This window comes from Cryptomeria japonica, chromosome 10 (genome assembly GCF_030272615.1).
Source record: "Cryptomeria japonica chromosome 10, Sugi_1.0, whole genome shotgun sequence".
NCBI lineage: Eukaryota > Viridiplantae > Streptophyta > Pinopsida > Cupressales > Cupressaceae > Cryptomeria > Cryptomeria japonica.
In genome coordinates, this window is record NC_081414.1 from 544,593,120 (window position 1) to 544,665,208 (window position 72,089).

Below are 72,089 nucleotides of genomic sequence, written 5' to 3' on the forward strand. Positions count from 1 at the left end.
TGAATTCTTCCATCATCTATTGCTTTATTTCCTCTTCTACCATGGCTGGATCTTTATTGGGTTGCTCAGCATTTCTTGTTTCACATCTTGCATTATATTTATCTATGTGTTGTTTCCATATAAATTGCATAAATGCTTCTGATGTGACAAAATTGTTATCAGCTAGAAAGGCACTACTTGCCTGCTTTATCTCAGGATCCCACTCCTGGCCTTTAAGTTCAATGGAGGTGATATCCATTTCAGTAGCAATGGGTTCTTCTGGCATCCCTTCCTCCACTTCATCATAAGTGTATGCAATTTCCCCTAGACTACCCTATTGTAGGAGTTGCTCAGCTACTGCTTGCTCATTCCCTATATGGATAGGGGATTGGGATGGGGAATACAAAGGTGTATCTGATTGTACTTATTTCCCCACCCTTTTCTTCTTTGGGCTCTCTTGGATGTCAATGACATCTTGTATCTTCCTCTTTCCTTTGGAGGTAGAGGGCTCCCTTGTTGTAGGCACCAGCACACTATAACCTGATTTCTTATGCAGTGTGTAATCACCAGGAGGAATTGCTTTGCTGGAAGTTGACCTGCTTGATCATTCTAGCTTTCTCAGGGTTGCCCTTGATTACAACTTCCCTCTTCTCCTTCAATGTCTACATGACATCTTCAAAGCAAACAATCAAAAACTTTATTTTCTCTTCCAGTGGGAAAAAGCTAGACAATGGGTCATAGCTAGCATCAAACTGATGCACAAAATCCAAGGCTTTCTTATAAGCCACCCACTTCTCTTTCCTTAGCTCCTGCTCATCTAGATCAAACTCATTTCTGATGAGGTCTTCAAGAAACTGGAATTTATGAGGCCTACCTCTGCATGCTACCTTCTTCCTAAACATACTGTTGAAGAAGTCTTCTGGATCAGCACACCTAGACACTGCAGTGGACAAATGATAAGGTTTGAGGAAATCCTCAAAGCAATTCCAGCCTCCCTTTGTTATTACAAATTGGTAGGCTATGGTAGCTGCAGGGAAAATAGTCCCTTTACCCCTGCCTGTCAACTCTGCCTCTTGCAAGCCACCAATTTCTCTAAGGATCTTTGTGATTCCTACTTTGAGAGGGACCTGGTAAGGTAACAAAAATGGGGTGCCTCTGAAACCAAAAACTCTAAAAACTGTGGAGACTGGATATAAATAAATGTCACCCCAGTTATGAACAATTTTTATATTCTCTGCGAATTCTTTTGGTCTTATGAATTCCAGAAGAACCTTGGGGATTCTTGGGTTCTCAGAGCAGAGGAGAGTCCTTATTTTAGATGCAAAATATTTATCAAACTTCAAAAAACTGGCATCCTCTCTATCCCATGACAACACAATACTCCATAATTGTACTGGCATTTTTTCTCCTTCCTTCTCCTTAACCAGGTCTAGTGCACTGGCAAAATAATCACCACCTTTGAAGAGAAAAAGATGCATTAGGAGTGAGTACCATCCGAAAGGCCTATCCACCTTTCCATTCTTGATTCCTATCAACCCTCCATGGATAGCATCAGCAATAAAAGAGGCATAATCAAATGTGATTGCAAGAGAAGGATTCAAAATATGGGCAATCATTAGCAGGTAATGATTCAGCATATTTGCTTTAGCATCTTCTCCCAAAACTTGACAAAGTGCCCAATACATTCCTTTAGCCCTTAGGGTGAACATACTTAATGAAAAGGGCTCTTGTGTGTTAGGTCCTACAACTGTTAACCCTCCTATTTTCACAAAAAATTCCTTGAGAGGCCCATTCCTGAGATGACTCCTCTGTGCACTGTAAATTTGGGCTAATGATGTGAAATTTATAGGTTCTAAAAAGTTTGTGAACTCATTAAGCCCAAATGTTGTCCTAAACTCTTCAGCATTAATTTCAACAAGGGTTTTCTCATTTACATCCCGAATGCTTCTTGTGACTAGATCATAGTTTAACACCATTTGGGTCAGCAAATCTGTGTCCATGAATACCCCTGGGACTACTAATTTCCCAACATCTAGTTCCCAGATACTGTTTTGCGGGGCAGGAGAATTTCTCATTCCGAATCTAACTTTAAACAACCCCAACCCAGACAGTCCAACTTGTGGGTCTCTCAACCAATTACCCTTGTCATATAATCCTTCTCCTATCTTTAGACGGGGAGCCTTGGGCACTAACTCTTTTGCCTTTGATGCCTGATTAGTTGACAACATCAACTGTTCTAAAAAATCATCACACACACTCCTTTCTAAATAGTTAACTTTGCCAGAAAATTCTCTTTTAGGAGCCATTTTGAAAATCCAAAAAATGAATGCCACTCTTAAACAATTCTGCGATGAATCAATTATCTTTTGTAGAACACTACACAAGAATGCTACACAAAAATATGAGAGAACCTGTTCTTTGCTTGAAGGAATTTACTCTGCAACTGAACCGACTTGCTCTGTATCTGAGGAAAATAACTTTGCGTCTGCTCTTCTGCAAAATCCTTTAAAAGATATCTTCACCCGGTTGATAGGAAATCAAATATTTGTACTCAGGGCCTTAACTATAACATTGATTCCGCATGCTTCGACCGTCCCTTCAAAATTGAATTCATACGAGAATTTGTATTTTTCGCTCCAACGGGTCACAACATTCCTACAAGTGTTTCATTTTTCTCTTTCGCAACTTCGCGAAGCATAATTATCAGGCAGCTTAGTCCTTCGAAATAACGCCAATCGTTCGATCAAAAGAAACTTGATCGAGCATTAGATTAACTGACGACTTTGGCTTTGCTCTGGGTCCCACTTTTTTATTGGCTACATGATACCACGTGGCGTCCAACCATTGGCCTTAAAATTCCCTTTGCATTCCACTTAATACTGGCTGTGTGTCTTTCTTTCATACCACCGATTCCACCTTGGCGGGCCCACACTTTCTTCTTAGACCACATGTCATCATGACACGTGGACGGCTCTTGTTCACTCTCGCTATTTCGCGGGGTATAAAGAACGAGCACCTTACCCTTGCAAAATAGCGCGGGTCGTTGGATCATCTCTTAAGTTGATCAGCTTTTAATCCTCTGAAAAGGCTCTCAGGAGGGGTGGGCCCGTTGACTCATTGTGAACACCTGTCGCCCAGTCACTTTCGAAGCTGACTTGTCACTCTGTTATATGCCAAAAGGAAACCATGGGGCCCCACTTTCTTCTTAACAGCTATACCCGCCAGGTCATCTCCACCTGCGACCTGACTCACCTCTGGGGCCTGCCTTTTAGCCTTTAATCCTGACCCGTTGACTATTGTGACTTGTGGCACGTACCACCATTTTACTCGCTGTCAACAACCAGCTGGACCGTCTATGTGGCATGCCATGTGGTTTTCACAACTTCTCTGGTTTTAAACTACGCGCAACTTCGCCTAGCAAAATAACGCGAGCCATGGATCCATCCACAAGATGCGCACTAGTTACTGGGCCCGACAACTTTAGAAGAAAAACATACAAGGCATAAATTTTTCAATTAATTAACATAATTGCCTAGGCAAACAACAAGGGGGGACACTTCCTACGACCCCATGACCCATTACTTAAGTGAATAAAGTAACGAAAGATTAGAAACCAGAGGGTTTAAAATGAACACAAGAGGATCTAAAATCAAAAACCCTTAAACCCATGAGGTCTAGAACAAAGCTGAAGCATTTGGAACTACACCCTATTCAAAAATTCAACAAACCATAGCCAATCATGGGAAAAGAAAAGCCCAATTTAAATCAATGATAACACTCCCCCTTTGACAACAATTCCAAAGTCGGGGTAAATAATAATAAATAAATAAATCAATCAAAATTTGTGTTTATCGAATCTAGATGTACTTGAATATAAAAGGGTAAGCACATTTCAAAAATCCCAAGTGTCCCACTCAGTAGGTTTTGCTTCTGCAAAATTTAGCAATGTGTCCTACTTTATTGCATGCATAACAAGTGACATTGTTCTTTTGAATTTCCTTGTTATAACCTTGATCATTTCTTGACCTACTTTGATTAGCCATATGTCCAAACATTCCACATGCATGAAATTTTACATTCATTCTACAATCTGTTGTCCTATGACCATAATTTTTGCAATTGAAACACTGATCGATAAATGAACTATTGTTCTGATTGACTCTATTTCTGCATTGACTTTCCATATGATCAAACTTATTGCAAACAAAGAATCTACCATTAAATTTATGTGCATTGGGTTGTATTACCGGTGACCTCTGATTCCAGTTGATGGATGGATTCTCCTGATTTTTCTTCTAACTAGATGCATCATCCTGATTTGCAGTACCAGAGCTTTCTCCATGCTCAAATCTAAAACCTCTAGTGTCTCGATTGTCTATTTGATTCTTCAATAACTCATCAAGCTTTCTAGAACTGACCTTGAACTTGTCTTTGTACTCATTTGTAGTATCCAGATAATTTCTTAGGAATGTCATCAGTCTTTCCAACTCTTGCTCATTTTTCTGAGATTGTACTAATTCAGTTCTCAACATATCATTTTCATATGCCAACCTAATGCATTCTTAGAATCTCTCTTTCAGAGATTTGGCAAGATTTTCTTCATTCTTCTTCTGGTCTTTGATTTCCTTGGACATCGTCATGGTTAGGGCTTTCATTTCATTCTTCATGACACCATTTTATTGACTCAACTTATGGCATAGTTCCATAAGAGCATTCTTTTCTTCATCATTCTGATTTTGTAATTAATCACATAGTTCTTTCCTTTTGGCTTGAGTAGATGACAACTTCTCTTGAAGAGTAAGGATGAATTCCTTTGCATATATCAACTCATATTTTGTAGAATTCAACTCATCATCAAAGTCTTCAAGTGCTACTTCAACTTCTTTGCTCAAGCTCATCTCCATGGTTTCCAGATTCAGGATCTTCCTCAAGCTATTAGACTTATTCTGAGGAACCTGGCTCTGATACCAATTGTTGGAATCCAATAACACTAAGAGTGGGGGGTGAATTAGTGTTCCGAGGGTATGATTAATTTTAACCTTATTAGCACAACAACCTAGTAACTGATATGCATACAAGCAAATAACAAGTAATAATAATGCAACCACAAAGTTCAACACCATAACACATAGATTTATACATGGAAAACCTTAAAGAGGAAAAACCACAGTGAGATTTGTCACCCAAAATATCTATCCACTGGCTAGATGAATAAATATTAAATAAAATGGGCCTACACATGCATAAAGGCACATTGACTAGACTGCACTGCTCATCACAAAGGAGCCTCATTGACTATAGGTAAAATCCTGAATTACAGTAAAAAATTGAACTCTGAATGTGCATCTGATATGCTGGATGAGTTCTGGTTTAAGCACAGACTATACCGGTTACTACTGTCACCTTCCTTTACCCGTATCAATTTGCTTCCCAATCCATTTTACCCTAGATCTTGCATTCACTTTACATTTGCATAATCCATTTTCAACTCAATCAAAAGGGAGCATAACTCACTCTGCATTCATCCATATTCCTAATATAATCGAGGTTATATCTATTGAGTTTATTCTCTTTTTTATGTAATGTTTCTGAGATAGGTCTAGTTCCTAGTTTGCATGCATAAGCTAGTGAACCCTATTTTCCTCCATTAAATTTTGGTGAACCCAACATGTCTTACACTTTCATTTTCTCTTATTTTCATTTTCAAATTTGGGTTATATACATTTAATGGATTTGTATTTGCAAAAATATCACATATGCACTTAAACCATGCCTCAAAAATGTTTCAGGCATTTTTGTCTTTCCTATAATTCACATTCACTTTCTTGAGAATTTTGAAAGATGTCTTATGTTTTACTTTTTCTTTCTTAAAAGTTTTGATAGATGATCTATATTTCATATTCACTTTCTTAAAATCTTTGAAGGCCTTATGTTTTAGATTTACTATCTTGAGAGCCTTAATACATATCTTGGGTTTTACTTTTATGTTCTTAAAAGTTTTGGTAAATATTTTGAAGTTGGTAACATATGGTCTACAAAGTGCTTTGCAATTTATGACATGTTCTTTGGTAGATGTTTCATATTAGACTTTTGATAGTCCCTCTCCCCAAGATATTCTCCCCAATGAAAATATTTTGGTGCAAGAAGAGATTATTAGTACTTCTATCAATAATCTCCCTCTTAAGGAGGAATGTTTGAATGAAGATGTTTATCCTTCTCCTATAAGTACTTCCCTCATAAAGATAACTTGGTGGAAGAGGATGATATAATACCTATTTATCCTTGTGATGCATCACCCTCTATGCATTTCAATGACCTCCCTTCTAAAGATGAAGCATTGCTGAATCCTTCTTCTCCCAAAAGTTGTCCTACTCTTGAGGATAGTTTTGTGCAAAAGGTTGATGTCACTAGTAATGATTCTAATGCTCTCACTCCTAAAGATTAACCTTTAGTGAACAAAGAGCCTAATTCACTTCATGTAAATACAATCCATGTTACCAATCACACATATAAACATGAAAAGCCTAAGTGAAAGAGACCTCCTAGATATTTCTTAAGAGTTGAAAAATACATATGTGAAATAAGTGATATGGAAAGGCAACTCACACAAAAATATTGTCTCAAAGTGCCTCACATATATAACACTCAAATCAACAAAAAATATTCCAATGTCCTTCTCGCTTCCCTTCCTTTCCCCCCTCATCCTAAGCAACATGACGGTAGGGAACCCAATCTTGTTGAGCAACTTCATATGACCTCAGCTAAGACATCTCTTTGGGGCTTGATTCTAACTTCACCATAATACCAAGTGTTGTTCCAAGAAGCCTCACAAAAGGTAGTTTTCCCTCCTTGTGCTAGACCAAATGATATAACATTCTCTCAAGATGAGTTGCCTTCTTTAGAGGTTGAAAATAGAAATGATCCCCTTATGATCACACCTTACATTTATGAACATAAAATAAGAGGTACCTAAATTGATAATGGGCCAACCCTTAACATTTGCAGTTCTGACTTATTAGATAAGATAAATTGGGATTATTATTTGTTGGTGTAATTATTTATTCATCTTGGATATAATTACACTTAGTTAAGTTTACTTAGGTAAATGCACAACATTATAGTTTGCATATGAGACACTTAGGGAGATGTGGTTCATCGGGAGTGTGTATGTAGGAGAATTTCCACCTTTTATGGTGTGATCTTGTTATTACTTTATCATATCCACTTATTGTGGAGTGATAATTCCACCTTCGGTGGGTGATCCAACTCATGCAGAATATTTTTCTTTTTCTCCTACCTACCCCTACCTACCCTTGCATCTCATTGAGCCACATGTAATCATTGTGTGCTCTCTTGTCTCTTAGCCTTGTCTTTATAAACAGGTTTATCCTACATTGTATGTAACAACAAATTCTAATGATCCAGTTGATCATATTTTGCATCATTGATAGGAATATAGTTTATTCTTATCACATTTTGTTCTCTCTTATTTGTACTTTCCATTGCCTCTAGATCTTAGAAAAATCTCACATGATATCAGAGCTATTGGAGTGCCTTTGGTTTACCAATTGAGAGAAATTTGGGGTTTTGCATATTGGAGCTTTCTATTGAAGGTTACTATTGGAGCTTGTTGGGTCAAATCTGAGGTCACCATTGGATTGAGGAGGTTCAAGAAAGTCAGAATTGCCTTTTGTTTTGTCCAAATCCGACATCTGAGGCCAAATCTAGAGTCGTTTGAAGGTGGAGGGTGGTGACTTGTCCCGATAGCGATCTGCAATTTTGGAGCTTTTTTGGCCAAATCCGTCATTGCCATTGCGCTTAGAAGGTTCAAAAACCCCAAGATTGTCTGTCCATTCGCCAAAATCCAAGTAGTTTACCCAGAGTTAAAAAAAATTCCCCCTCTCAGGCTTGTCGTACGAACTTGCAAGTACAGATCTGAATTTAAAACAAAAAAAAAATTGTTTTATTAATTTTTTCGGAATTTTTTTTCATAATTAAAATTCATTTTAGGGTGGCGGATTTTAATTTATTTTTTTTAAATTAATTTTTTTTTTTTGTGGCGGAGTGGGGGTGGTGGGGGGGCTTTTATTACAGGGCCCACAGACCCTACGGGTACAACAAGGTACACCTGCAAACACCCGTAGGCCCTGCTACACAGGGTACCTGCGAACACCCGTAGGCCACCTGTGGGTGACGCAGGATGCCCTGTGGACCCCACAGGGGCATTTTTAAATTTTTTTAAATTATTTTTTTAAAGTTTTTTTTAATTAGAAACTAGAGAATGTTTTTAAATAAATTTTTAATATGTTTTGTTTTTTAAAAAAATAAAAAAAATCCTAAAAAATTGATTTTTCTTTATTAATTTTTTAATAAAGTTTTTTAATAATAAAAAATAAACTTTTTTTTCTTTAATAATTTTTTATTAAAGTTTTTTTTAAAAGTTCAAAAATAAAAAAAAAATCATGTTTGTGTTTTTTCTTTATTGGTTTTTAATAAAGTTTTTTTTTGCATGGTTTTTAATGGGATTGTACACATTTGTGCATGGCTCCCATGAGACTTTGATTGTACCATTATTTCTGCTATATATGAGTATCTAGTTAATGCTCAAAGTAGGTTGTCTCCATGCCCGATCTTTATCATGTTGCAGCAAGTGATTCATCGTCATCGACATGGTACTTGGTTTTGTCACACTTTGACATTATTGGTGTAGCATCGGCTCTTTTTCTTCCTAATGGGAAGGTATTTTGGTCAACATCATTGGACCATCTTTGCAGGAGATTTCACATTGACGGGGCCTTCATGGTCTCTTCTTCTTTCTCATTCATCATTGAGAGCATTGAGATCTTTCATCATCTCTCTTTTGGGGGGGATTTTTTTCCCAAGTGGTTTTTCTCTCTTTCTCTATTTGTGAGAGATTGCATTGGTTTGTGTGTATTTCCATTTGTACATGGGTACCTAACATGGCCATGTAGTCGAGACCCATTTTGCATTGCTTAATTGCATTGTAGACTTAAGTGCATTTCCCTAAGTTGCACTTAAGGGGGGATGTTGGTGTAATTATTTATTCATCTTGGATATAATTACACTTTACTTAAGTTTACTTAGATACATGCACAACATTGTAGTTTGCATATGAGACACTTAGGGAGATGTGCTACATTGGGAATGTGTATGTAGGAGAATTTCCATCTTTTATGGTGTGATCTTGTTATTACTTTATCAAATCCGCTTATTGTGGTGTGATAATTCTACCTTGGGTGGGTGGTCCACCTCATGTGGAATATTTTGCTATTTCTCCTACCTACCCCTACCTACCCTTGCATCTCATTGAGCCACATGCCATCATTGTGTTCTCTCTTGTCTCTTAGCCTTGTCTTTATAAGAAGGTTTATCCTACATTGTATGTAACAACAAATTATGATGATCCAGTTGATCATATTTTGCATCATTGATAGGAATACAGTTTAATCTTGTCACATTTTGTTATCTCTTATTTGTGCTTTCCATTGCCTCTAGATCTTGGCAAATTCTCACATTCTTTTATTCAACCTTATTCTATCTATGTTTGTGGATTTGATAATGTTGCTAGAGAGTCACTTGGTATATTCATATTGTCATGCCCAAACTTTTGGGCAAAAACACAACAACAATTTTTTTTAAAACAACACAAAAATACTAGATGTTCTTCGATGAAAGATGTGATAAATAAGTTTGTCTAAAAAGAATGGGTTCCTAAAGTTAATTTTTAATTAACTCAACAAATATAGCATTTACATTTTTAACACTGAAATAATTCTACCCCAAGCAGTCATCACAACTTTATTTACTAATTAATTAATTTACCTCAAATAATTCCTCAATTTTTTTTAATCAAGAGATAATAATCACCCCTAATAGTATTTAATCACTTTTGATACTAAATAAAATAATGTTAACACATAATCCATTGCATTAAAAAATAATGAAATGAGAAATAGGAAATATTGTTTTAAAATTCGCCTATTAAAGTTAACTAATTCAAATATAATAATCTCCTAGCCAATAACTTCACATTAATGTCGAAATAAATCTCCCTTAAATATTAAATATTAAATATTAAATCTTTGATAATAAATTACCCCTTTAATCTAAAATTAATCATTTTACTTTATAAAATATCCATGAATAAATTCTTTAAGGAAATTACCCATACATGTATATATAATTTCCTATAAATATATAAACATTTCCAACTAAATCCCTAATACCTATAATAAAAAGATTTACTATCTTAAAACAAATATCTTAAGCTAAATGGGGTTTTCCATTTCAAAATTTAAAAGAACTCACCCCCCTTTATTATTTTATTACACTTCACTTCCTTTAATATTAATCCCTAACTAGGGTTTATCTTATTTTATATCCTTATGACTCTCTTTTTTTTTTTCTTTTATGTTTTTATTTACCCTAACCCGAAATTGGGTTAGAGTTTTATTTTTACTAACCCTTTTTTTGTGTGTGTGTGCATGTGTGTTTGCAGTGAGGAAGGGATGGCAGAGATCATGGCATGGCAGAGGAAGGCACAAGGGAGCTCGCGAAGATCATGGCATGGCAGTGTGTGTGTGTGTGTGTGTGTGTGTGTGTATATATATATATATATATATATATATATATATATATATATATATATATATATATATATATATATGTATGTATATGTATGTATATATGTATGTATACACACACACAAATATATATATATATATATATATATATATATATATATATATATATTCTAATTTAAATAATATTATCTTTTTGAACCAGAATATTAAATAAAAGAATTTTCTTCTACAGGTTTATAGTATGTATTTTTTTATTTTATTTTTAAATCTAACAACATATCTATTTAATTTTCCTAAAAACAACAGCTAGTTATAAGTAGTACAATAGATAATAGATATATATATATATATATATATATATATATATATATATATATATATATATATATATATATATATATATATATATATATATATATATATATATATATATATCTGCATTTTATTTTTTTTAATTTTTTTTCATTAACTTAGAGCAGGTATATTTTAACAAACATAATGGATTCTTTTCTTTCTATATCATGAAGTCTTTTTTTTTTTTTTTGAAATCAGAGTGCATAGATTTAATGTTTCCTCTAAAATGTGTATTTCCGGATTTACTAAATGTAGAGTTTTATAGAAATGCACTGTTGAACTTTCATTTCCAGAATTATAAATTTAACAGAAATGCTTTATTCTACAATTGCAACTAAATCTTTCAAATTTCTCATTTCTAAATTTAAACAGCAAGGTGCCTATATTGGAAAGGATTAAAACCAACTCTTACGAAGTATACATGTATTTTTTTTTGTTTAAACGATAGACAGAAAATACCATTTCTTTTCTATTAACAACTGCACATCTAACATTCATTTTGTAGAAAAGATAAGATTACATGAACGAAAATAATTTAAATATTTATCTTTTTCCATTTCAACATGCATTTCTTTCAATAGCTACTAAAACGAAAAACAGATTTAATTCCTACTTTATTTCAAGCAATAAATAAATATAAAGGAATAACTCAAATTCTTTTCTTTTTCTTTTTCTTTTTCTTTTTTCTTGCAATGAAAATACTCAAGTAATTATACATTTCTTTTTTGTTTCCTTTACACAATATTAAGAAGGTTACAAACTCAAGCCTCTTCATTTCTTAAAAATGAGGGCTTGTCAAAAATATGTTTTTCTTTACTTTGAATCTCGATACATTAAATGGGAACTTCCAAGTAGATTTTACTCCATCCATTATTCCCAAGCAAGCCTACAATAAAATTTGTAGGTTGTGACCATGGAGGCTCACCTCCCAACCTAGGCTTACATGAAGCCACCCCCGAGCTAGGAGAACTAAGGTTAAACGGGATACAAATATTTCAAACACAAAACAAGAAGAGACTCACAACACTTGAACTCCCAACCCAAGGATAAACAAAGTCACCAAGTGACTATTTCTTTTGTGGGGTGAAGGTGGACCAATTACCTAGAGGAGATCTGCAATAAGGAGAACACAATGTCGTTACAAGGCTACCAAAGTAGAACCATCACAAGTCACATACTTGTCCCAAAATAACCTTATGTCCCCCATGGAACACAATCTCATATCTCTCCTTATGACCCCCTTTGCATAGACATAAAAAGATAATGTAGCAAGGGTCCCATAACCCTTGTGTATCTCTCTCTTCGAAGAAGAGAGTCTCTACACTCTTAGGTTTTCAAGCAGCCCTTCACCCACAAGGCTACTCTACTCACCCAAGGGTGAGTATGGCCTTAAAACACCAAAAGACATAAATCATTTAACATATAAGAAAAACACAAGGAAGGACTCAAGATGAACTTCACAAATCTACCAAGAAAAACAACAAGCAAAAGCACATACAAACTTTCTTCACATTGAAAACAAAAGCAATTGTGAGAATGAATTTCTACCAACCTTAAACCTGCAAATGAAAATGAGGAGAGGTTGAAGAAGAGCTTCCCAATCCACTATTCTTTTTCCTTCTCCAAACTTAGAAAATGCAACTCCAAAAAAAACCAAAAACTTCAACAAGAATTCTCAGTCTCCAAAAATGGAGAGTTGGTGATCAAAATCCTAAATCTCAAACCCTTCCCTAAGTAGACTCTTCTCACTCTTTCCAACCTCTTGGAAAGGGTGAGAGATTTCATAGGTTCATCTTCCCAACCTATTACAGGCTCTCTAAAAAAAGAAACCCAAAAAGGTAAAAGAAAAATGGGGAATAGAAACTATCACTCAATTGAAAGGTTGTCTAACCTAGGAGAAATCCTCAAAAGTTGAATTTCAGCCATCTTGGAAAACTCAACTTTTTTGGTGACTTGACAGTCACATGTGAGTGGAAACATGGTTAAAATTGACCTTTACCCATAGGTATAACATATGTACCTTTAAAAATACCCCTAACCTAACCTTAGGAGTTAGTTTGACCCTCTAGAAACTCACCCAAAGTTTACCTACGGGTCAACCTTGAGTTGACCTTTCTAATTGCTCTCTATCCAAGACTCTCTTGGGACCATACTAAGATATTTTGAAAAATGCATTGGTTATATAAATTCCCTCCAAGTTACATGTCACTGCCAACTCATTTCATAGTACAAGTGTCAAGTGACACCATACAAATACACAATACTTAAATACACATGGCAATGTCCCTTTTTGGAATTAACAAATTTAACAAATTCAATTTAAACACAGAAGCATAAACATTTACAAATAAAACACATTACACATGAGGTGTTGTCTCTCCAAATAGACAACCCTTGGCTTCACAAACGCACATAGGTTTAGCTTGATTCTTTGAATAGTTTCCATGGTCACATGGATTAGTTTTCCTGCACATCTCAATTTGCACATTATTAATCCCAAATAATCACATATAATATTAATATATGAAAAGAATACCATTCAGACACTTTGCATATAATTTCAATTATAATAATCAAATTACCATTTATCCAATAAAATCCACATAAAATAATTTACTAATTTCCATCATCATAATCATCATGAAATTCAATCATTCATAAGGCATGCATCCATAATTTCTAACATCATAAATAAAGTACTACAAATCAAAGATAAATGACATACATCATATCAATGTTATCCAATCACTGGATCATATAGAATCTATATCCATAATGCATCAAAATAAATTATCAATAATAGGTTCAAAACATGAAAAATAACTACAATGCTATGACGGCTCGGGGTAGGGCCTCACACCCTCCCCCTCTAGGCATGAACTTTCTCTTGGAGTTCATCAAAAAGATGGGGTTATTGAGATATCATCCGTGTTGCATCCTCCTATGATGTTGTAACCTCATCATAACAATCCCACTGGACCCTAACCTGGTCCAACTCTTGGCCTCGAAGAGCTAGCGTCTGATGAACCAAAATTTGATTGGGCTCCAAAGCCAACTCCTCGTTTGACTCCACCTGCAAGGCATCCCAATCTAGAATATGAGACTCATCATAAATATATTTCCTCAGTACTGACACATGAAACACAACATGGATACATGACAGGCTAGGTGGCAAAGCTAGACGATATGCAACTGGTCCTATCCTCTCAAGGATCTCAAATGGTCCAACAAAGTGAGGTGCGAGCTTAGACTCCTTTCCATAATGGATTGGACTCTTATGCGATCACACTCTTAAGAAGACTTTGTCCCCAACCATGAAGCTACAATCTATCCTCTTTGCATCTGCATACTTTTGTCTATCCTGTGCCTCTCTAAAGCGCTATCTAATCAAATCCACCTATTGTTCCATATCTTGAACTATCTCAAGACCAATAGCTACTCTATCCTCAATGCGGTCCCAACTCAAAGGTTTCCTACAAGGTCTGTCGTACAAAGCCTGAAAAGGTGGCATCCCCAAAGAAGTGTGATGCCCATTATTACAGGCAAACTCTACCAAAGGAAGGTACTCTTCCCATCTGGTCTGATGATCCATGACGTACATATAGAGCATCTATTCTAACACATGGTTCACGCTCTTTGTCTGTCCATCCATTTCCGGATGATAAGTTGTGCTAAAGTTGAGTTTGGTACCCATTGCTGCTTGCAATGCCTTCCAAAAGGAAGAAGTGAAGAGGGAATCGCTGTCTAAAATAATCTTGTGTGGAACACCATGAAGTCTGACAATATCCGCAACAATACCTGTGCCACTGTTGGTGTTGTGAAGGTAGTCTGAACTAGTGAGAAGTGGGCCACTTTTCTCAGCTTGTCAACTGTCACCATGATGCAATCATGACGACACGATGACATAGGAAGACCAATGATGAAATCCATCGATATAGTATCCCACTTCCACTCTGGTATTGCATGAGACTGGAATAACCCACTTGGATGGTGGTGCTCTGCTTTTACTCTTTGGAACTCATGACATCGAGCTACTAGTACAGCAATGAGTTTCCACATACCTGGCCAACGATATAATTGTCTCAAACCTGCATGCATCTTATTAACTCCGGGATATGTTGTATAAGGATCTCTATGAGCCTCCATCACAATGAAATCATGCAACCTTCCGAAAGAAGGTACATAGATGTTCCCTCTATGGCGTAGTAGTCCATTGGACTCCAATGAATAGTTTGCATACTTCCCTTCCAGGGTCTCCTGAGATCGCACTACCGAGCATACTTCTAAATACCACTCATCCTCTAGCAACTGCTGATATATACGATCTCTCAAATCCGTGTCTATAGACATGGAGTATATCTCATGATGTCTCCTACTCAAGGCATCTACAACTATGTTTTCTTTCCCCTAGATGTAGTGAACATCAAAATCATACTCACATAAAAACTCCATCCATCTTCTCAAACGAGCATTAAGATTAGGCTGAGTAAATATGTACTGCAAGCTCTGATGATCTGAATGAAGCTCAAAATCATGACCCAAAATAAAGTGTCTCCAACTCACAAGTGCATGCACCACTGCTGCAAGGTCAAGGTCATGAGTAGGGTAGTTAAGCTCGTGAGTCTTAAGTTTCCTAGACTCATACGCTATAGCTCGACCATCCTACATAAGGACTTCTCCTAAACCATCCAAGGAAGCATTTGTAAATACCATGAAATCAGCTAAGGGATCTGGCACAACAAGAATAGGTGCACTAGTAAGTGCCTTTTTGAGTTTCTGAAAGGCCCTCTCACACTTTTCTATCCACTCAAATTTCTTTCCCTTTCGGTGAACGGATTTAATAGGATGTGCAACCCTAGAAAACCCCTCAACAAAGTGTCTGTAGTAACCTGCTATACCCATGAAACTCTTGACTTCTATCACACTAGTTGGTGCTGGCCAATCCATAATAGCTCTAATCTTTGATGGGTCAATTGAGATCCCATCCTCAGATATAACATGTCCTAGATATCTGACCTCTGATCTAAAGAATACACATTTAGACAAACTGCCATACAACTGATTATCTCTCAAGCACTACAATACCTGTCTCAAGGGCTCCTCGTGCTCCTTCTCATTTCAAAAATATATCAATATGTCATCAAGGAACACAATTACAAATCGGTCAAGGAAAGCGCGAAATACCCCATTCATGAGACTTATGAATGCAGCTGGAGCATTCATAAGACCAAATGGAACCACAGTGAACTCATAGTGGCCATACCTAGTACGGAAAGCGGTCTTGTGGATATCGCTCTCTACTATCCTCAACTGATGGTACCTTGACTTCAGATCTATCTTAGAAAATACTTTGGCACCCTAAACCTGATAAAATAAGTCATTGATCATGGGCAAAGGGTATCAGTTCTTGATGGTCACTTTGTTCAACTATCTGTAATCCATACATAACTGAAGGGATTCATCCTTCTTCTTTACGAAGATGACTGGTGATCCCCAAGGGGAGCCGCTAGGATGAATGTGACCTTTCTCTAAAAGTTCCTCAAGCTACATCTTGAGCTCATTAAGCTCATTAGTGGTCATCCTATATGATGCTCTCAAAACTAGCTTAGCTCCTGGTACAAGATCTATGTGAAAATCAATCTCTGTACGACGTGGCATACCGGGTAACTTAGAAGGAAACATGTCTACAAATCCCTTAAGGATAAGATGATCGTCAAGTGAAGGCTCCTTCTAATCCTCTTCCTCTCTATCACTAATGGTGATGGCGAATAACTGGCATCCCTTTCGCATGCTCTGCTTACGTCGCATAGCGGAAATAATAAGAAGTGATACGGGCCTTTGAATCCTTGATATTACTATGAAAGTACCATGATCATCCACACACTCAATCTTTTTCTGGTGAAAATCCATCTTGGCTCTGTGGGCATATAGCCAATCCATTCCAAGAACAATGCCATAAGATCCTAGTGGTGTGACTCTAAGGTCTACTATGGTGGTTGTACTCCCAATCTGAAGCTGACAATCCCTAACCACTGTGTTAGCACATATTTTTACAAAAAAATTATGTGCTATATATGGATGCTTTTTGCATATAGTTTCATCATAAGAGCATTTACTGTTGGATTGTATGTGCAGGTGATATGTTGCAGTGTCTTCATGAAAAGGCATCACTTGGGCATATTCAAGGGAAGTGTTGAGTGTGATGGCATTCTGGTAATCCTCATCCTCACAATTAGTTTCATTGCAAGAGCACTTTTTGGAAGATCAGCATAGAGCAGGGTTGTGAACATGTTCAGAAATGTCAAATGGTGTGGGAGAAACCTTTCAGTATGGTTATTTAAAGTTGCATCCAAGGAGAAAGATTTCTTTTGTACAAAGTGCAAAATTCTGGTTATCAGCATAAGTCACCCTGATGAGATCGCCCAAGGAGGATGGAGTGTGTTGATCAAAGTAACTCATGCCAACTGTGTTTTCTAAAAGCATGAGCAGTGGGACGAAGTGTGACTGAGTGGTAATCCATCGGGGAGAGTTATGGTGATGATATGATAAGAATTCAGAGTCATCAGAGTAACACATACTATCGAGAACAAAGAAAAAATGTTATCTCGATACCCGATGGGGTTATCGGTGGAACTCTTGCCGACAATAGATGGAGCGATGTGTTCATAGTGATGTCATCAGGTCATTGGGAAGTCCTAATTTATGTTACCCCGATACCCGATGGACTAAGGGGAGAAGGTGACTCTATCAGAGAGACTTTCTCCGATAAAGTGGTATCAAGCAAAAAGGGGAGCTAGGCCATCGGAGTAACATACACTATCGAGAATCTGTGTTTTGAGTTATCCTGATACTTGATGAGGGAGACGATCTCGTCACAAACGAAGAGATTACATCAGGGAAACCTATACCGATAGACCAAAGTAACCCGATAAGGAGAGTAATGTGCGGATTGAAATAAAAGACTCATTGGGGTAACTTACATTGCCGGAGAAACATTTTCAGAGTTGTGTCAATGCTCGATGGGCAGAATGCCACAGAGGGATAAATGGAAGGAGGTTTCATCGGAGAAACTTACCCTGATTTAATGTAAATCAAAACTGACCATTATGTAGGGTTGTGTCGATTAGCTGTTGGAATATCTTATGTGATGACCATTATTTAATTCTCGCGATTGGGTGGATTGGATCCGCACGAAGCAAATTTGGTAAGTTTATGATTGTTGCAGACTCTAGCCATTGCCTATCCAGCATAAAGAAAGAGTTTTTGTGCAAGAATTATTCACAGTGTTTTCAGCCATCAACATTGAAGTTGTAGACAAGAAGCGCAGGTAATTTGAAAGTTCAAGCATTTAGTCATGGAGGCTTCTAGTTCACAAGGGAAAAGAAAGGACGGAGATTTTAGACACACAGTCTGCTAAGTCAAAAAGGATGAAGTCTGTGGAGGGTGTGCAAAAGTGAAAACTGAACCAGGACATGATTGACCAAATGGAGTCATCTGGTGCTAAGTTGAGGAGGTCTAAAACCCATTTTCTGCCCAAGGATCAATTGGAAGACAAGTACAAAGAGTTTGGAGATATCAAGACAACCATAAGTGGCCACAAATTGTTTCTATATCATTACCTGAGGTGGAACAAGGAGATGTCACTATCGAACCCTTGGACGAAAAATTTGGGTAGACTGGTGGTCCCAAATGTTTTTCTGAATCTCAGATTATTAGAATTGTTTACCAGGAAGTAGAATAGAGAAAAAAGGTGCATTCAATTACCCAATGGGGATCCATTCATCCGGATATCTGTCGGGAGCATTCAAGAGGTTTTGGGTACGTCTTATGAGCCTTACATGCCCCTATCTTTTACAGACCTTGAAGAAGAGTATACTCAAATGGACACTACTCACATAGTGTGGAAGTTAGCAATGCATAAGAAAGAGAAAGGACGACTCACAGAGAAGGATGGTCCTCCTTTCGAAATTACTTTGTTCAAACAATACTTGCAATACACATACTGGGCATGTGGCCAAGTCTGTGGGGAAGAAAGCCCTGATGTCACAAGGATAGGCCCATTGGTGTTGGCTGTAGATATTCAAATGCATGAGCCAAGGCCATTTGATTATGCAACTTACTTGGCAAAGAAGCTGCATGAAGGGTTCCTGAGTTTGTAGACGAAACCTAACCCTACTTTTAAATTTTACTCATTGCTAATGCATATGGTTTTGTTTCATGGGCAGATGAAAGGTTTGTGACCAGAGGAATTAAGGGTGACTCCTAGGAAGAAAGATGGATAAAACCAACTAGTTCAATTATGGGTATCCCTGTGGTACTTGAGGTTTGACAAATCACATTATGTGTTGTTTGAAGAATATTTTGTTAAGCCTTTGTATAGGTTGTTTGAAGTGGAATGTGGTGGGTCTATCTCACCTGAGATTAAAAGATTCTTGAGACCCCATTCTTTTGGAGACACCAAGGTCAGCCACAATTGGGGTGACTGGTTTGTATGTCAGAATTTCACTTTTTTAAAGGTTTATGGTTTTGAGGGTGTTTCGTATATGTTGCCTATATTAGTTCCTGATAGGATTGCCTATTTAGAGATTGTTAGGCAACTTAGTATGTCAAATACAAAGCATTTGGGTGGTGCACAAAAGCAGACATTTATATCTGGCACTTTGCATTTTGGAGACTTCCCCATTATATCTACCAAGGCTTATGAGATGATAGAAAAGAAGCTGGTAGAGGAGTACAATTTGTATGGACACCAGGCTCAAAAAAATTATGATCCAGAGGGGTATATCCACCACTGCAGGAAGAGCCAAAATTTGGGAGAGTATTTGCATATACCCATGGAGGTTGAAGATTTATTTAGAAATAAGGAACGAGATGAGACTGATGCACTTTTAGAGGAATTGAACCAAAAAATAGAAGAGTGGAAGCAGAGGCTTCAGGAACTAAGAGAAGAAGGAGATTCAGAGAGTGGGTCTGATGAGAATGTAGCTATATCAACCCTCCATGTACCTAAATTAGAAGAAGTGGCAGAGAGCCAAGAACAAATCATGGTGAGAATAAATGCCAATACAAATGTAAGACTTGAAGAGCATGCAACTTTTGTTGCAGATGAGGTTTTTTAACAGTCAAAGGAGTTCAAGTCATTTTTGTACCATTATAAAGGCAAAAAGTTGAGGGAGAACATCCCAAATGTTACTCCAGAAAATGAAACAGAGATGCTTAAAAAATTAAAATAAGATATTGATGTAGAAGTGGCCACAAGGACACCACAAAGAGGGAGACAACTTCTCAATGAGGAAAGCATCATTTTGTTCGCAGGGTGGGACTTAAGTGCTTCTTTTATCTTTGACATCTTGTTGCATTCTAACAAAAAGGATGTAAAATTGGACATACAGGTTGTTGATGATATCTTTATTGGATCAAGGTATGATCCAAATGAAGAGGAAATGTTGCTTTGGGCCCTATACCCTCCAAATAAGAGACCCAATATCACAGATGTGGATAAGGCATTTGGGCACATGATGAAGCTGAAACTAGGAGAGGTTAATCCAATTGTCACCGCAGATTTGGGGATTGACATTGCAAAACTAAATAAGGCCCAAATGTAGTGGGTGGTAAAAGAGGGTAAAAAATATAAAAATTTATATGAAGACCAGTTGAGAAGTCGTGGTCATGAAGTACCATATATAGATGATACTGGTGTTCAATGGAAGAAGATATATGAAGACCAGATGAAGGAAAAAATTAAGTTAAAGAGGCAAATCAGGATTGCCAGGGTAGATGATGCTTGTGTTTTGTTAACAAATAGGTTTGAACATTTGTTGGAAGTTCTCAGAGAATTCTGGACAAACTGTCAGAAGACCCTGGATAATATGGCTTCTCATAAAAGAAATTTGAATAGGCTGAAGGCATTGTTGAAAGATAAGAGTGTCGATAAGAAAGTGGTTGAGAAGATCCAAAGAAGGTTAAATAAACATAAAGGGTTTGGTGTGGACATTAAACATGAAGTTATAAATTGTAAAGATATTGTTAGGTATGGTTTACCAGATATTGTGGATGATGCAGAGCAGCTAAAGGACAAAGAGATTTGGATTGTAGAATGACAGAATGTACTTAACACATCCCTTAATGTTTCATGGGCAGATGTTTTGGATATGAACGATACAGGTGAGCAGATGGAAAGATTGGTTACCATGGAGATCGCTGTCAGAGATACTGTATTCAACACCAACACTCACAAGGACAACAAGTATTTGGAGCACATACAAAAGTGTGACACAATATTGGATGGCCAGAACTGATTTTTTATTATATTTTGTGTCTATTAGTTAAGCAGTTAGGTGTTAGGTTTTAGTTAAGTTTAGTTTAGCAAGATGAAAGGGTGTGTCCTTTCATTCGAATCCTTTGGCTCACATATATGTAGTGAGTCATTTTTCTATGATGAAGAGATAGGCGATTCGACCGCTGGATGGGCTACAAGTGTTATGTTTTAGAAAGGTCTAGTAGGAATAAGAAGTTTATTCTGTGCAAACTGAATGTATTGGAGTATTTGTAAGTGCAACTATTGTGTACATTCTTACTCCAAAAATAATATACAAGATTTCATGTTTTTATCTTCAGATCGTTGTGTGTAATTTTGTGTTTGATGAAATCATATGTCCTCTTGATAAATATTTTTGGATTTTTTGTGATGTGCCATTACATGATGTGGTATTGAATGTAAAATTGTGTTTTTATTGTTCAGGCAACACATAATGAAACCTTCAAAGTGATGGTCTTATAATTGTCTCTTGAGTTGATAGTGATTCCTGTCCACTAAGTTATTGATTAACTGTTAGATAAAGGCACTGGTCTGTTATTAATCTTTGTTGAATAATTATGTATGCATTAGGTCCTTATGAAAGAAACAAATCTTCTAACTTCTATAAGTACTACTCTTTTTTCATAATCGCTTAAAGTCCTAACAGTAACCTTTTGCATAATACAACTATACTCACACTTATTTTATCAGTTTTAAAGGCATTCAATAAAAAGCATTTATGTTAGCATAGTTGCAGGAAAACCTTTTGCCATCCCTGCAATTGCTAATTCCCATAGTTTAAATCCACTCAAAACAAACCTCTTTTGTGCTTGAGAGTGTAAGGTACACCCACCTGGGTTTAGTGGAGCCTAAAGTGTAGAGGAATTTGGTCTTCGACCATTCTTGTTCGTTAGCCAAGGCTGATTGAGAAATTAGTAAAAGATTTGGCAAAGCTCTAGGATTTCCAATCTGTGATTTTGGGCATCAACACACTGATTCAACGGATACTCTAGCTTTTGAAGCTAACTCCAATCCCAACTAACATCTTGCCTAGTTGCCACTAGCCTGCAACACTCCACAGCCAAAGGAGATATAAAAGAATCTGTATCTCCTGAATCAAACAAGATAGTAACACTGCTACCTCTAACCATACATGTGGCCTCTATGACTGTGGCCTGATGCTCAGCTTGGCGGTTGTCAACCACTGCGAAAACTCTATGGAACTTACCCATGTCCCCAATTGTAGGTTTCGAACCTTCCATCAGCTGACTACCTACCATCTGACCCTGTGGGAACTCTGGCCATGTGCCCCATGGCCCGACAAGTGAAACAAGCACCACGTGTCTAAAAATGAACACCCTATGGCCTAGAGTAAGCCTGTCCTCCTGTCCTGCTTGATCCACTATAACCACCCCGAGAGGACTAATGAGTCTGCACTTGTGGTCGCTGATTGCACCTAGGACCTTGTGTCTTCCACTACTTGGGCTTAAAGCCCTGCTGAACCTGTGGAGGCCTTTGACTCTGATTCTGTTGGGGCTGCTGTGGAGGAGGGGGTTTGAAGGACCCCAATGAATGTCTATGATTACCCTTCCAGTGGGGTTTTTGAAACCCAAAAGACTGAGGTATAGGGTTTCAGTTCTGATACCAATCCCGTGTGTCCTGAGGTCTACCCTGAATCTCCTCTAATAGAAAGGCCTTCTCCATGGCAACCCAAAGGCTTCTTGGAGCTCCCATCCTAACTGGTCCTGCTATACTGACATTCAATCCTCTAATAAATCGGTTGATGAGTAGCTTCTCGTCCTTTAGGTACTCAATATAGGCTAAGAGTTCAAATAAATTGCTCTCATACTAAAACACTAAAAGACCCTTCTGCTGAAGGTCATGAAACTCATCAATTTTGCATTGTCTAAAGTTCTCTGATAGGTATATGTCTTTGAATCTCTTCGTAAAGGTGTCCCACGTGATGGTGTCGACAACTATGTCATTTTTATACTCCTCCTGCCTCCACCATATGGAAGTTGTCCCTCTCAAAAGGTGAATAGAAATTTGTGCCTTCAAATTTCTCTCATAGGGATGCAATCCGAAGCACCTTTCTAGACTCAATAAACAAGACTCAGCTTCTACCTCATCGTTAGATCCTGCAAATGACAGTGGTTGAAGATGTAAAAGTTCTTTGATATGATCCTCTGGGTCACGGGGTGCTCTCTCTAAAATTACTAGTGCAACAACTGGAGGTGGTTCAGGTAGATGGACCGACTCAGGCTCATGTTCGGCTTGTCCCTCTATATGGTTAGGAGGTGGACTCCTACTCCGCTCCCTTGTTGTTGATCTATAACTCTTAGATATCTGGCGTTCTGCCTAATGATCCACTGTTGGGAGTCTATCATGAACTATTCCTATTAGGTTCTGAAGTGCAACCAAAAAGTCTCAATTAGGGTCAATCAGTTGTTGGGGAGGAGCTTCATGATTCCTTTTCCGAACCAACTCATCCCGCACAACATCTTTGTTTGCCATGTGAGTGTGTCTAGGACCCCTACCGCACCTACGAGCTTGTCACATAGTCAGAGGTATCCTTCATGGGAAAATAAAATAAAATAAAATAATTTTTTAAAGAAAAATAATATTTAAAGAGAAATGTAATGGAGAAAGGTTCCTATTGTTGGAAACCTTGCTCTGATACCAAAATGTCATGCCCAAACTTTTGGGCAAAAATGCAACAACAATTTTTTTTTTAAACAACACAAAAATACTAGATGTTCTTCAATAAAAGATGTGATAAATAAGTTTTTCTAAAAAGAATGGGTTCTTAAAGTTAATTTTAATTAACTCAACAAATATAGTGTTTACATTTTTAACACTAAAATAATTCTACCCCAAAGAGTCATCACAACTTTATTTATTAATTAATTAATTTATCCCAAATAATTCCTCAAATTTTTTTAATCAAGAGATAATAATCATCCCTAATAGTATTTAATCACTTTTGATAATAATTAAAATAATGTTAACGCATAATCCATTGCATTCAAAAATAATAAATTGAGCAATAGTAAATATTGTTTTAAAATTCGCCTATTAAAGTTAACTAATTCAAATATAATAATCTCCTAGCCAATAACTTCACATCAATGTCGAAATAGATCCTGCTTAAATATTAAATATTAAATATTTAATCTTTGACAATAAATTACCCCTTCAGTCTAAAATTAATCATTTTACTTTATAAAATATCCATGAATAAATTCTTTAAGGAAATTACCCATACATGTATATATAATTTCCTATAAATATATAAACATTTTCAACTAAATCCCTAATACCTATAATAAAAAAATTTACTATCTTAAACGAAATATCTTAGGTTAAATGGGGTTTTCCCATTTCAAAATTTAAAAGAATTTTCCCCCCTTTATTATTTTATTACACTTCACTTCCTTTTATATTAATCCCTAACTAGGGTTTATCTTATTTTATATCCTTATGACTCTTTTTTTTTTGTGTGTTTTTATTTATCCTAACCCGAAATTGGGTTAGGGTTTTATTTTTACTAACCTTTTTTTTTTTTTTTGTGTGTGTGTGTGTGTGTTTGAAAGGAGCAAGGGATGGCGAAGATCATGGCATGGTGGAGGAAGGCATAAGGGAGCTCGCAGAGAGGCGGGATTGTGTGTCCGAATGGCGACACGTGGGGGGGGGGGCGGACTGTGGGGAGGTGGACCGCCGTGGCGGCCACCACCCACAGTGCAGGGCCTACCCCTGCGGCTGTGGGGACACCTTCCCCACAAGCACAGAGCCTCGGCCCCGTGACTGTGGGGTGCCCTTCCCACAATCGTAGGGGTAAACTGTGCGACTATGGGCGGCCATGGCCCCCCAGACCCCCTACTGTGAACGCCCTTCTCGGGGTTAAAACAAGTTCATTTTTTTTGTGCCTCTTTTTTTAATATAAAATATATAAATATATATGTGTGTGTGTGTGTGTATGTGTGTGGGTGTGTATATGTGTGTGTGTGTGTGTGTGTGTGTGTGTGTGTGTGTGTGTGTGTGTGTGTGTGTGTGTGTGTGTGTGTTAAAATGCTCATATGCTGAAAGAACCAGATTTGAAGATATATATATATATTTGTTCTTATTTAAATAATATTATCTTTTTGAACCAGAATATTAAATAAAAGAATTTTCTTCTACAGGTTTATAGTATATGTATATTTGTTTTGTTTTAAATGCAGCAACATATCTATTTAATTTTCCTAAAAACAACAGCTAGTTATACTTAAATCTACATTTTTTTATTTTTTTATTTTTTTTCATTAACTTAGAGCAGGTATATTTTAACAAATAGAATGGATTCTTTTCTTTCTATATCATGAAGACTTTTTTTTTTTTCTTTGAAATCAGAGTGCATATATTTAATATTTCCTCTAAAATGTGCATATCCAAATTTACTAAATGTAGAGTTTTATAGAAATGCACTGTTGAACTTTCATTTCCAGAATTATAAATTTAACAGAAATGCTTTATTCTACAGCTGCAACTAAATCTTTCAAATTTCTCATTTGTTCATTTAAACAACAAGGTGCCTATATTGGAAAGGATTAAAACTAACTCTTAAGAAGTATACATGTTATTTTTTTTGTTTAAACTATAGACAGAAAATACCATTTCTTTTCTATTAACAACTACACATCTAACATTCATTTTGCAGAAAAGATAAGATTACATGAATGAAAATAATTTAAATATTTATCTAACTTTTTTCATTTCAACATGCATCTCTTTCAATAGCTACTAAAACTTAAAACAGATTTCATTCCTACTTTATTTCAAGCAATAAATAAATATAAAGGAATAACTCAAATGCTTTTCTTTTTCTTTTTCTTTTTTCTTGCAATGAAAATACTCAAGTAAATATACATTTCTTTTTTGTTTCCTTTACACAATATTAAGAAGGTTACAAACTCAAGCCTCTTCATTTCTGAAAAAATAGGGCTTGTCAAAAATATATTTTTCTCTACTTTGAATCTCGATACATTAAATAGGAACTTTCAAGTAGAATTTACTCCATCCATTATTCCTAAGAAAGCCTGCAATAAAATTTGTAGGTTGTGACCATGGAGGCTCACCTCCCAACCTAGGCTTACATGGAGCCACCCCCGAGCTAGGAGAACCAAGGCTAAACGGGATACAAACATTTCAAACACAAAACAAGAAGAGACTCACAACACTTGACTCCCAACCCAAGGATAAACGAAGTCACCAAGTGACTATTTCTTTTGTGGGGTGGAGGTGGACCAAGTACCTAGAGGAGATTTCCAATAAGGAGAACACAATGCCTTTACAATGCTACCAAAGTAGAACAATCACAAGTCACATACTTGTCCCAAAATAACTTTATGTCCCCCATGGCATACAAGCCCATATCTCCCCTTATGACCCCTTTCACATAAACATAAAAAGACAATGCAGCAAGGGTCCCATAACCCTTGTGTATCTCTCTCTTCCAAGAAGAGAGTCTCTACACTCTTAGGCTATCAAGCAACCCTTCACCCCTAAGGCTACTCTACCCTCCCAAGGGTGAGTATGGCCCTGAAACACCCCAAAACGTAAATCATTCAACATATAATAAAAACACAAGGAATGACTCAAGATGAACTTCCCAAATCTACCAAGAAAAAGAACAAGCAAAAGCACATACAAACTTTCTTCACATTGACAATGAAAGAAATTTTAAGAATGAATTTCTACCAACCTTAAACCTGCAAATGAAAATGAGGAGAGTTTGAAGAAGAGCTTCCCAATCCACTATTCTTTTCCCTTCTCCAAACTTAGAAAATGCAACTCCCAAAAAAAGCAAAAACTTGAACAAGAATTCTCAGTCTCCAAAAATGGAGAGTGGGTGATCAAAATCCTAAATCTCAAACCCTTCCCTAAGAAGACTCTTCTCACTCTTTCCAACCTCTTGGAAAGGGTGAGAGATTTCATAGGTTGGTCTTCCCAACCTCTTATAGGCTCTCTAAAAAAGGCAACCCAAAAAGGTAAAATAAAAATGGGGAATAGCAACTATCACTCAATTTGAAGGTTGTCTAACCTAGGAGAAATCCTCAAAAGTTGAATTTCGGCCATCTTGGAAAATACAACTTTTGAGGTGACTTGACAGTCACATGTGAGTGGACAGATGGTTAAAATTGACCTTTACCCATAGGTATAACATATGGAACTTTAAAAATACTCCTAACCTAACCTTAGGAGTTAGTTTGACCCTCTAGAAACTCACCCAAAGTTTACCTACGGGTCAACCTTGAGTTGACCTTTCTAATGACTCTATATCCAAGACTCTCTTGAGACCATAGTAAGATATTTTGAAAAATGCATTGGTTATACAAATTCCCTCCAAGAGACATGTCACTGACAACTCACTTCATAGGTACAAATGTCAAGTGACACCATACAAATACACAATACTTAAATACACATGGCAATGTCCCTTTTTGGAATTAACAAATTTAACAAATTCAATTTAAACACATTCAAGCATAAACATTTACAAATGAAACACATTAGACACGAGGTGTTGTCTCTCCAAATAGACAACCTGCGGCTTCACAAACGCACATAGGTTTAGCTTGATTCTCCGAATAGTTTCCATGGTCACATGGATTAGTTTTCTTGCACATCTCACTTTGCACATTAGTAATCCCAAATAATCACATATAATATTAATATATGAAAAGAATACCATTCAGACACTTTGCATACAATTTCAATTATAATAATCAAATTACCATTTATCCTATAAAATCCACATAAAATAATTTACTGATTGGCATCATCATAATCATCATGAAATTCAATCATTCATAAGGCATGCATCCATAATTTCTAACATCTTAAATAAAGTATTGCAAATCAAAGATAAATGACATACCCCATATCAATGTTATCCAATCACTGGATCATATAGAATCTATATCCATAATGAATCAAAATAAATTATCAAAAATACGTCCAAAACATGAAAAATTACTGCAATCCTATGATGTCTTGGGGTAGGGCCTCACACATATTACCTATCAAAGCAGGACTTCTGAATTTAACCACTCATATCCTTTTTATGCCTAATGATGTTGATTATAAGGTCTTCTTCTAGGTAGACTATGGATTCATTCTATGAAAGTGGTCCCTTTCACTCTTTGCCACACAATCAAATTCATACATAAAAATGGACTTTACATAATCAAGGTTGATCCTAATGGTGTTGTTCAAAATGAAGTAGGATGTGTATCCCCTTTTAACACTATGATTCCTTTAATAGCATAGTCTCCTATCTATAATGCCCTGTTAGAAAATAATTGGGGTCCATTGGACTTTACACCTTTGCTTAATGGTTATAAGGTCCCTCAATCTAAGTATGAAGCCTTGAAGGAGCCTTGTGTGTCATTTATCCAACCTTCTTCTATATTTATTCCCACCTCTTCTTTCAACACATGTCCTAAGGATGATGGGGGATCTTTATAATTTTAAACTAAGAATGAACCCTCTCCTTTAGATATTTCAGCTCCTCTATTTGACTCTAAACATCGATGCAATGTACATGATTTAGGATATATGTAACAAAATTTAGAGGCTCATGAGATTTATATCGCACTTTTCCAAAGAGGGTTTAGGTTTCCAACCTTCTCCTTTGTTGACATCCCCTTCCCCATTTTTTAGTGAATCTATTTCTTCTTCTTGAAACTTTTCATCACAACAAGGGAGTATTTTGTTTGAGCTTATTAAATCCAACTTTATTACTCTCCCTTTAAAAAATATAAAAATAATCATAAATGAAAAAGAATCATAAACAAAATCAACACAATCCTTCTTTTTACAAATATCATCAAATCCATGGTTATTCTACAAATGAATTTCATGACCTGGAGAATCAAATTCAACAACTTATCATAACTAGTATCATTCAAATAGTAGATGACAATGACTTGGACTCTTATCTTATTTCTTCTACATAACATTCGAGTTCCTATTATGTTTCTCCTCACTATGTGACAACGCTAGCTTACCTATTAGGGGATCATTCCCATTCATGGTGGTCCACTTTTAGTTGCAATAATATTTGTGTATCAACATAATAGCCTAGTTATTCTTGTCTCCGCACTTGGGGGGCAAGAATAGTTTTTAATCATTTCTTCTATCTAAGGATTCACTTTTCTTTTGTTAAGTTGCATCTTTTATAACTTGATGTCCTTTCTTGCATAGTAATATCCTTCAAGCATGTACATGTGTGTTCCTTGCTTCGGGATTATTCTTCTTTGAAATGATACATATTTTATGAATGATCTCTCCTTAGTGAACGTGTGCAATTCTTCACGAAGAATCCACTATTTTCTATAAATAGGGAAGGTGTGTATTCTTAGTATCTTTCCCCCTCTAAAATATGTCATCTTTATTAAAGATCTCCTCTCTTTCAGAGGTAGAAATCTTTAAGAAACCATCTCTTCCTCCTTTCACTATGCATCCCTCAAAAGGATCCCTCTACACTTGTTGCAAGATATCTCTTTTCAAATTATCTCTTCATTGCTTAAAGAAACAAAGCCTAAACAAGCATCTTTCTTTCTAGCTTGGAATTCATGCATTTTTGACTAAAGAGTATTTCCTTTTTGATGAAGGTGTTTATCCTTCTATTTTCTTGCTACCTTAAATTATGAACATAGGGCTATTTTGACATCTTAAATATGGGGTGATGGGTGGGGGGATTAGGTTAGGGGGATGTGGGGGGGGGGGGGGGGGGGGCGTATTTATGTGGCCTCCCATTTATATCTTTTAGTTATATTTGCTCAATCTTTATCAACTATTGGGTTGTTTCATCCGCATGCTTCATTCTTGAAACCTAAAATTTGCACCAATCAAATGCCTTGTAATAAGAAAAATTTGCTTGGCACCCCTTTTTCTAGATGAGTAGAACTAGTATAACATAGCTTGCTATACTATTTTGACTATTCCTTTCTCTTTATTGTGGATCACCTAGCATAACACATCTTTCTAGCCCATGGAATCCATGTTTCTTTTTCTCTCTTCCATGAGCCCATAGCATAACACACTTTGCTAGTGTTGGATCATGGTTTCTTGTACTTTCAATTGGTGTGTGTCCTTATTCTTCCTGTAAGTCCACTTGTTCTCTTGCAATAACATGTCAAAAATGATATTAGTAGATGAGACATTTTGACATCAAGGTCACTTTAGCTAGTTGACTTGGAAATTTTTGTTTTTGTACTAACGTTGTTTGCTTTGTGTATATCCTAAGGTTATTTGCATGGATTGATAGGATCCTATGCTTGGGGGCTTGCGCATCCCTCAAAATTAATGTTTTCCTATCCCTAGCTTATCTTTCTCTCTGATGTTCTATCTCTTCATTTCAACTTTACCATGAGTATGACCATAAGATCAATACTCTACTAAACTGGGGACTAAATGTAACTTAATAAATTGTACACCTTTAATTAGGCTGTCCAATTTTACACTCTCCTAGCACTCATATAAAAAGTATTTCCCATTCCTCTATTTATCATAGGATCTTTATTAACTTAAATTAATAATTTAATATTATGAGTCATATTTCACTTTATTTCATCAACACGTATTATTTGGGCCCTTAATTTAGGTGTGCCCTTTATCTCCCATCACTTTCATTTATTTTAAGTCCTACCCCATTTCAAATCTCAAGACATATTCTTGATATTAAAAAGAAACAAAATAAGGGTGTTGTCCCAAAAACAATAGCCCAACGGGGATAATGTTAACAAAAGGAGCATTAGTAGCACATTAACAACACATTGACAATTCTAACTAATATTAAAAACTAACTATCGATAGCATATAACGAAGCTAATATCTTTATAAATCCTAATAAAAGTCTTAATACCAGGCCACCCATGGCAATAAACATAAACAGTATCAAAATAAAAAAATAGTCTTAACAAAGGGCCTTCTTTGATAGGAAGCAACATTAATAGCATCGACAACAAAATTTAAAGAAAACCACCCTAGCAGACATCCCTAAAACTTGCAGCCAACCTGGTGGAGAACGTTGGACTAGCAAGGAAATAAAAAAGCTCCTTATAGTTTCCCTCCTCATCTTCGTCTACTCCCAAGATCTTCTTTTGCATTAAACACAAGGATGTTGTCGAGCTATGCATAACCCTCAAAACTGAACTAGGAAACACTCCCTTGTTTCCTTGCTAGATCAAAAACCTTAGCTTTAACCTTCTCCATCTCCATGGCATTCAACCTACATTGAGAAAAGTTCCCTTCCTGTTATAAGAGTTAAAGGTCCCTTCAACATTCAGTTTCTTTATCTCCATTACATTGGGCATCATATCCTTAGTGAGGTCAATTGGGTTCTCTGAAATATGGCTAGAAATATCATCATTCATAGAGATTTCCCTCTCCTCATCTTTATGCCCTCCTTTGTCAATTTCAGCACTATGCCTTTCCTTCCCCTCTTCGCTACCTAAATCTACCTCCTCATCAGTTTTGTAATCCACAATGTTTTTTGTCTTTCTCTTTTTAGTAGAGTGGATGGCCAGCCTAAAGGACCATCTAGGGGTCTTTTCATTTTTACTAAATTCTTACCCCTCTTCTTCCTCCTCCTCACTCACTTCTTGGATATACAATTTGATCGTTTTAGCTAGGGGGAATTTTTTTTACCTTTTTTGTTGCTACTAGAAAAGGCCAAGGATTTGTGTTTGGGGTCTTTCCATTCATTCTTTGTCATCGAGGGAGATTTAGGAGACCCAATTTGGGACATAATTTTGCCAACACTTGGGAATCTGATGCATTTTTTCAAACTGGGGCCAAGGATATCAATAGGGTTGGCATGGGACAAAATAGCAGGGTGAAGAACTTCTTGCACAACAATTTACCTAGGGGCACAAAGCTAGGTGAAAATGGTAAAGGAAAAAGTTCAAGCTTTGATGTAGAAAGATAAGCTTCTTTCCTTGGCTCTTGGCACTCTCAACAACCTCATTTATCGAACATTTGAGTGAATTGAGAAGGGAAAAGGAAATTGAAATGAGGCTATGATTCCTAAACTAATTGAGCAATCCCAAGTGATAAAAGTAAAAGGTTTTAAATTTTCCTTCTAGGGTAAAATACTTCACAATCATGAGACATACCTGGTTCCAATGGAACGCTAGTGTAGTGTTGAAATTGCATACCCCTTTGTAATTTGACCTACATATTTTGTGACCACTTTGGTGTCCATTCCCCTAGCACCTGAGTAGGCTCACTTTAGCCCTTGCATCAGCCTTTTTCCCTCTCAAGATGCTCAAGACACTCTTTCAGTAGCTATCCTTCTGCTTCTGTTTCTTGTTAGCCGCGTGTTTCTCTTGTCACTTGTCATTTCTGAGCATGATTTGTATGGACACTAGCACAACACACTAACATCGGTACATTGTGCATTCGTCCTGCGACATCTTAACATTCAAATGTTAGTTCTACACATTTAGGCACTTGTTAGCTATCTTGGTCAGTTGAAATAGCTCAGAATCTTCTGAAACGGCTCGCGACCCTCTCTTTCCCTCCTCTTCTCTCATTTTAAATCCATCTTTCTATTCTTTCAATCTCTCTAATTTTTTAACAAAATCTCTCTTATTCTTTGGGCTCTCGCAACTTTCTCTTGCTCTCTCTTGCTCTCTCTTTCTCTTGGTACAACAGTCTCTAGTTTGCTACAAAACTCTCAAACTCTCACAATAATCTTTCGCAACTCTCTTGGCTTTCTCAATCCCCTTTAGTAATATCTTTCTATCATTCTATCTATCTTGTCTTTGGACATCTTGGGATTTATCACATCCCTTATCTATTTGATCATTCTAGTTATTTATCTTTTGATCTATCTATCTATCTGGGTAGTTTGTGGAGGTGGAAACAACAAAATGTGGGTTTGACTGAGGTAGATTCCAAAATGCAACCCCAACATTTTCCCACTTTCTTGTGTGTAATTTTATGATCAAAGAAAGGAGATTATCTTCCTGTACGCTTCAATCATGGACCAGTTGTAAGTTTCCTTCAACTTTCTTTTACCTTCTTTTAACTGTTACCATTCTATCTCTTTTATTTTATTTATCACAACTTTGTTAATTTAGTTATATTATTGCATTTGTGTCTAATGTATAGGATGATAGTGTGTCACGCTGGTGTCCCATCTCTATGCATTTGTCCCGAAGACAGAGGCTTCACAGAGTCATCTAGAGGTCTTCTATGTGGCATAATCATTTAGTTTTGTTGTTTGTATCCCCTAGCTCACCTTTGGTGCCCGTTTGAATGAGGTAGTGATGGATAGGTTTATTTTCTAAGATTTTTCATCTTAGAGGTAGCAAATTATCTCCTCCTGTACATTTTGGTGAACCCGACGTGAAACATCAATTTATTATTGATTCGTCAACCTTCGATCGACTTGTTTATGCATTCTTTCTTAAATTTAAGTTTATTAATTTCAAAATGCAAATGTTATCTTCTTTTATTAACTTAGTTTCTAGCTTTATTTAAAGTGCCAATGATGTTCCTTTTCATGCTTGTGATGGTGACTTAGCTCTACCTATGTCACTCTATGCCTTTGATCCCTCTCGTATTATATCTTTTGCTTCAGAGGAAATTTGTTACAAGAGGATGAATCACCGACACCTTTCTTAATGTTGCTCTATCCTCTCTTCATTCTAGTGCATTCTCTTCTATAGATGATGCATTAGTGAATGATGAGTCTCAACTCATATCTAATTTTCCAAAGGTCGATGTTGAGAAAATTTCTTCATCTAAATCTTCTACATATCATAATGAGTCTGTGAATGTCATTTATGTCTTTTTCGCCCCTAAAAGGCCAAAGAGACCAATCATTCATGTGACTACAGCTAGTCCTTCTCCGAAAAAGGTAAAATCTATTCATGGTGTTCCTTTTGAAAGTGACTCACCTAATCTTTTTAAGATATATGCCCAATCTAAGGATCCATCTCCTTCCTCTCAATCAAATACATTTATTGGTGATGATTGGGGTTCCTTAGACTTTACAAGCTCCTTCAGTGGATAATATAAAGTCAACCCTATCCACCTCAACTTTCCAAAAGTATCATTCACACTTGCTACACCATTAAAATTGATCCTCCCCCTTTGGAGAAGTTGCAATCACGTTATGGTCTAGGATTCAATATTGCTTCCAAGGATGGATACAAAGGAGATGGTCTTGGGTGCATGGGTCAAGGAGTTAAGGTCCCTTTGGAATCGAAATTACACTCTTTTACAATAGGTTTAGGTTACAAAAATATTCTCCTTTGTCTTTATCCCCTTCATTCTCTAATGTTCCTACATCTTCTTCTTCTTGTGAGTGGTCAAGCTCTTCTTCCTAAGAGAAAGGGTTGCTTCCTTCTCCTCATCCTTTATCTGATCAAGAGCTTATTTTGTTGCAGCTTCTTAAAGTCTGCTTGATTGTTCTTCCTCCTCATATACATGATAAGTTTCCTAAGAATGATTCTTTTTGTACATACCATCAATTTCTTGGATATTCCACTAGTGAATGTAAGGCCTTGAATGACAAGATTCAACAAATTCATCAGTCAAGTGTCATCGATCTTTCATGTATTGATATGCCTCCTTGTTCTTCTTTGCATATAAAGTGATATTGAGGTGTATCTCTCTCTTGTTCTTTATCATATTTCAACCTACTTTGCATTCTTATCATGTCTTTATCTCTCGCCTATCGTACGGTGATGATCATTTTATCGCTTTTCATGTTTTCCTAGGTGGAGGCCAAACCACTTGATCTTTTTCTTTATCATTTTATTTGCCTAGATGGGGGCCAAACCATTTGATTTATCACTTTTTCTCGCCTTTTTAGCAGCCAATATACTACTTACCAAATCTATCTCTGATCGCCCAATCGCATGGCTATCTAGTGTATCGCTACCCATGTTGGTAAATCTATCTTTGATCGCCCAATTGCATGGCTATCTAGCATGTCACTACCCATGCTGACAAAATATTTCTATCTCATCTCCCTATCGTACGGTTATCCATACCGACATGTCTCATCGCCCTATCGTATGTCTATCTAGCATAATTCACTTTGCGGTCGCTTATCTTGTATATTTTTGTTCCTCCAAAGCGAGGCTTGTTTCTGTTATGCTATCTTATCTATCGTTTATCTCTATACTTTATCTTATCATCTAACATGTTAGTTTGTAGCTATCATGTTTGCAATGTATCGAGTAAATCTATTCCAAATCTCATCTGATCAACGAAAATCTACCTCCCTATCATGACTCTCTTCTTTATCTTCCTCTACTTTATCTTCGCATCTATATTTATTATCCTTATCAGTGGTGGCCTTAATTCTAAGTGAGGTTTGTGCTACTTATCTTTTGGTAGTGGCCTTCCTTTTGAGTGAGGTAGGTGCTACTTGTCTTTGACCATTTGGCATAACACAACTTGCTAGATCTATCTTTGTTATCGTCATCATGTCTACATAACCGCTAGTGATGCATCAAGCTAGTGTCTAGGTCATGTATTATCTCTTCAATATTGATTGCTTCTCTGACTTATAGGTGCATTCTTCCTTGAAGTGATCAATCCTTGCATTCTTCTCTTCATTTTAGAATTCCTCTATCTATTTTTTCTTGTTATTTTTGAGATGACACTTGGTATTGAGACAACCTTTTACATCAAAATCTCTTTTACTTTGTTGACTCAAGATCATAGTTTCTTTGTTTTGTGCTTTTGTGTGTGTGCTATCTTTGTCTTTATCAGTTCTAACCTCGTTGTCTTGGGATTCCCTTATTCTCTAACCATGTTCTTTTGTGTAGGTTTTTCTATCTAATGCATCTATTTTGTAGGTCTTCAGCTTGGAGGCATGCTTACTCTACAGTATCTTTTTGGTATCGTAATGCTATTTTATGTTCAATAGATTTCCTTTAGCATGCATATTCATGTTCACTAATAAGCATGCTAAAGTGGGGGAAAAATGTAGTGTCAAAAATTGCATACCCCTTTGTAATTTGACCTACATATTTTGTGACCACTTTGGTGTCCATTCTCCTAGCGCCTGAGTAGGCTCACTTCAGCCCTTGCATCATCCTTTTTCCCTCTTAGGATGCTCAAGACGCCCTTTCAGCATCCTTATGCTTCTGTTTCCTATTACCCATGTGTGTGTTTCTCTTCTCACTCATCATTTTTTAGCGTGATTTGTTTGGACACTAGCGCGTTGCATAGACGTATGTGCGCTACGCAGTCATCCCACAATATCTTAACATTCAAATGTCGGCTTTGCGCATTTCGACACTTGTCACCTATCTTGATTAGTAGAAACAACTCGAAACCTTCCGAAACGGCTTGCAAGCCTCTCTCTCCCTCCTCTTCTCTCATTTTAAATCCATCTTTCTCTTCTTTCAACCTCTCTAGATTCTGAACTTAATCTCTCTTATTATTTGGGCTCTCACAACTTTCTCTCTCTTTCTCTTTCTCTTGCTGCAACAGTCTCTAGTTTGTTACAACACTCTCAAGCTCTCATAATAATCTTTTGCAACTCTCTTGGCTTTCTCAAACCCCTTTGGTAATATCTTTCTATCATTCTATCTATCTTGTCTTTGGGCATCTTGGGATTTAACACATCCCTTATCTATTTGATCATTTTATCATTCTAGTTATTTATCTTTTGATCTATCTATCTATCTGGGTTGTCTGTGGAGGTGGAAACACCAAAACGTGGGTCTGACTGAGGAAGACTCCAAAACACAACCCTGAACATTTTCCCTCTTGGTTGTGTGCAGGTTCGTGATTGAAGAAAGGAGATTATCTTGCTAGAGGCTTCAATCGTGGACCGGTTGTAAGTTTCCTTTGACTTTCCTTTACCTTCTTTTAACTATTAACATTCTATCCCTTTTAGTTTATTTATCACAACATTTTTAATTTATTTATATCATTACATTTTTGTTTGTTGTGCATTCTCTGCACTTTGTCCATACAGGACAATAGTGCACCGCGCTGGTGTCCCAGCTTTGTGCATTCATCCCGAAGACAAAGGCTTCCCAGAGTCATCCATAGGTCTTATTTGTGGCATAACCATCTAGCTTTGTTGTGTGTATCACCTAGCTCACTTTTAGCACCAGATTGAGTGAGGTAGAGGTGGATAGGTTTGTTCTCTATAATCTATCATCTTAAAGGTAGCAAATCTCCTCCTCTACAGGTAGTTTCTCTCTGTCAAACCCACCATGCAACTTAATCGGTCTCTCATTTCATCTGAAAAACTGGTTGAGGCTCTCATTTCCAAAAACCCTTTTATCCCATAGCCTCGATGATTAACTCTTCATTAACCTCAAAGGAAATTCCCCCACCAAATCCCTTCTATTAGCCCAGGAAGTAGAAAATTGAACAGAGAGGCCCTCATCGTAGTTGTTAATACTCTTAATGAACTAAGACACACCACCCTCATAATAAATATGCTAGATTGTGGTATCATTTTTAATCTCATCATGTGATAAACATATATAGCACTGAGAGGGGGGGAGTGAATAAGTGATAGCAAAAACAGTAACACTTTAATCCCAGACCAGTAAAAACATTTAACCATTTTACTTAAGACTTTACATGCAATCCAAAGTGTTATAAAAGAATTCACAACAAGTAAAAAATTCACCATAACACAATTATTTATAAGTGGAAATCCCAACAGGGAAAACCATGGTGAGATGGAACTCACAAGTTAACTATCTGCAGAAATAGGTAACTGACCAGTTAAGGTCTACAAATTGCTTTGTTAGGAGAAGATCCTACAAAATATTCCAAGCCTTGTTAGGAGCTATACCTGGTTAAAGGTCACCTCAGTGGAGGATTTAGATCCAAGTTAATGAATCACCTTGTTAGAGGATTTCTACAATGAATCTTGTTAGAGCTTACCCGGTTAGGGGATTTAACTATTGTATTGATTAGAAAACAACAGGGTGGTATGATCTAGGAATAACACATTCTGCTTGTTTAGATCCTTTTTTGCTCACTCATTTCTGCATCTCCGACATACTCTACAAATCCTTAAACAAATCGGATGAACTCTAACTCATAACATCACTTGTTATTTTTATATCAAAATAACTCATCGTAATGTCTTTTTATAGACATTAGATTTCATGTTGGCTCCTGAACATCAACACAATTTCCTAGGTTCAGTGTGTTGTCTTCAAAATCTGATTCCCTTTAACATCCTCAAATTAATATGGTTTAAAGCTTGGTGCAGAAGAGATATCAAAGATAAGAAAATTTTCAAGGCAACATATGACAAGGTTTGGATAGACCTTCTACACTTCAGGCTTCCTCGGAGCCCAGGTGGGTATACCTTTGTGAATTAAATTCACACTTTTGAACATAAACCCACAGCAAACCAGTCCAAAAAACAAGTGGATTTATTCACCTTGAAATCAACTGAAAACAAAGGATAGAAATTGTACTTAATCTCAGCATTTCGATCAACAAAGCATGCAATAAACAACTTCGATTAATACCAGTGCCTTATCCAAGGTCACAGAGTCATCTAAACTCAGATAAAACTCCTTAAACAACACATCTTTATATTACCCGTCGGTTTGGTTTCTATTAATCCTTATATATGCCTGACACATACAAGAATTCAAGCATTCCAAACTAAGCTATGGTCCTCAGAATTCGAAGTTCCTCCCAAAGAAATTACTGGTATGAGTGATCTCGCGTATTTAATTTCCCTCCTAAAGAGAAAAGCTAACAAGCACTTATACTAAAATTGATTTGCAATTCCATTCAAACGGAACAACCCTTGATTATTCAGAATGAAAATAGTAAATAAAGTTATGAACAAACTTGAAGACAACACAAAGCTTTACTCAAAACTGACGGCCTGTATATTGATATTTAGTTCAAAGAGTATTACAATAAATTTTGATTCTCCATTAGACTTAGAAAAGCTCAGATAAATTTCTGCAGCGTTTTCTTACAAAATTTTGTGATCCTTTTTCCTATAGTCCTGGTATCCATTTATAACCACATGGATGCACAAAGCTTCAGACCTTTTGAGGAGAGTTTGTTACAAAATAAAGAAGTTACAAGCTTTTCGTAAAAGCAGTTACAAACACTTTTCAGCCTCTGCAGTTATTTCAACCTGTTATTCTGTTGCAACCTCTTCTGTCTTTTCAGGGGTGCTCTCCAACTGTTCTAGATCCTGGGTGGCATATTTAGTTGCCCACTCACTATATATTTCTTCTGTCGGCCATGAAAAATTAATCTAATCATCTTTATTTTTAGTCAACCTTTTCCAAGAATTCCTCAGTTTGTTCACTTTTGAATTAAGAAAACCATAATGTGACTTAATTTTTTCTATCTCTTGTATTGTCATGACAAAGAAAGAAGTATCATCAAGATCAATGATTCCTTTGACTCTTGCTGACAATTTGGCTTCTATTTCCTTAAGCCATATCTGCTTGTCTTTTAACTGATCTGGATTAGCAAAAACTCCTGGGAGCAACTCACAAACTTGATCAGTGTATTCCTTCTTAAGCAATTTAACCCTTCTATCCACATTATCCACCTCTGTTGCCAATTGCCTTAAGACCTTAGCGACATCAAAAGTGGATTTGATAATGGGATTAGCTCTTGCTTCGTCACAGGATACACACATGAACTCTAGATCTTGCTCCCTAGGTCTCCATCTATCAAAAATGGGTGTCAAAATTGCCTTATCTCTTCTTAGCTCATTCCATATCTCCATAATCTTTCCCACATTGTTGTAGAGCAATGAGGCATTTATTGTCTCTGCAAAACTGGAGATTGTGGCCCTTACTTTCTCCTCATATTTCCCTGCATACAAGGCCTGAGCCTGCTTCAGGTTTTCTAGTTCTTGGGGTGTGATCTCAATCATTTGAGAGGTGGAGGGTCCTGGAGATGGTGGAAATTCAATAATAGGGCTAGTAGGCGGAGGTCTTGCAGGAGAAGAGGAAATCATCAATGTTGAAGACTCACCTTGTTGGTGTTGTCCCATCAGTTCGCTCTGCAACTTGGCAATGATGCTATCTTTGCCCCTTACCTCCTCCTTGGTGTTGTTATAGGCCTTTAAAACTGTTTCCAACTTAATTTGGAGGGCCTCCTTTTCTTTGACTTCCTTCTCTGCCACTGCAACACTGAATTTTGTAGTTTCTAACACAGTACTTGCAGCCTCTACTACCCCTGTACTCTGCACTCTTTTTACCATCATTCCACCAAGGTAACTTGACCCTGGGGTGTCTTTGCCTTTCTTTCTCTCAATTCCCTTGAGAGACCACATGACTAATGCAGCATTATCCTTATTGAAGGTAACACCTTCCATGGGTTTGGTCTCTTTTCTTACTGCATCTAGCACCATGGCATCAGCAATATCCCACTCTGGTAAGATAAGCACTCCAGCTTGTGCTACTAGATCTCTTCCCTACTCAGGAGTGATGTTTTTGAATTCTTCCATCATCTCCTATTTTATTTCTTCCTCCACTGAGGTTGGATCTTTATTAGGCTGCTCAGCCTTTCTTGTCTCACATCTAGCATTATATCTATCTATATGTTATTTCCAAATGAATTGCATAAATGCTTCCGATGTGACAAAGTTGTCATCAGCTAAAAAGGCACTACTTGCCTTTCTTATCTCAGGATCCCACTCCTGGCCTTTAAGTTCAGTGGAGGTAATATCCATTTCAGCATCAATGGGCTCTTCTGGCATCCCTTCCTCTACTTCATCATAGGTGGAGGAATTGGCTTGCTGGAAGTTGACCTGCTTACGATCACTCTAGCCTTTTCAGGGTTGCTTTTAATCACAGCTTCCCTCTTCTCCTTTAGTGTTTGCATTATATCTTCAAAGCAAACAATCAAAAACTTTATTTTTTCTTCCAATGGGAAGAAGCTAGAAAATGGGTCATAGCTAGCATCAAATTGATGCACAAAATCCAAGGCTTTCTTGTAAGCCACCCACTTTTCTTTCCTTAATTCCTACTCATCTAAATCAAATTCATTTCTGATGAGGTCTTCAAGAAATTGGAATTGATGAGGCCTACCTCTGCATGCTACCTTCTTCCTGAACACACCATTAAAGAAGTCCTCTGGATCAGTACACCTGGACACTGCAGTAGATAAATGGTAAGGTTTAAGGAAATCCTCAAAACAATTCCAGCCTCCCTTTGTTATTATGAATTGGTGGGCTATGGTAGCTGCAAGGAAAATAGTCCCTTTGCCTCAGCCTGTTAACTCAACCTCTTGTAAGCCACCAATTTGCCTAAGGATCTCCGCTATTCCCACTTTGAGAGGGACCTGGTAAGGTAACAAAAATGGAGTACCCTTGAAACCAAAAACTCTGAAAACTGTGGAGACGGGATATAAATAAATGTCGCCCCAGTTATGAACAATCTTGATGTTCTCTGCGAATTCTTTTGGCCTTATGAATTCCAAAAGAACCTTGGGGACTCTTGGGTTATCAGAGCATAAGAGAGTTCTTATTTTGGATGCAAAATATTTGTCAAATTTCAAAAAACTAGCATCCTCTCTGTCCCATGACAACACAGTACTCTATAATTGTACTGGCATTTTTTCTCCTTCCTTTTCCTTAACCAGGTGTAGTCCACTGGCAAAATAATCACCACCTTTGAAGAGAAAAAGGTGCATTAAGAGTGAATACCATCCGAAAGGTCTGTCCACCTTTCCATTCTTTATTCCTATCAAGCCTCCATGGACAGCATCGACGATGAAGGAAGCATAATCAAATGTGACAGCAAGAGAAGGATTCAAAATCTGGGCAATCATTAGCAAGTAATGATTTGGCATATTTGCTTCAGCATCTTCTCCTAGGACTTGACAAAGTGCCCAATACATTTCTTTAGCCCTCAGGGTAAACATACTCAATGAGAAGGGCTCTTGTGTATTGGGTCCTACAACTGCTAACCCCCCTATTTTCACAAAAAGCTCCTTGAGAGGCCCATTTCTGAGATGACTTCTCTGTGCACTGTAAACTTGGGCTAATGATGTGAAATTTATGGGTTCCAGGAAGTTTGTGAACTCATTAAGCCCAAATGTTGTCCTTAATTCTTCAGCATTAATTTCCACAAGGGTTTTCCCATTTACATCCCGGATGCATCTTGTGACTGGATCATAATTCAATGCCATTTGGGTTAGCAGGTCTGTATCCATGAATACCCTTGGGACTACCAATTTCCCAACATCTAGTTCCTAGATACTGTTTTGAGGGGCAGGAGAATTTTTCATTCCAAATCCGACTTTAAACAACCCCAACCCGGACAGTCCCACTTATGGGTCTCTCAGCCAATTACCCTTGTCATACAATCCTTCTCCTATCTTCAGACGGGGAGCCCTGGGCACTAACTCTTTGGCCTTTGATGCCTGATTGGTTGACAACGTCAACTGTTCTAAGAAATCATCACATACACTTCTTTCCAAATAATTAACCTTGCCGGAAAATTCCCTTTTAGGAGCCATTTTGAAAATGCAAGAAAATGAATCACTCTGAAACAATCCTGCAATAGAAGAATTATCTTACTTAGAACACCACACAAGAATTGCTACAAAATATAAGAGAACCTAATTTTTGCTTGAAGGAAATTGCTCTGCAATTGAAACGATTTGCTCTGTATCTGAAAAAGATAACTCTGCATCTACTCTTCTGCAAAATCTTTTAAAAGATATCTTCATTTGGTAGTTAGGAAATCAAATATTTGTACTCAGGGCCTTAACTGTGACATTGATTCCGCATGCTCCGACCGTCCCTTCGAAATTGAATTCATATGAGAATTCATATTTTTCGCTCCAACGGGTCATAACATTCCTGCAAGTGTTCCATTTTTTTCTTTTGCAACTTCGCGAAGCATAACCATTGGGTAGCTTAATCCTACGAAATAGCGTCAACCGTTCGATCAAAAGAAACTTGATCGAGTGTTAGAATAACTAACAGCTTTGGCCTTTTTCTGGGTCCTGCTTTTTTATTGGCTGCATAATACCACGTGGCGTCGAACCATTAGCCTTGAAATTCCCTTCGCATTCCACTTTATACTGGCCGCGTGTCTGTCCTTTTCTACCGACGTTTCCACCTTGGCGGGCCCACACTTTTTCTTAGAGCACATCATCATCATGACACATGGACAGTTCTCGTTCATTCTCGCTATTTCACGAGCGTAAAGAGTGAGCATCTTACCTTTGCGAAATAGCGCCGACCATTGGATCATCTCTAAAGTTAATCGGCATTTAATCCTTTGAAAACGCTCTCAGGAATGGTGGGCCCGCTGACTCGTCACGAACACCTGACATCCAGTCACCTGCGGCGCTGATTTGTCGCTCTGTCATTCGCTAGAAGGAAACCATGGGGGCCCCACTTTCATCTCAACATCCCTATAGTCCATGTCATCATCATGACATGTGGACGGTTCTCGTTCATTCTCACTATATCGCGGGTGTAAAGAGTGAGCATCTTACCCTTACGAAATAGCGTCGACCATCAGATCATCTCTGAAATTGATCGGCATTTAATCCTTTGAAAAGGCTCTCAGGAATGGTGGGCCCACTGACTCGTCACAAACACCTGGCATCCAGTCACCTACGACACTGATTTGTCACTCTGTCATTCGCCAGAAGGAAACCATGGGGGCCCCACTTTCGTCTCAACAGCCCTATAGTCCACGTCATCATCATGACACGTGGACAGTTCTCATTCATTCTCGCTATTTCGTGGGCGTAAAGAGTGAGCATCTTACCCTTGCGAAATAGCGTCGACCGTCGGATCATCTCTGAAGTTGATCGGCATTTAATCCTTTGAAAAGGCTCTCAGGAATGGTGGGCCCGCTGACTCGTCACGAACACCTGGCATCCAGTCACCTGCGGTGCTAATTTGTCGCTCTATCATTCGCCAGAAGGAAACCACGTGGCTCTGGGTGTTGTTAACAGCTGTACCCGCCAGGTCATATCCACCTGCGGCCTGACTCACCTCTAGGGCCCGCCTTTTAACCTTTAACTGGGATTTGCTGATTGTTGTGATTTGTGCCATGTGTCGCCACTTTACTCGCTGCTAACAACCAGCTGGATCATCTATGTGGCATGCAATGTGGTTTTCGCTATTTCGTGGGGTATAAACTACGCGCAACTTCGTTTAGCAAATAGCGCGATCCGTAGATCCATCCACGAGATTGGCATTAGTTACTGAGCCCGACAACTTTAGAAGAAAAGCATATAAGGCATAAATTTTTTTCAAATAATCAACGTAACCGCCTAGGCAAATAACAAGGGGGAACACTTCCTATGACCCCACGACCCATAACTTAAGTGAATAAAGTAACTACAGATTAGAAACTAGAGGGTTTAAAACAAATAAGATAGGATCTAAAAATCAAAAACCCTTAAACCCTTAAGGTCTAGAACAAAGCTGAAGCACTTGGAATTACACCCTATTCGAAAAAATCAATATACCATAGCCAATCATGGGAAAAGAAAAAACCCAATTTTAAACAGTGATAACAGTGGCTCTGACTGGGGATGGTTGATTGCGAGATCAACACAAGAAAACTCAGAAACTCTGGAGAAACAGATCAAAACACAGACCAAAACCAGAAAAGCAAGAAAGAAAACAAAATATGTACAAACAAAGGACCTACCGTGCATGGACATTAAGAGAAATAATGTTTCAGGAATTGTCCATGCACTGGAAATTCCTGCATTTCATCATTCATATTCCTCAAGAAATATGAATCCTTACCATTCAGGTCACAAACCACAAAAGGGCCAATCCATAATGATTCAAATTTTTTATGTTTTCCTTTATCCTGTCCTTTTGCATTCCACTGAAGAACAATGTCATCAATTTGAAACTTCCTTAGTGATGTCCTTTTATCAAAAAGATACTTTGACTGCAACTGGATCTTCTGATTTTTCTTATGGGCAGAAGTCCTAAGCTCCTCCATTTCTACAATTTGAATCATTCTATTTTCCATTGGTTCAGATATTTCCATGTCCTCACCCTGCAAAAACTTATACACTGGAAGAAGGTTATTTACCGGTAGTCTGGCTTGGGTGCCATAAACCAACTCAAAAGGTGACATTCCAATGGATTTTTTAACTGTTATTATGTCCGCCCATAGAGCTAACTTCAACTTTTGATCCCAAGATCTTTTATTCTCTTTTAGGATTTTCTTGATGATATTCAACAGGCTTTTATTGCTGGATTCTGCTTGTCCATTTCCCTGGGGGTGATAAGGTGATGAGTATGAAATGAGTATACCGTGACTACTGCAAAAGCCTACAAATTCTTCTGATCTGAAACACATAGCATTATCCATTACCAATTTTGCAAGTGTTCCAAATCTAGTCACAATACTATCCATTAAGAAATCAATGACAATTTTACTAGTAGCTCTTCTTGTAGGGATAGCTTCTATCCATTTAGTGAAGTAATTAGTGGCCACTATGATCCATCCATGGCCTATCCCTAACTTCTCACAATTTCTCCAATAAAATCAATGCCCCACTGGACAAAAGGAGCTTCTACAGAGACTGGATTTAGGGGTAAGGCTCCTTCATACTTAAGCTTGGAGGAAAATCTCTGACATGGATCGCATCTCTGCACATATGCATGGGTATCTTTAAATAAGGTGGGCCAATAATACCCAGCTCGTATTATCTTACCAGTAGTAGTCTTAGCAGAATAGTGACCTCCACATACTCCATCATGCATTTCAATCAATACCTGTTCAGCTTGAAATTCATCCAAACACATTAGTAACTCTCGATCTCTTTTTCTCCAGAAAAGATCACCCTGAATGAGCACATACTTTTGGGACTTAAGTTTCAAAGTTCTTTTCTGATTGTATGTCATTCCTTCTGGGAGTATATCACCTCTCAAAACTTGGATTATCTCTGTGTACTAGGGTTGCGTCTCAATACTAGTGACCAAAACATCTCCAACCTCAACATTGTGTATTTCTACATTCATGAGATTTGACTCAGTCATGAGCTTAGCCAAGCCTAGACCTCTCACCAATTTGGTGATCTTTATCTCCAAGTTGAACTCCTGAATTCTATTAATCCATCTGCATCTCTTTCCAGTAACCTTAGACTGAGACAAAATATCTTTAACTGCAGCATGTGGGACATAGGCAATAATGTTTGCATTTACTAAATATGGCCTGAAAGCCTTAACAGCTTTAACTAGGGCATAAGCTTGTTTCTCCATGGTTTCATATTTTAGTTCTGCTGCCTGCAAATATTTACTGTAGAATGCTATGGGATGTTCATATCCTTCATTGTCCTTTTGTAGTAATACTGCAGCCACCGTGTGATATGAAGCAAAAGAAAACAGGGAAAAAGGCTTACTATAATCAGGGGACTTCAACACTGGTGCCTCTTGGATTGCCTTCTTAATCTCATCAAAAGCTTTTGAAGCTTCTTGATCCCAATGAAACTTTGTATCCTTCTTAAGCAATTTGACAATAGGTTTCATTATCTCTGCGAAGTTTGCAATGAATCTCCTGACAAAATTTACCTTGCCTAAAAAGGATTGGATACCTTTCACATTTTTAGGTTCAACCACCCTATTGATTGCTTCAATTCTTTTAGGGTCTATTCTTACCCCTTCCTTGGAAACTATGTGTCCCAATAACTTCCCTTCAGTGACCCCAAAATGACATTTCTTGGGATTCAGTGACACACCAAATTCCAGGGCTTTATCGAACACCTTTTCTAGATGCCCACAATGATCATCAGCTTTCTTTGAAAAACAAGTTAAATCATCTTGGTAAACCACCATGATAATATTTATGAATTCTTTAAAAGCCACATCCATAGCTCTCTGAAATGTAGCTCTTGCATTTTTTAATCTAAATGGCATTCTCACATATACATAGGTTCCCCATGGAGTAGTGAAAGTTGTTTTAAACTGTTCAGACTCCTTTACCAACACTTGATTATATCCTAAGAAGCCATCCATCATGGATAAAAGATCACAACCTGTCACTCTTTGTAGCATTGCTTCCATATTTGGGGATGAATAATTATCTTTTAGGGAAGCAACATTCAGATTCCTAAAATCTACACACAATCTGATGTCTCCATTCTTCTTCCTTACTGGGACCAAATTGGAGACCCATGAAGAATGCCTTATTGGTTTGATAATTCCCCCTTCTCTCAATTTGGTCAACACTTGTTGCATTTTTGTTTCTAATAAGGGGTTGATAGGTCTCTGTTTCTGTCTGAAAGGCTTAGCATCTGGAAGTAAAGGAACTTCATGCTGAAAAAGATCTTGTCTATACGCCTTTAGGTCTTCGCAAGACCAAGCAAAGACATGCTTATACCTTTTCAATAAATTGATAAGGTTAGTCCTAACATGAGGGGGTAATTTCTTTCTGATATATACCAGCTTAGGAAATGATTCTGTCCCTAGGTTTACCTCTTCTAATTCTTCTAACTTAGTGGTAGATTGCTGGTGTAAATGACTATCATTGTAACTAAACATGCTCTCCAGCTCCACCAACCCTTTAGGTATCTCATTGGTTTCCAACTAGACAACATCATTTCCAAACACTATCTCTCTATTATCTACCACTTCCACCAATGCATTGCAATCAATCTTTTGTCCATCATAATCATCAACACATTGGATAAACCTAAGAATGTCCTCATCATCAGCAAAAACTTGTCAATTGTACACATTATCAGGGATAGCAGGCCTAGATTTTATTTCCATAGTGGAAATACCGGTTAGTGTTGCATCATCATTTTTCAAAGCAACATTAGCTAGGAAATCTGCCATAATATTTTTGGTTCGCTCTATCCAGTTAATAGAAAATGCATCAAAATGCTCAATAACATCCCAGACAGCATGCTTATATTGCTTCAATCTATCATTCTTGGATGCATATCTAGATCTCACCTGAGAGACAACCAATTCTGAATCACCCATTACTTTCAATAGTTGGATTCCATGCCTTTTTGCAACCTCAAGTCCCAATAACAGGGCTTCATACTCTGCAGTATTATTTGTACACTGGAATGCCAATAAGAATGAGTATTTGAAAGTTATACCTGATGGGGACACAAAAAGAACCCCTGCTCCAGATCCTTCTTTGGAGCAAGCTCCATTAAAATACATCTGCCACAACCCATACTGATGTGCTTGTAGCTCAACTACAATTGGGTCAGTATTCTTTAATTGAGGTGATATTGGTTGAAGTCTGAAGTTATCTAAATCTACATCAATCATACAATTAAGCATACTAGGGTCCACATTTTCAATTACCTTAGGAGCTCATGGCTCCCTGTATAGTTTGACCTGATTACCACCAATAGGAATAGTAGCATAAGACAAGTCCAGTTGAACATTTCCCCCTACTGCTACTGCCCACTGCCTAGAAAGTAACATACCATAGTGGGGTTTAGTATCAGTAACAATAACATCCATTTTATAAGTGGCTTCAGGAAATGCTGCTATTTTTACTTCTACATCTTTCATTGTACCTATCACAAGCACTTCTCTGTTATCCATGGCATAGCATTTCCCATACACAGTAGTTACTGATAACCCTAGTTCTTTCATAACACCATAGGGCATTACATTAGCAGCAACTCCTGAATCTATCATGCAGTTTTTAATCAATCGATTATTAACTAGCAAAGTAACATAGAAGGGATCTACCTGAGAAGGCTCTTGAGTGATAGTGGTTCCAACATAGACCTCTGGGGTTTGAAACTCTTGATCCTTTCCAACTTTATCCGAACCAGTGGGTAATATTGTGTCACTATCAGATATATTAGCGAATAAAGACAAAGCTACATCCTTATGTTCTTTAATCTTTAGCAATTCTATTAATGGAAGAGTGACTTTCATTTGAGTTAAAGCTTGGGCCATATCAAATGTAGAATTATTACATTTTCCAGTATTAACCTTAACCTTTTCTGTTTTGAATTGACTGGCCCTTTTCACTGTCTCTGCTCTTTGTACATCACCAGCATTTTTGTCATCTATGCCTTTAGGTAAGTCTTTAACTTGTTCCTCTTTTTCTTGACTAGCTTTAGGAATAGCAGTAGCACTGCTTGATGCCCCCTTTTTTGTGACTTCTTTTACAAACATAGAACCTGGCTCACCTTGATTAGTGTCTCTCTTGATGCTTCTCAGATTATAGTTATGTTTTGCTTTGGCGATTGCAACCTTAGTGAGATTTTTAACTTCTTCCTCACTAGGCCTCCTAAGATGAACTTCTTCATCTTCAATTGTTACCACATTCAATGTAGGATGCCACCCTAAGGCTAACTGTCCTTGCACTAACCTTTCATTATCCAACACATCACTGTATTCACTTTGCATAGATTCCTCATCACTTTCTACGATGGTTTCAAACATATTAATGTTAGGCTCTGTTTCTGGTCTCATAGATTCTTCCAGAGCTTGAGCCACTGCACACTGATGAGGAGAATGTGGTCCATCACAAGCAATACACCAAGGAGTATTTTCTATATTGTTAATAGTTTTCCCTTTCAAAGGATCCGGTGTGTCTTGGCTTTGGGCGATTTTAGGCTTCTCAACTTGGGGTTTACCATCCTTCCAATTTGTATTGTATGGCATATCATGTAATCTAGGAGGTCTATCTTGCCAGTTATAATGGGGCTTATCATTTTTGCTAACCTTAGCAGTCAAATCTTTCATAGCATTAACCAGTTTCTCCATTTTATCATCCTCTTTAGCAACTTTGTTAGGTTGCTGTTTGGTTTCATGCCATAATCTACCATCTGTCCTTCTTCCTAATTTTTCAGATGCTTTTCTATTACTTTCTACATTTATAGCAATTCTAAAAGCATCCCTTAAGTTATGAGGATTTTTATCTCTCAAAATATAGGCCATTTTGGAATCAAATGCATTGTAGTATGTGTTAAGACACATGTTATCATCTAGCCTCATCACTTGATACAATCTGTGCATAGCTTTCTGGAATCTAGCATTGAAATCAGTGACTACTTCATTTTCAGATTTTCTAATTTTATTGAACTCATTTAGCATGAAACTCACATTAGTCTTATCACCATACTGCTCTTGAAAACAATTTTTAAAATCATCCCATGAACCTATGCTATTTACTGGAAGACCTCTATACCAATCTCTTGCATCATCAACCAGAGATTGAACAAACAGCTTCATAATAACATCTTCATCTGCTATCTCATTATCATTTATTAAATCCCCAAAAGATTTCAAATGTTCCTCGGCACTAATTGCATTGTTTCCAGCAAACTTATGGAGTCTGTCTCTTAGCTCAGTAGGAACATGATTTGGATATCCTGGGATCCCATCAAAAAACAATTGCCTATATTGTTCTAGATTGATTGACCTTCTTTGAAAAGGGGCTATAGCACTATTATTTCCCATGATCATTTTGGCTTTTGGAATTGGAGATTGAGGTGCTTGGGTGTATTGTTTATTCGAGGGTATTTGACTTACTGAGGCAATATTAGCATGTACTGCAGGTTGAGTATTGACCTGAGGAACAAAAATGTGTTGGGGATTAGGCTTGCTAAGATCTTCCGATGGGAATGTAATAGGGGGAGCCTTTAAGTAATTAATCTTTCTTTTAACTTCCTGATTCGCTGCTTCCAACTCAGCCTTTTCTAATTCCATTTGGAGGTCTTCCTTTTCCTTCCTCATCCTTTCCATCTCTCTCTCATGTGCTAGAATCCTATGAGAAATCCCTTCTGCAGTTTTAGATTCTACTCCATCATCTACCCATTTCTGTTTTCCTTTGTCTAAATTGGCTTTAGGAAGCTGGGAGTCATTAGATACTTCCCTAATTGGCTGGGCTACTAACTTAGAAGCTGGTCTAGTCTTAGGGATTAGGATCTCCCTAATCACTGGGCCTTCCTCATCACTTTTTTCTTTTTCCTTAGCAAGCACTTCAAGATCGGCTATCTGTCTAAGGAGCCTATCTCTTTCTATTAATTTGGTTTTAACTTCCTTTTCCTTATTTACCTCCTTTTGGGCTCTTAGGGAGATTAAATGATGGACTCTTTTGTTTAAATCTTCAATTTCTAGAGACATCTTATCCTCATCAGGGTAGTTTTCTTCAGAGTTTGATGCATTAATTTGATCTATGTCAATTAGACTAACATTCCCATCTATTGTCCTAGGAACAGAGTGCCTAATTGCATTTGAATTGGTTCTATCTTTTGCAGAAACACTAGCATGAGATAGATCTCGATTTAAAATAGGGGCATCATCAATATTTCCAAACAATCCTGAATGGAAACCTAAAATATCATGCTTTGAATCTCTAGAAGATGAATTTGACTTTGCATAAATAGGTCGATTAGGCATCTTACCAGTATTATTGTTTTTCTGCACCCACGCAGCATTTGATGGCTCATGCATCACAGATCTCTTCTGGCCTCTTTGTGACTGTTCTGGCAGACCTTCTTGCAAGGTTTCACGAGGATGTTTCTTCATGAATGATCTTGTGTTCTTGTTTCCTTGCATCTCGCTTGTCTTTCTTTTAGAAAATTTGTATCTCACAAGGACTGGTTCAATAGTAACAGAGTCGCCACCCACAAAACTATGGGAAAAATGAAAACAAGCTGTCTTACCCACAAACACAACAAATTTCTTTACAAATCTCGGCACAGAACAATATTTATATCTTTGTTATAACTATTCCCCAGCAGAGTCGCCACTTTTGTTGTCTTCAAAATCTGATTCCCTTTAACATCCTCAAATTAATATGGTTTAAAGCTTGGTACAGAAGAGATATCAAAGATAAGAAAATTTTCAAGGCAACATATGACAAGGTTTGGATAGACCTTCTACACTTCGGGCTTCCTCGGAGCCCAGGTGGGTATACCTTTGTGAATTAAATTCACACTTTTGAACATAAACCCACAGCAAACCAGTCCAGAAAACAAGTGGATTTATTCACCTTGAAATCAACTAAAAACAAAGGATAGAAATTGTACTTAATCTCAGCATTTCGATCAAAAAAGCATGCAATAAACAACTTCGATTAATACCAGTGCCTTATCCAAGGTCACAGAGTCATCTAAACTCAGATAAAACTCCTTAAACAACACATCTTTATATTACCCGTCGGTTTGGTTTCTATTAATCCTTATATATGCCTGACACATACAAGAATTCAAGCATTCCAAACTAAACTATGGTCCTCAGAATTCGAAGTTCCTCCCAAAGAAATTACTGGTATGAGTGATCTTGCGTATTTAATTTCCCTCCTAAAGAGAAAAGCTAACAAACACTTATACTAAAATTGCTTTGCAATTCCATTCAAATGGAACAACCCTTGATTATTCAGAATGAAAACAGTAAATAAAGTTATGAACAAACTTGAAGACAACACAAAGCTTTACTCAAAACTGACGGCCTGTATATTGATATTTAGTTCAAAGAGTATTACAATAAATTTTGATTCTCCATTAGACTTAGAAAAGCTCAGATAAATTTCTGCAGCGTTTTCTTACAAAATTTTGTGATCCTTTTTCCTATAGTCCTGGTATCCATTTATAACCACATGGATGCACAAAGCTTCGGACCTTTTGAGGAGAGTTTGTTACAAAATAAAGAAGTTACAAGCTTTTCGTAAAAGCAGTTACAAACACTTTTCAGCCTCTGCAGTTATTTCAACCTGTTATTCTGTTGCAACCTCTTCTATCTTTTCAGGGGCACTCTCCAACTGTTCCGGATCCTGGGTGGCATATTTAGTTGCCCACTCACTATATATTTCTTCTATCGGCCATGAAAAATTAATCACATCATCTTTATTTTTAGTCAACCTTTTCAAAGAATTCCTCACTTTGTTGACTTTTGAATTAAGAAAACCATAATGTGACTTAATTTTTTCTATCTCTTGTATTGTCACGACAAAGAAAGAAGTATCATCAAGATCAATGATTCCTTTGACTCTTGCTAACAATTTGGCTTCTTTTTCCTTAAGCCATATCTGCTTGTCTTTTAACTGATCCGGATTAGCAAAAACTCCTGGGAGCAACTCACAAACTTGATCAATGTATTCCTTCTTAAGCAATTTAACCCTTCTATCCACATTATCCACCTCTCTTGCCAATTGCATTAAGACCTTAGCGACATCAAAAGTGGATTTGATAATGGGATTAGCTCTTGCTTCATCACAGGATACACACATGAACTCTAGATCTTGTTCCCTAGGTCTCCATCTGTCAAAAATGGGTGTCAAAATTGCCTTATCTCTTCTCAGCTCATTCCATATCTCCATAATCTTTCCCACATTGTTGTAGAGCAATGAGGCATTTATTGTCTCTGCAAAACTGGAGATTGTGGCCCTTACTTTCTCCTCATATTTCCCTGCATACAAGGCCTGAGCCTGCTTCAGGTTTTCTAGTTCTTGGGGTGTGATCTCAATCATTTGAGAGGTGGAGGGTGCTGGAGATGGTGGAAATTCAATAATAGGGCTAGTAGGCGGAGGTCTTGCAAGAGAAGAGGAAATCATCAATGTTGAAGACTGACCTTGTTGGTGTTGTCCCATCAGTTCGCTCTGCAACTTGGCAATGATGCTATCTTTGCCTCTTACCTCCTCCTTGGCGCTGTTATAGGCCTTTAAAACTGTTTCCAACTTAATTTGGAGGGCCTCCTTTTCTTTGGCTTCCTTCTCCGCTACTGCAACATTGAATTTTGTAGTTTCTAACACAGTACTTGCAGCCTCTACTACCCCTGTACTCTGCACTCTTTTTACCATCATTCCACCAAGGTAACTTGACCCTGGGGTGTCTTTGCCTTTCTTGCTCTCATTTCCCTTGAGAGACCACGTGACTAATGCAGCATTATCCTTATTGAAGGTAACACCTTCCATGGGTTTGGTCTCTTTTCTTACTGCATCTAGCACCACGACATCAGCAATATCCCACTCTGGTAAGATAAGCACTCCAACTTGTGCTACTAGATCTCTTCCCTACTCAGGAGTGATGGTTTTGAATTCTTCCATCATCTCCTATTTTATTTCTTCCTCCACTGAGGCTGGATCTTTATTAGGCTGCTCAACCTTTCTTGTCTCACATCTAGCATTATATCTATCTATATGTTGTTTCCAAATGAATTGCATAATTGCTTCCGATGTGACAAAGTTGTCATCAGCTAAAAAGGCACTACTTGCCTTTCTTATCTCAGAATCCCACTCCTGGCCTTTAAGTTCAGTGGAGGTAATATCCATTTTAGCATCAATGGGCTCTTCTGGCATCCCTTCCTCTACTTCATCATAGGTGTATGCAATTTCCCCTAAGCTACCCAACTGCAATAGGTGTTCAGCTGCTGCTTGCTCATCTCCTATATGGATAGGGGATTGGGATGGGGAATACAAAGGTGTGTCTAATTGCACTTCCTTCCCCACCCTTTGCATTTTTGGACTGTCTTGGATGTCAATGACAACTTGTATCTTCCTCTTCCCTTTGGATGTAGAGGGCTCCCCTGTTGTAGGCACCAACACACTGTAACCTGATTTTTTATGCAATGTGTAATCACCAAGAGGAATTGGCTTGCTGGAAGTTGACCTGCTTAGGATCACTCTGGCCTTTTCAGGGTTGCTTTTAATCACAGCTTCCCTCTTCTCCTTAAGTGTTTGCATTACATCTTCAAAGCAAATAATCAAAAACTTTATTTTTTCTTCCAATGGGAAGAAGCTAGACAATGGGTCATAGCTAGCATCAAATTGATGCACAAAATTCCAGGCTTTCTTGTAAGGCACCCACTTTTCTTTCCTTAATTCCTGCTCATCTAAATCAAATTCATTTCTGATGAGGTCTTCAGGAAATTGGAATTGATGAGGCCTACCTCTGCATGCTACCTTCTTCCTGAACACACTGTTGAAGAAGTCCTCTAGATCAGCACACCTGGACACTGCAGTATATAAATGGTAAGGTTTGAGGAAATCCTCAAAACAATTCCAGCCTCCCTTTGTTATTATGAATTGGTGGGCTATGGTAGCTGCAGGGAAAATAGTCCCTTTGCCTCTGCCCGTTAACTCTGCCTCTTGTAAGCCACCAATTTGCCTAAGGATCTCCGTTGTTCCCACTTTGAGAGGGACCTGGTAAGGTAACAAATATGGAGTACCCCTGAAACCAAAAACTCTGAAAACTGTGGAGACGGGATATAAATAAATGTCACCCCAGTTATGAACAATCTTGATGTTCTCTGCGAATTCTTTTGGCCTTATGAATTCCAATAGAACCTTGGGGACTCTTGGGTTATAAGAGCATAAGAGAGTTCTTATTTTGGATGCAAAATATTTGTCAAACTTCAAAAAACTAGCATCCTCTCTGTCCCATGACAACACAGTACTCCATAATTGTATTGACATTTTTTATCCTTCCTTTTCCTTAACCAGGTGTAGTCCACTGGCAAAATAATCACCACCTTTGAAGAGAAAAAGGTGCATTAAGAGTGAATACCATCCGAAAGGTCTGTCCACCTTTCCATTCTTTATTCCTATCAAGCCTCCATGGACAGCATCGGCGATGAAGGAAGCATAATCAAATGTGACAGCAAGAGAAGGATTCAAAATCTGGGCAATCATTAGCAAGTAATGATTTGGCATATTTGCTTCAGCATCTTCTCCTAGGACTTGACAAAGTGCCCAATACATTCCTTTAGCCCTCAGGGTAAACATACTCAATGAGAAGGGCTCTTGTGTATTGAGTCCTACAACTGCTAACCCTCCTATTTTCACAAAAATCTCCTTGAGACGCCCATTCCTGAGATGACTTCTCTATGCACTGTAAACTTGGGCTAATGATGTGAAATTTATGGGTTCCAGGAAGTTTGTGAACTCATTAAGCCCAAATGTTGTCCTTAATTCTTCAGCATTAATTTCCACAAGGGTTTTCCCATTTACATCCCAGATGCATCTTGTGACTGGATCATAATTCAATGCCATTTGGGTTAGCAGGTCTGTATCCATGAATACCCCTGGGACTACCAATTTCCCAACATCTAGTTCCTAGATACTATTTTGAGGGGCAGGAGAATTTCTCATTCCAAATCCGACTTTAAACAACCCCAACCCGGACAGTCGCACCTGTGGGTCTCTCAGCCAATTACCCTTGTCATACAATCCTTCTCCTATCTTCAGACGGGGAGCCCTGGGCACTAACTCTTTGGCCTTTGATGCCTGATTGGTTGACAACGTCAACTGTTCTAAGAAATCATCACATACACTTCTTTCCAAATAATTAACCTTGCCGGAAAATTCCCTTTTAGGAGCCATTCTGAAAATGCAAGAAAATGAATATCACTCTAAAACAATCCTGCAATAGAAGAATTATCTTACTTAGAACACCACACAAGAATTGCTACAAAATATAAGAGAACCTGATTTTTGCTTGAAGGAAATTGCTCTACAACTGAAATGATTTGCTCTGGATCTGAAAAAGATAACTCTGCGTCTACTCTTTTGCAAAATCTTTTAAAAGATATCTTCACTTGGTAGTTAGGAAATCAAATATTTGTAATTAGGGCCTTAACTATGACATTGATTCCGCATGCTCCGGTCGTCCCTTCGAAATTGAATTCATATGAGAATTCATATTTTTTGCTCCAATGGGTCATAACATTCCTGCAAGTGTTCCATTTTGTTCTTTCGCAACTTCGCGAAGCATAACCATCGGGCAGCTTAGTCCTGCGAAATAGCGCCAACCATTCGATCAAAAGAAACTTGATCGAGTGTTAGATTAACTGACGGCTTTGGCCTTTTTCTGGGTCTCACTTTTTTATTGGCTGCATAATACCACGTGGCGTCGAACCATTGGCCTTGAAATTCCCTTTGCATTCCACTTTATACTGGCCGCGTGTCTTTCCTTTTCTACCGACGTTTCCACCTTGGCGGGCCCACACTTTTTCTTAGACCACGTCATCATCATGACACGTGGACGGTTCTCGTTCATTCTCGCTATTTCGCGGGCGTAAAGAGTGAGCATCTTACCCTTGCGAAATAGCACCGACCATCGGATCATCTCTGAAGTTAATCGATATTTAATCCTTTGAAAAGGCTCTCAGGAATGGTGGGCCCGCTGACTCGTCATGAACACCTTTCATCCAGTCACCTGTGGCACTGATTTGTCGCTCTGTCATTCACCAAAAGGAAACCATGGGGGCCCCACTTTCGTCTCAACAACCCTATAGTCCACGTCATCATCATGACACGTGGACGGTTCTCGTTCATTCTCGCTATTTCGCGGGCGTAAAGAGTGAGCATCTTACCCTTGCCAAATAGCGCCGACCGTCGGATCATCTCTGAAGTTGATCGGCATTTAATCCTTTGAAAAGGCTCTCAAGAATGGTGGGCCCGCTGACTCATCACGAACACCTGGCATCTAGTCACCTGCGGCACTGATTTGTTGCTCTGTCATTCGCCAGAAGGAAACCATGGGGGCCCCACTTTCATCTTAACAGCCCTATAGTCCATGTCAGCATCATGACACGTGGACAGTTCTCGTTCATTCTCGCTATTTCGTGGGCGTAAAGAGTGAGCATCTTACCCTTGCGAAATAGCACCGACCGTCGGATCATCTCTAAAGTTGATCGGCATTTAATCCTTTGAAAAGGCTCTTAGGAATGGTGGGCCCGCTGACTCGTCACGAACACCTGGCATCCAGTCACCTGCGGCACTGATTTTTTGCTCTGTCATTCGCCAGAAGGAAACCACATGGCTCCGGGTGTTGTTAACAGCTGTACCCGCCAGGTCATATCCACCTGCGGCCTGACTCGCCTCTGGGGCCCGCCTTTTAACCTTTAACCCGGATCTGCTGACTATTGTGATTTGTGCCACGTGCCGCCACTTTACTCCCTGCTAACAACCAGCTGGATCATCTATGTGGCATGCCATGTGGTTTTCGCTATTTCGCGGGGTATAAACTACGCGCAACTTCGCCTAGCGAAATAGTGCGAGCCGTAGATCCATCCGCGAGATGCGCATTAGTTACTGGGCCCGACAACTTTAGAAGAAAAGCATATAAGGCATAAATTTTTTTTCAAATAATCAACGTAACTGCCTAGGCAAATAACAAGGGGGAACACTTCCTACGACCCCACGACCCATAACTTAAGTGAATAAAGTAACGACAGATTAGAAACCAGAGGGTTTAAAACAAATAAGATAGGATCTAAAAATCAAAAACCCTTAAACCCTTAAGGTCTAGAACAAAGCTGAAGCACTTGGAATTACACCCTATTCGAAAAAATCAATATACCATAGCCAATCATGGGAAAAGAAAAAACCCAATTTTAAACAGTGATAACACAGTGAATCTGGACAAACTTCCTTAACACATCACAAATCACCACCAAAAATGTCGGTTGGTGGTAACACATCACGACCAGTGATAACTCATCACACAATCTAGAAAACCGGTTAGAACACCGATACCGATTGAGTGTTGACCACTTCCAACTCACATACCGATTGTCTCCATGCGCCTCCTTGTCTCTCTCCACTACATCTCAAAATTGGTAATAGTGGAATTGACCAAAACCAATTGTCTTAACTATATATACTGGTTGTCTACCTATATTTATTTAGACACCTTCATACCGGTTAGACTTACTCTATGCATATGATACCGGTTTACAATACAAAGAATTAATACTAGTACCGGTTTGACTGTGACAATCAAAACATATGTGTGCCATCAATGACAACACATAAATTCATCCAATTCAAAAATCATCATCATGTCATCATTCTCCCCCTTTGGCATTGATGGCAACACAGGAAAATTTTGCCAAGTAAGTGTGCTTACAAAAATGTATAGACTCCCCTTAAGAGTACATACAAAATTTTCACATCACATACATATTTCTACTCCTCTTTTGACAACATTGCCAAACAAAAAAGTAAAATATATACATTACATCAAAATTTGTCATCAAAAACTATATATATATATATATATATATATAAGAGTTTTAAATCTTTATAGTGCAATTCTTGAGAAAGAGTCACTAAAATGAATCTTCAATTGTTCAAGGTCATTATCCCATATTTCTAATAGTGTCTCAATGATCTCAACATTTATCAAAATTTGTGCAACAAATTCTTCCATAGCATCAACAGTGCTCATCTCTGGGGTAGCCAAAATTGCTTTAGAATCCTTGTATGGCCTCTGTAGGATTTCAACTTTTGGAATTAGTTGATTCTTGAGCTCTTTCAAGGATCTGATTGGCTTCACCTATTCAAAATCATAAACTTCTAATAGATGTTGTAAGGCATCAACCGATTTGCCAAAATTTAAAGTGGAATCACGTACTGGTATGTATGCATCACTAATCCTCTCAAGTTCCTTTTCTGTATCTTCTCTATTTTTCTTCAAATCAGAACAAAATAATGAAACTTAAGATATAGTAGCAAAAGTTTTACCTTCAGTTTCAATACCAGTTCTTAACAGATCTTTGTTCACTGTTAAAGCAATCTTACCTTTATCAATTTTTGGAATCAGTTGCTCTCCCCTTTTCTTCTCGTAATTTTTTTCAGCTAAGGCATGAGCTGCCTCTTCAAGTGATTTTAGTTGTTCATGGGCATCAACAACTAACTGTCCAAGATTAGCAATAGGGGTAGATAAATTACTAGTATCAGTCTCTGGTAGGAGACTTGACAAAATGTCAACAACAATCTGAATAGTCTCTACTTCTTTTCTCTGATCTTTCAACCTCCTCTTTTATGCTCTAGATTGTGTAATAGCAGCAATCTCCATCAGTTCAGATGCACTTAAATTTTCCACATCTATAGGGCCTTTTATGTTGATTGAGTCATCATCATCATCATCAATTTTCTTCTTTTCCTTTGCTTTCTCCTCTTCATCCTTTTTCTCTTCTACCTTCATCTCTATTTTCTCTTTCTCGGTCTCTTCCTCCTGTGTGGTTGTAGTGATCGGTGGCAGTTGACTTTCAACAGTGTGTTCTTTTTCCGGTGGTGGTTATATATCCACACTTGGTTTAGTAACTAGTGCTTCCTCTGCTATTTGTTCAACAACAATATTTGGTTCCTGTTTTGTTTCCTTTACCAGTTCAATGTTGTCACCGGTTGTATCAATAGTATCCTGAATTTCTTCAGTTTCATCCACAAAGAATATGACCGGTGGAGAACTTGTGTCATCCTTATTCTTGACAAGGTAGACTACATCTGGTGTAATAAATTCTTCAGCATGTAGCTCTGGTGGAGCTCCAGTATCAATCTGATCAAACATATTTGTATAATACTTTAACTAATCATTCATTCCCTGAATAGCTTTAGCTGCCTGATGAGTATCATCTTCAACTTCCTAAATTCTTCTTGCCAATAGTTTCATTCTCCTTGATCTTGTATTAAATTTTCCTTTATATTTAGCAAGGATTGCTAATAAATCTTCATGAGACAATTCAGAAAAATATTGAGTGAAAATTCTATCAATCATCTCTTGTTCCTAATCAATAATCAACTTCCATTTATTTTCAAGAATTAAATATAAAGAATCAAAAATGCTCTTTTGAATATCTTGTGGTAACCGGTTATTTTGACATAGGTAATTGATTACCTCTTGAACCACTTCTTATTTCTGACCTTCATCAAAGGAAGCAAAATGTTCTTTTACATTATCAAACTGCTTTCTCCTTAATGTTTTTAGAGTCCTCTCAAAATGACTCATTGGTTTGAAAGATGTAACATCAATAGGAGTAGTTTGTTTGGGAATTTCTCCTATTGGTTTAGATTTCTTACCAATTACCTTCATCTTCTTTGATTCTTATCTAGGTTCATTTTCCTTAGATTCCTCTTGAATGATGAGATGTTTGCCCCTTTTCCTCATGACAGTCCGCTTCTTTGCAAATACCTTAGGTACCGGTTCCTTCTTGATTTGAATACTCCTTGTTATTATTGTATCGGTAGACGCAGAAGCTCCTTGATCTTCTTTATTCTTTTTCTCCTTCACACTACTAGGTTGCACAGGTGCAATCCTTTCTTGATAAGTGCCCAGTCTTTTCTTCTTTGTATCCTTAGGAGATGCCAAAAGGTTGTTGGCATAACTGATCAATAAGTCATAACTGACTTCATAGCTCATTTCCTCCATTTCTTCTTCTCTTAGTTCAACAACCTCCATAAGACAAAAGTTAGTGGTCACAGTGAAACAGGTGTCTTTTTCAAAGTGTTTCACCACTTCATCTGATAATCTTAGTCTCATGCTCATCTTCTTCTGGAATTCATTGAAATACATGTTCATTGCAATTGGGAATGTGTTCTTAACAACCTTTATGCTATTCTTAATTTGGGTTGTAACAGTTGTATCCTTAGACCATTGTATATCACTGATTTCTAAAATAAAATTTTGAAAGTAGAAAAACAAACCGATCAAAAGTTGCCCATATTTAAACTTCTGACTGTTGTCCTTCTTTGTTGATTATATATTCAACATTAGTTGACTTCTCATCGCCTCACATAGATCATAATCCATGTCTTCTTTCATCATTCGGTAGGTGGCATGCACGGAAGAAGATGGTGTATACACCTAAAAGTGGTTTGAAGATAATTAATTAAATAAGCAATTATTTAATTAATCCCCCTTCCCAATTAATTGAATTCACTAAGCAATTTGATTAAATTCCCCCTTTCATCTACTTATTAATAAATCTAAGGATTTATTTAATAAGTTCATATTCAACAATACCCTTTAATTAATTAATTCCCCCCATCAAATTCATCATCAAATTCATTTCTTCTAAATCTTCTAATTAATTAAAACAAATCAATTTATGATTTGTTGAGATTAATTAGCCTTTTCCTATTATTTGAATTTTTAAATTCAAATTCTCCTAACTTCTAACCCCCTAACCTAACCCCTTCTAAACCTAACTCATTCCATCTAACCTTGGGTTTAATTAACCCCATCCTAGCTTGCACATCCTAACCACCATGTCCCCTTTCCTTAGACACTTTCTCTCTCATGAGAAAAGCTTCTTGACACTTGTCACCATAGAGATGACAAATGTTCCCTTTTATTCAACCTTTCTAGAAGCTTCTTGACACTCGTCACTATGGAGATGACAATGTTCCCTTTCATCCAACCTCTTCTCCTACCAACCTCCAAATGTTCCCTTTCATCCAACCTCTTTTCCAACCTCCTCCAAATTCACCATTGATATCTTCATACTCAATCTTGACCGTTGATTCCTGCCACCTCACCCCTGGCCTTGGAAATTCTATAAATAGACCCCATTTTGGAGTAATAGTGATCCCTTCTCATTTGCATTCAAGCATTGTTACTATAGTCATATAGCTCTTAGCAATATCATTTTAGCATTGTCATCATGTTCAATTTTAGCTTAAATCTAGTTTATTTTCTAGCATAATCATGGAATCATGTAGCTTAATCATTATCATTTCTAGCTTAAATGCATCATGTATCATTTAAATCCTCCATCTAGGTGTATTCAAGTCACTGAAATTTGCATAACTAGATCTGAGAGAAAAATTCATACTTGCATTTACTAGGAGGTGATAGATCGCTTAGCTATGGTTTTATCTTTCTTTTCTTTAAATTTATTAACCATGCTTGTAATGATCTATTGAGTGTTTTGTGTTGCAAGAACAAATATACACTACAGAGGCATGGCATTTTTGGCCTCTCAAGCTTCATAAACATTCATCTCTGTCGGGTCTGAATCAGAATGTCATATGAACTCATTTCTGGCCTAGTACAACATGCTTTGTGAGCTAGAACGACAAGAGATCTTGTATCGTATGATCCTTTAGGAAAATTTCAGTGTCATACCAGCTCCCATCCTAACTCGTACGGTCTTAGAAAGGTGCTCGTACGATCAGGTAAAGTTTGTTGTAGGAAATTCTGCTTCTGTGATCCTCAGAGAAGATTGCATTTCAAGTTTCATGATTCAGTTTGACTATGACTAACGCTAACTCTATTTTGTTTATGAGATTTTTGCTAGCCTAACTCTTTTTTGCAAGATGATTTTCGAAGATACGCTAGTCAAAGACCAAATTCAAAATGCATCAATGACTACTAATGGATCTATTTTGGGGGTTGCCTAAAAGAATTCAACAAAACTTTGTGTATTCCTTAAAGTGTTTTTAGGTACACTTATCTTTTGCTAAAGGAATGAACAATCATGTATTTTGTGTCTCTGATGATAGGCGAGTATGCTCTCACCTTTCTTAGGTGATCAAAAAGATAGACTCATCTTTTACTTTCATTAGTGCATTTCTTTAGCAGGCCTGCCCTCCCAAGGAGTTAATAACTCTTAAAGCCATTACGGTTGGTGAGAGGGGAACGACCTAAGTGGGAATGGCTAATGCCAAGTAATCCAACCCACTATAAAATAAATATGATTCAATGAAAATCAAGCCAATGATAGTGCTCGGGAATAGCTCTCCTTCGTACCTTTGGGTATATCAAACCTTGTTTTTTTAAGGCTAGGAGACCTCTTAATTGAGTATTATACCCCGATGCGCCGAACGGATCCCTTACTAGTTCCGGTTAAATTAGAAGCTACCCAATTCACCTCCAAAAGGGTGATAATCTTTGTTCAAGAGAGATAGTAACTCTCCCAAGATACTTGGCATATCGTTCCCCCATTATCATTTGGAGTCGGATAATACAGTGTTGAGAATCCATTGTGTGAGACTCAGCGGTCGTATTCTGATTAGCTATTGGGTGTGTACCTAAGCTTGCAAGAAAAGTTTTTCTCTCCTCAACCAACTTCCTTAGGGTTTAGCATGCTTGGAGTCACTTATCACCTCATGTGTTTGCTATGTATTCATCCCTAAGTAAAAAAATTGGACATCTAAAATTGGAAAACATAAGCAAAACACCAAAATTCATCAATCCAAATTTGGCAAAACAAACATTTTTTTTTATCTCTTCTCTGTTATCCATCGTACGAGTCAGGTTCTCTATCATACTGTCTGGTGATTTGTCATATGAAGTTAATCTTTTGTCATCTGGTTCAGAAAAAAATGTCATACGAAATTGAGCTTTTTGCATGAAATTTCTGATTTGTCATTTGGTCTTAGATCTCTTGTCATTTGGGGCTATAATCTATCGTACGAGTCTCTGTTTTTATCAGTCCAAAGATGCCACTTTGCATGACTTTTTCAGGTCTATCATTTTGCTTGATCAGTTTGCAGTTATTTGTTATTCTATGCTTAAATTATCTTCTTGGTTTTCTTGGTCAAGTTATCATCCATCAAAATCAAACTTTAGAACATAAACACCTCAAGATTTTCAAGTGCTCACCCTCAACAAGTTCAAGATCTAAACATCTCAAAGTGCATTGTCACCCTCTTTGGTAAACTGATCACTCAAATATAGTTTCTCATCAGGATCTATCATCCTTTATCATGAAATTGAAACATTTGGTCAGGATAATCTCATTCCACATCGTAGGATATATCATTTCTACTGGACTTGGTTTTTATCAAATCATCATCATTGCACTCCAAAACCGAAGATCAAAATACTTGCAAACTTTTAAACACTTGAACCATTCTTTCATGTCATATCACGCTATCACATTTACATTAACAGTTGATCACTTATCAAAACAACTTTTGGACAATCGAACCCCTAAAACAAAAACATTTGAAACAACATGACATACCAAAGCAAAACACAAGAAGAAAACATGACAAACCAACATATCAAAGAAATCAAACAAGTCCAAAATCAAAATCCAACTATGTTAAAACCTCACAAGGATTCAAATACATCTCAAAAGAAAGGTGGCTCTTTTATGCAACTCTCAAAGATGTCCCTAAAGGATTTAGCTGAGAAAGATCAAAAGTGTGCACCTATGTCTAGCAACGGCTCATCCCCCCATAAGCAAATTGACTCTACAAAGGCATCTATTCCTACACCTCCTTAAAGCTTGCAAGAATCTTCCATATCATCCTCACCAAACAATATACCCATCAAACCTATTTCAGAGGATCCTATTCAAAGCTCATCTCCTTCATATCCAAGCATTAATTCATTGCAACATTCCCATAGTGCTTCCTTGCAAATTGAAGTCCTCATTCATAGAACGCTCATTAAACATGTCCTAATAGATGGGGGAGCTGGCTTGAAAATTTTCTCTTTGAGTCTTGTCCGTGCTTTAGTTTATTCTGAAGATACAGTTGATCCCCTGAAAAAGATCACATTCAAAGCATGTGATGAAGAAGAGCATTACTATAAAGGAATTGTGATGTTACCTATCAGGGTGGGACCTTTACAAAAAGACACATCATGCCAAGTTCTAGACTTGGGCCTACCATATAACATACTCTTGGGAGGACCATGGATACATGACATACAAGCTATTCCATCAACATGTCATCAGTGCTTAAAGTTTCCCTATAATGGGCAGGAAATCACAATATCAACAGACTCAAATCCAGTGCAGTGTTGTAATAATTTGAAATCAACTCAAGAGGTCATTGTTCCACATAACAGAGAGGTGGCATCTTCAAGCACACATTCCAAAGAACAATCATTTGCATCAATTTTGTCAAACATGGAAAAACAAATGCAGCTAAGAGATCGAGGAAACAAAGAATATTTGCTATCATGGAAAAACAAACAAGAGCAACTTGAAATTGAGAGGGATGAAGAAGTAGATATAGGAGTTGATGTAGTTCACGCATATCCAGGACAAACGTTAGGAACTAGCCTACTTAAATCAGAATCACATTCGGCTAACATGGACATAACTAAGGATGATCAGGAGCTACTTGTGCGAGGTCATTCTGACAAGAGTATCATTCTAGACATGAAAATTCATACTGAAAGCCTTGACATCTCTATCATGACCTCTAATATCTTTGACATAATCCAACATGAGGATCCTTTATCCTTAATTCATCCTGAACCTATGGATTGGGAAAATGAAGGACATACCACCATTGATACCTTTCCTAATGACCATGCCATATCTTTATATCTTAATGAAATCAAACCCGCAACAACTCTCACCAGGAATTTTAGCAACATATCTTCAAGTCAAGTGGGTGCCAAATCTCCTAGTTGCAAAAGTGAACATAAGGAAAACAATATTAGGTCTAATGTTGAAAACCATTTCTTGGCAACATTAGACCAAGAAAAGTAAAAATAAAGGACACTTCTAACGGTGAAAACCTCCTCGTGGCACCAGAAGATGGGAGATTTGACACCTTACCTAAATACTATCAAGAGAAGTTATCTATCCTAATAGAACCAACATAGGCAATTATGATTGGCACAACTGATCTATATCTAGCAACTTCTCTATCAGAACTAACAAGGCAAAAATATTTGGAACCCTTCAAAAGGAGGCAAATTAATTTTACCTGGTCATATACAGGCATTCCAAGGTTCGATCCATATCTTACAATACATCACCCAAATATCAGTCCAGAAGAAAGCATCAATAATGGGACACAACATGGATCAGGAGTGGGCATTCTATTCATCACACCACAAGGTCATAAAATCCCAAAAGCACACAAATTAAGTTTTCCATGCACCAATAAAACAATATAATATGAAGCTTTGGTTATAGGTATCAAAATGGCTATAGAATGGAATATTACACAACTTCAAGTCTTTGGAGACTCTCAGCTCATAATCAATCAAATCAATTATGACTATCAAACAAAGGATGAAAAATTAATGCCTTATAAAAAGATGGTTGATGATATCAAGAAATAATTTGTAGAAATAACTTTCCAGTAGATTCCAAGAAATGACAACAAAGCAGCAGATGCCATGGCTACACTTACTTCTCTCCTTCAAACACAGGAAAATCAACAACGTTATGAATTCTTGGTGGAAGAGTTGTTTTACCTTGCTCATAATTGTCCTGATTCCCAAATTATATGTCACCTTGTGGGGCATGATTCCTCACGCTATGGCCAAACTTACACATACCTGAAAGATAACACCCTACCCCCCAACTTATCAAAAAACCAAAAGAGAAACTTTATTCGCCAATCCTCCCATTTTACTCTCGTCGTGGATACCCTTTTTAAACGAGGTCTAGATGGTACTCTCTTAAGATGTCTCAAACAAGAAGAATCTGAGAAGGCCTTGCATGAAGTGGTCTTACCCTTTAAAAAAAACTCATACACTTGGGCTATTATTGGCCGACCATGGAACAAGATTCTTTTCAGATAGCTAGAACATGCAAACAATGTCAAATCCATGGAAACTTGATTCATGCACCAGCACAAGAACTTCATGCTTTAGCAACATCTTGGCCTTTTTGTCAATGGGGTCTTGATCTAGTAGGAAAGATAAATCCTTCTTCATCTAATGGTCACAAATTCATCCTTGTAGCTATAGAATATTTCACAAAATGGATTGAGGCAGTACCTCTCATAAATATCACAGGAAAACAAATTGCTACATTTATCTTGAACTATATCATCTGTCGCTATGCAATACCAATGACCATTATCACTGATAATAGGCGACCATTCAAGAATCAAGATGTACAAGAGTTATGTGATAAATTCAAGATCCAACACAGATTTTCCACACCCTACTATCCACAAGGGAATGGGCAAGAAGAAGCATCAAACAAAACTATTCTGAAAATCCTCAAAAAGATAGTGAATGATGTTGGAAAAGATTGGCATATCCAATTAAACCCTACTCTATGGGCCTATCATACCAGTATCTGCACACTAACAGGTGCCACACCTTTCTCTCTTGTTTATGGATCAGAGGCAATACTGCCAATAGAAGTAGAGATACCTTCTCTATGAGTATCATTAAAAGGTCTCATCCCAGATGAAGAACAACGAGTATCTAGATTACAAGAGTTAGAATTGATCCATGAACGAAGACAAAATGCTTTTGATCATCTAAAGGTATATCAACAAAGAATGTGTCGGAGCTATAATCACAGGGTCAAACTAGGAATATTTCAAGTAGGGGAACTAGTACTAAAAGAAAATCTATGCAACCAGGCAGATCGAGAAAAGAAAGGAAAGTTTGAACCAAACTGGTTAGGTCCATTTGTGATCACAACAGTATTTGGATCCGGAGCATATCAGCTATCAACACAGGACAAAGATCAGCTTGAGGAACCCATCAATAACATGCATCTGAAGAGGTTCTATGTCTGAAAAATCAGGAAAATCAAAAAATAGTGGAAAATAAAAATTAAAAAAAAACAGTGAAAAAGCAAAAAAAACAAAAAAAAAATCAAATATGAGAAAAAAGTGCAATAAAAATAGATGGTGAAAACCTGGCAAACGGGCACTATCTGTCAGCTAGCTCTTCCATCTATTGGTTCATGCATTTTTTCGCTTGCATTCATTCATTTTCCATTAGCACTATTCATATCCATCATAAAGCTTTTGTACATATGCATGCATCACAGCTTCTCTCTCACCATGGTTTGGATCATTAGGTATATCATACTGAATTTGTTTCTAGGCTTGGGGCAAAATCCTACACTTAGCTAGAAGCAAACTTCTCAATCTTTTTGAGCTTAATCAAATAGGTAGAACAAACAATTAGACAACTCTTCACAAGCGAAAACTGAGACATATCCAACATGCAACACGAGATCAAATTATCAACCATCAAACTATCACAAAGTCAGTCTAAACGCATGGATGATATCTTTTGGATAATGATTTTAACATGATTGTTCAACTTTCGCAAGTAACACTCAGGACATATCAAAAACCCAGGAAAGTAGTGCTTAGGTCATCATGGTTTAATTATACCATTGATGTTTGCACTCACTTCCCACATTTTAGAAAAAAGCTCAATGATGACAAAAATGCAATAATCTAGTGATTGGTCCGCTTGTAGCTTTGCATTTCATTTGCGTTTGCATTTTAGCTTGCATTTCATTCTTGCATGGGATCTTGCATGCTCCTTTTATCCAAGGTTAAATTTATCACAGGAATCATCAAGGTATCATCACAAGTGTATACGCAATCAGAATGATGACTCATATCTCTCCAAATATTGTCCACCCAGTGAAAATCTTATGCTACCCTCTCATCAAAACCAACATTAGCATATCCAAATCTTTCTGCAACTTGATATCAACAAACTGTCAGTTCTTTATCCAATCAATCTTATCAATTCTATCAATCAATCACATCTAAATCTATTTTCTCATGTCTTTTATAGGATGTATCTTTCCTGAAACTAGACGTTTTGATCATGTCTTATATAGGATATATCGTTCCTGAAACCAGACGCTTTGATCATCTTTGTCTTATATAGGAGGTGTCATTCCTGAAACCAGACTAAATCTTGATCTTATCACTCAAATCAATCAAGCTTGCACATCCTAACCACCATTTCCTCTTTCCTTAGACACTTGCTCTCTCATGAGAAAAGCTTCTTGACACTTGTCACCATAGAGATGACAAATGTTCCCTTTCATTCAACCTTTCTAAAAGCTTCTTGACACTTATTGCCATGGAGATGACAATGTTCCCTTTCATCCAACCTCTTCTCCTACCAACGTCCAAATGTTCCCTTTCATCCAACCTATTTTCCAACCTCCTCCAATTTCACAATTGATATCTTCATACTCAATCTTGACCATTGATTACTGCCACCTCACCCCTGGCCTTGGAAATCCTATAAATAGACCCCATTTTGGAGCAATAATGATCCCATCTCATTTGCATTCAAGCATTGTTACTATAGTCATATAGCTCTTAGCAATATCATTTTAGCATTGTCATCAAGTTCAATTTTAGCTTAAATCTAGTTTATTTTCTAGCATAATCATGGAATCATGTAGCTTAATCATTATCATTACTAGCTTAAATGCATCATTTATTATTTAAACCCTCCATCTAGGTGTAGTCAAGTCACTGGAATTTAGATAACCAGATCTGAGAGAAAATTTCATACTCGCATTTACTAGGAGGCGATAGATCGCTTAGCTATGGTTTTATCTTTCTTTGTTTTAAACTCATTAACCATGCTTGTAATGATCTATTGAGTGTTTTGTGTTGCAAGAATAGGTATACACTTCACAGGCACGATAGATGGTACACTGTTCATTCGGCTAGAATGAAATATCCGGTAGCCAATAACCATTGTTACAAACTTGACTCCTTCATCTGCAATGTTATTGACAGATATAGCATGACCATCGGTAGTGATCTTTGTCAACTCAATAACAGTCTCCTTCAAGATTTTCCTTAGCTTGGGTACTTCACCAGTTTGGCAGAAACTGGTTACTGCATGAATAGCCTCCTTTGTGATAGTGTGAGACCTATCAAGTTACATGTTCCCTCCATGTACATGACTGAGGATAATCCTAACATGTTCTTCCTCAAAATCTTCTAGAAAATACACCGCATGAAAACCCTTCTCATAAATCCTAATATATTCGGGTTTGATATTCCCGCTCTTATCACACAGAGATTTAAGCTGAGAATAGATTGCCAATGACCCTAGATCCTCAATTTTGCAATCTATATAACTTGTCAAATCACCTTTAATCAAAACACCTTGTGGTACTTGAGATAATGCATTATAAGACTCTATCTTATTCGTCCCCATTGACTCCATAGCTTCAGCAGTGATAAAAAGACTCTCTGGTGGTGTAGATGATGATGCCATTCTAAATAATCTTGATTCGAGAGAGAGATTAACAAAAATACCTTGTTCCCTTTGCGCTGCTAGGGTTTCCAGTTTCTCTCTTGCTTGCACACCCAATTAACCTTTCCTTAGCTTCAAATTTGATTCAACTTTTTAATCCGTAGCACAAATTTGTTCTCAATCTGCTAACAATGCTCTGTTTCACTCTGCAAGTGCTTATAAAAATGCTTCTTCGAATTCATAGGGTAAAAATGACTTATTTAAACTTCCTTTTATTAACTTACCCACTATATTTATTACACTACCAATAGGGTAACAAACCCTAATTACCACTTAACAAACTTGCCTATACTAGTAGGCATATCAACCGGTTGGTAATCCTTAAAAAATCGATTGATAGAAATATCAAAATTCTTATATTACAACTGAAAATGAAAAATTCTCTTACCATACTCTCTTCAAGGGGTCCGGAAATAGATTTGTTGATATGCTCCCCTTAGGCTTGTTGAAAGGCTCAGTTTACCGGTGAAGGATTCTCCACACTAGGTGAAGGATTCAATTCTTTTGATGGCTTGTCCTCACTTTTCTTCTCCAAATCCTATTCATCTCCGCTCTAGTTTCTTCAACATCAACATTATGCTTTCCTTTATGATCTTCAGAGTGATTTACTGGTTGATTCTTCTTATTTCTGCAAATCTTAGCAATGTGTCCTGGTTTATGACAATGATAGCAGGCCATCCTAGATGCTCTCCAAGGTCCTGCATTACCTCTTCCAGTCCTTCCTCTGCAGTTCATAGACACATGTCCAATGTTGTTGCAAATAATGCAAATCACTTTTGTTACCTTCTCCATCTCATAGGGACTAAACCGGTTAACATAAGATTTTTGCTAGTTTATGTTTCTCTGGTTGTCATAAGTCCTTCTCCAGTCACTGATAGGTCTTGAATTCATGTGAGGTGTTGGGTTATTTTCTCCATATCTGCATTCAACTGATCTATGTCCATACATATTGCATGTGTAACAATAACCTTCAAATCTTCTAGACACATATCTAGTATTAGAATTATAGCCTGTGTTCTCATTAGATCTGCTTCTACAAACATTAGCAGTATGTCCAGGTTTGTGACAGTTAAAACAAACTAGTTTAAACTTCTTCTTACCTGATTTCATGCCTTTAGATACCAGTTTGTCTTTTGATGAAGTAGCCTTTGTTTTAGAAGACTCACCTTGCTCAAATGTATTGAATCCCAATCCAAATA